Below are 72,089 nucleotides of genomic sequence, written 5' to 3'. Positions count from 1 at the left end.
GATTTGATTCTCTTATTAATAATATAAGTGTGTACATGTGTAATACCAAAAATAAAGGCTTTGTCTTTAGCCCTGTGGTAATAAATAAAAGAATATGTCAAAGGGGGGAATTGTGGAGATCAGACTGAAAGAATCCATTGTGTCTTTCTCCTGAAACAGCTGGCTTATTTCAAGATAACTTAAGCAAAGTTGACATTTCCTTTTATGGACGCATTCCTTCTGTGTTGTAACCTTTTACCTACATACCAGAAATTGAATCTTATCTCTAGTATAGACTGTTATTGTATAAGGATGTGAAATATGAGCGCTTGTACGCATGTCTGTAAAATGTTTAACTTTTTTCTATATAAAAGGAGGGGGTACAGCCCAGTGAGTCAGACGGGCTCCTGGGCTTCCCCTGTATATGATCACACAACCTTTGTGCTGCGTGTCATTTCTATGGGATCCCTACCTCTAGTAAGCCAGGGACTGAGAAGGACTTAACAATATAGTGAGAGTAACCTGTTATGCTGGGGATCTGCACACCCAGCATAATTAGACTGTACTGTAGCAGAGATGGAGCTTTTACTCATATATCACACATATATAACATATATAGTGAGAGTAACCTGTTATGCTGGATCTGTACACCCAGCATCATCAGACTGTACTGTAGCAGAGATGGAGCCTTTACTCATATATGACATATATAGTGAGAGTAACCTGTTATGCTGGGGATCTGCACACCCAGCATCATCAGACTGTACTGTAGCAGAGATGAAGTCACATACAGGTCACCAGACTCCATAAATGGGAAGGGGGGGAATCAGCACACAGCAGCATGTGGAGTGCCCCCACCGTCGCAGGGCCGTGGGGTACCCGGTACCGGGCCTCTCTGTCTCGGTTCTGGGATTGTCACGGTGGCTAGACCCGGTCCGTGACCCTGCTAAGGGGCGTCCAGTAAAAGTTGAGAGTGATGAGGTGTGGTGCAGGGTGCAAGGAATAACGAGGACACAGGGTTGCAGTCTCTTTACCTCTTTACTGAAGGCTTCAGGATCCTCAATCCAGAGTACGGTTAACTGGGGTGTCTGAGACCGGCCGGTCCGATGGCACCTCCAGAGCTCCCTTTGCAGGTGGAAATCTGTGCCTTCCTTCTAGCGCTTGTGTGTTGTAGTCCTTCCCTGCTGAGCACCATGGGATAGTCCTCACAACTGTTGTGTCTGTTTCTGATGTTCCCTCACAACTGATTCTGATGTTCTTCTCCGTCCCCCAGATGATATGGCTAGGACGCACCCGTATGACGGGTAGGCCTGGAGTTCTTCCGGGACCCTAGAGTTGCCCCTCTCCCACTGTTGCCCCCTATGTCTGCTTAGGTGATTTAGGTGAGACAGCCCGCCTATAACTGACTGTCCTGCCATTGGTTTGAAGTAATGCTTGGAGCCAGTACTTCCTCGGCGTTTCCGGCCACCGGCTACACGCCTCAGTAGGATGTTGCCTCGATCTTACAGCACGACTCCTACTGGTGTTTTCTTCTTGTTGCTTTGATCTCGTTTCTCACTCTTCACAATAAACCTCGCTTCTTGTCCTTTCTTGGGGTACCGCCGCGATGAAGTGCAGGCGCGGTCCCTTAACGTTCCTTCTGTTCGCTAGGCCTCTGTCAGGATCCCACCCCTGACAGGGACCCCCCTGAATCTTCCCCTGCAACACCCTCTGCCACAGGATGTTGCCTGGTTCCAACCCAGTCAGCTTTCTGTCTAACTTTCTATCTAACCCCCAGTTTTACCAGATTGTGAGGAGTGGCCTAATACATAGTGCCCTTTGCTCCCCCTGGAGGCCAGACTATGAAGTGTATTGGTGTCTGTGATACCTGGTCAGGTGAACTCCTTCAGTGCCATCAGACGTACCATTACTCCCCTTAGCGGCGGAGCGATGTTACTGCAACGACCAGGTCTCTGGGGCGCTGCACTCCCCCCCGGTTAAATCCAGTACTCCCGGACTGGGAAGAAAACAACAATACATGTCAGCAAAAAGACATACAATTTTGAAATGCAATAACAAGTAATAAGTAATAAGAATAGTGCTTCCCTTTATGGGAGGTGAGGACTCTTAAACTTTACAAACATGGTTAAATATTTTAAATAACAGACTATAAATAACTTCTATTACCCAACCGGGTATTCTACTGAGTGCAAATTCTGAACAATAATTTAACATTGCCTTTAAAGACGTATAAGCTGGATCCACTAAAGGCCTAGGATAAAACTTCTAAAATATAAATTAACTTTTCTTCGTCTTTCTTTCCTAAGTGCAATATTTTCTTGTTACTCTCTGATTGTCTCATGCAGGACCGCCTGTCTATCTGCCCAGGCCGACTGCCTCTTTTCCTAGTACAGTATCACTGAGCCATCTCTCTATGGCTCCTAGGAGGACTCACTCACTAACCCCTACGGGTTCACTTTCCTGTCCTCATTCTCTATCACATTATTAAGCATTTCCTATAATCAACTAACTAACTACATATAACTTTTTTATGTAAAACATTATTTCTATTTATTCTCTTGCAAGGCGACATTGTATCTTAAATACAACTAACGAACATTCCCTTTAAGAGGGAGACAAATCTCTTTGAGGTAGTGCAGCTACTCATGCTGCCAGTCCGTGTAGACAGAAACTCCAATGCTGTTCCCAGGAACAGTTTCTTCGCAAAGAGTTCTCTTTGCTGTAAAACCAGTAGGGGGCACCTTTAAGAAGGTGCAAACTATTTACAATAAGTTTGTAATCATGCAGTGTTCATGATCCAGCAGTTCTCTGTAACAGTGATAAACAGGAAACAAAACAAAAAGGCAAACATAGGGATCCCGGGTAAACTAAGGGATCCCTTTAAGAGTTAACCCTAGTCGGGTTATAGCAGCAGAGAAACACAAAAAGACAAACAGTTAACTATATACATTTTCGTGGTTCCGAGGTTTATCCTCATAGAAGGTTACACTGCATCAATTGGTGGCGGACACTCGCCGACCGAAGAGGTTGTGGCCTTCCGTCTTCGGCGGGTGCGGTTTCAGTATGATTAGTTGGTCTCCCAGACACAGTCAGATCACCCGGTGTCTGAATTCGAATATCGGCTGTGGTTGCAAGTTCAGTGGCAGCAAAAATACACACCGTAGCAACAGTAGCGGTGTTGGTCAAATCAGGGTTGGTCATCAGCGGGACAGCAGGTGGTGCTACCGGCTCACACCGTTGGACGTCTCGAGAGCACCACCCCTGCGCGCTCCGGTGGCGGGTGTAGGTCACCTGGTCCCCTTTACATGGTAGCTGTGTGTCATATCGATTGCGGGATGGAGTTTTCACATTGTAGCTGGTAAAGAAGATGTCAGTCGGTAGTCCCGGTTCCTGTATAGAGCCCCAACCCCGCTTCGGGTGAAAGGCTAGTACAGTCCCCTGCTTGACCGAGTTCCTCCTGCTGTGTTCAGTCTTTGGTCTCTGTATTCTCGGTGGGTCATTTGGTTCTGTCTCCCCTCGGTTTTGCCATTGTCGAATTAAGCATTGTTTATACTGTTCCCAGGTGAGCGCAGCAATGCTAAGGCCCTCCTACCTGGCCCCGTCTGGCGCGATCCGCGGGGTGTCCCATTGGAAGGTCACCCCCTCTGAGCTCACATCTAGCGGTTCCCCCATCGTGGTTGGTAGTGGAGGCACCAGCTTCTCCATGGTGCCTGGGGTCAATATCACTAGCTCAGCGGTGAAAACTCGGTTATTGTCGGGCTGGGGAGCGGTCACGGGAGCAGGGTCGGTCAGGAGAGTAGGATCGGTCCGGGGAGCAGGGACGCTTTCCATACCTGCGTCTGATGTGATTCCACCGATGTCGATCTGTTCTGTTGACAAGGACACTGGAATCGGCTGCAGCCCGGACTGCGGTTCCTCCAGGGTGGTCTCCTGATGCAGCTCCGACCCCCATTGCTTCGCATCGGCTGGCTCCATGTTCGGGATGGGCTGGCTTGGCTCCGCCGCCTGCGGCGCCGAGAGGTCCAGACCCTCCAGCTGCAGTGGACTCGGGTCCGTCTCCAGTGGACGAGGACAGGCCGGGATCACTTCGCCATCGCTCGGGCACTCGCTGATCATCTTCGTCGTCTCGCATTCGATGGCTGCACATGCACCTGGCTCCGCAATTTCTCCGGGGTGGAGCTCCCTCTTCACCTCGTTCCCGCCGTTGCAAATCAGGGGGCGGTTCTCCTCGGCTTCTGGGCAGGTCGTCATCTCGCAGCAGTAGTCGGAGGGGGCGGTCGCCACCTTTGGCGCCGCTTTGGTAGTCTCCTCCCATGGCACGCCCTTCTTCTTCCTCTGCGCTCCCCGTGGCTCTGCAATGGCGGTGGTTTTGGCGGGAACTTCTGGCGGCAAGTGGCAATCCACAGTCTTTGTAATAAGTCACAGTCCAAGCACAATAAAACACAGTTCCAAGGCACACATGACCTGATTCTTCAGGCTTAAGTAGATCCTGTTCGTGACGCCAAATTGTAGCGCCCCCACCGTCGCAGGGCCGTGGGGTACCCGGTACCGGGCCTCTCTGTCTCGGTTCTGGGATTGTCATGGTGGCTAGACCCGGTCCGTGACCCTGCTAAGGGGCGTCCAGTAAAAGTTGAGAGTGATGAGGTGTGGTGCAGGGTGCAAGGAATAACGAGGACACAGGGTTGCAGTCTCTTTACCTCTTTACTGAAGGCTTCAGGATCCTCAATCCAGAGTACGGTTAACTGGGCTGTCTGAGACCGGCCGGTCTGATGGCACCTCCAGAGCTCCCTTTGCAGGTGGAAATCTGTGCCTTCCTTCTAGCACTTGTGTGTTGTAGTCCTTCCCTGCTGAGCACCACGGGATAGTCCTCACAACTGTTGTGTCTGTTTCTGAAGTTCCCTCACAACTGATTCTGATGTTCTTCTCCGTCCCCCAGATGATATGGCTAGGACAGACCCGTATGACGGGTAGGCCTGGAGTTCTTCCGGGACCCTAGAGTTGCCCCTTTCCCACTGTTGCCCCCTATGTCTGCTTAGGTGATTTAGGTGAGACAGCTGCCTATAACTGACTGTCCTGCTGTTGGTTTGAAGTAAGGCTTGGAGCCAGTACTTCCTCAGCGTTTCCGGCCACCGGCTACACGCCTTAGTAGGATGTTGCCTCGATCTTACAGCATGACTCCTACTGGTGTTTTCTCCTTGTTGCTTTGATCTCGTTTCTCACTCTTCACAATAAACCTCGCTTCTTGTCCTTTCTTGGGGTACCGCCGCGATGAAGTGCAGGCGCGGTCCCGTGACGTTCCTTCTGTTCGCTAGGCCTCTGTCAGGATCCCACCCCTGACAGGGACCCCGTTGAATCTTCCCCTGCAACACCCTCTGCCACAGGATGTTGCCTGGTTCCAACCCAGTCAGCTTTCTGTCTAACTTTCTTTCTAACCCCCAGTTTTACCAGATTGTGAGGAGTGGCCTAATACATAGTGCCCTTTGCTCCCCCTGGAGGCCAGACTATGAAGTGTATTGGTGTCTGTGATACCTGGTCAGGTGAACTCCTTCAGTGCCATCAGATGTACCATTACTCCCCTTAGCGGCGGAGCGATGTTACTGCAACGACCAGGTCTCTGGGGCGCTGCACATGCAACGCACAGACATGAAGTGCAGCCTCTTACCCTCATATATATATACGGTATATATACACCATCCCCTGTTACTGCTCCCTCTCACCAGTGACTAGTCCCTGTAACTGCCCAGTTCCGCGCTAGCAATAGCAGACACTGTATGTGTCAATGCTCTGACCTATCATACAGATACCCAAAACTCATGAAGACTCTGTATAATACAGCAGAAATGTGATACAGCAGCCATGTCTGTAAGGAGGTCACACAGGAGCTGTCTCTACAGTGTGCGAGGCAACTTGTAACAGACCCATGAAGGAACATGGCAACTACACGAATCTCTGAGGTAATATTGCTCCCAAATAAGTAAGAGCTGATACTACACTAATACATGATGAATGTGGAGTAGTATATCAGCCATGTCTGCAGGGAGGTACACATGAGGGAACATGGCGGCTACATGAATTTCTGAGGTAAAATTGATCCCATATATGATGTAGCAGCTGAGACTACACTAATACATGATGTGTGAGGTGAATGTGCTCCTATCAGCTATAATGTGAGGTGATAACCCCAGTATTATACTCCCTGAAACTGCAGACATGTTTCCTTAATGTTTCCTCCTGTCCATCCTGTGAGAGAAAGAGGGAGAGCCAGAGTTGCCTCCCCTATATAAGCCCCACCCGCCTCACAGTAATACACCAGGCACAAACATCTACACTTCCTCTTAAAGCAACAACACTCTTGTTTAAAATCTACACCGCAATACAAACAAAAGCTGCAGGAGTTCTCGGTCCACCCATCCCCAAGTCATGTCCACCTCCGTCTCGTCTCCGTTGGTTTCTATTCTGCTGGTGCAGTCACTGTGTACACACATTACATTACTGATCCTGTATTATACTCCAGAGCTGCGCTCAGTCAGTTTCGAGTAAATATGCCTAGCAGATTTTTCAGTTGGGTGTTAATTAATCTTTGTGTCCTGGTGATCGTGTGTTAATCGTCTCTTAGAGATTTGGGGTTTTGTATGAGGAGATCTGTGAAATCCATAGAATGCGGCACCGCTAAACTGGATGAGTCCAACAAGCGCAGCCGCAAAGTAGACAACGAAATGTAATAAAAACTAACATCTAAAACCCTGAGAAGTGCCCTTTTTTCTGCTGTCCTCTGGCGGCGATCTCCATGTTGCCATTCCCGCTCCGTGGAGAACACGCGGTCGTGTCCCACATAACAGTAAATTGAGTTTGCAGCTTTCAGATTGGAACTTGTTATATAGATGATTCCCGGCTAAAATTAGCAGCTAAATATTAATGTGATAATTACATTTCTGTTTGTGAACCGGGGGCCGGATCTCGCTCTGCGACCCCGCCAGCACAGTCATTTCCCCGGGACTACACTTAATCTACACTATGTGATATCATGTAATAAACGTGTCACAATATGTTCGCCGCTTCCAATAAGGAATCACAAAAGTAATCAATTTAGTGGTAAATATTGATTCAGGATTACATTGAGTCAACTTACAGCAGGGAAGAAGTGGAAGTGATTTACGAGGTAATGCCGCCGTGCCTCCATTCTTTAGGTTTTTCATGGAAATTGGATTTTACAATGCGGGCGAACTAATAGAATAATTACTGTTTATGATGAGATTAAGGCAACTGGAGAAAATACTTACCGGATCTAAAGAAACCGTAATAAGGCTCAAGTGAACGCGTCTTATTATTTCCAGCATTAATGTCATGTTATTTATTGCTACTCCTGTACCAACGAAATGCAATAGATTCATTCAATTAGAATACCCGCGGGGCGTTATTCCTCCCGGAGTCGTGCCAGCTTTCAGGCAATATCACTTCATTTGGACGATTATGTGCAGTTTATTTGTCCGGCATTCATGTGCTTAATGCTCTCACCGATCCTGCAAGGATTCATTTGCGCCTTGGATAACAGTCCCGCTAACCGCGACCCTTGGTGACCAGGCACGTTTCAGAGATAAGCTGGTGAAATTGTTATTTTTTTTAATTTATTACATTTTCTTTTCTCTTTTCCTTAATTATTCTATTATTATTGAGTTTTTTTTTATTTCAGAAAATTGTAACATTTGAACTGGAACAGGAAGGATAATGAGAAAAACATCACACAAGGCGCCACAAGGCGACTTCATCCGTGTAAGTAATCATCAGACACGAGCGAATCTGCTCCAGGAGAACTGAATTTCCCTTGGACTTTACAAAACTTCGAATTCTCCAGAAATTACATTTTTTTTTTTGCAGTTCTCTTTGTTTGACTTCAGTGAACTGGTGGCTAGTTTATGAAGAGATCTCCTGCATCGCTGCTCCGATACTGCGCCTCCTTCTAGATCTTTCTTTTAGATTGATCTTGAGAAACCAAAGTAAGGAGGAAGAAGGAACCGGATCTGAGCCTGGAGAAAGCGCAGAAAGTTAGCTGCTCTCAGACATGATAGCAGGAGGGTGGCCATGAGTCTAGAACGGATCACATTCTGCTTCGTTGGTTGAAGGGTTGCTGCCAGTGGCGTAACTTGAATCTCATGGGCCCCGATGCAAAAGCTCCAACGCGGCCCCCCAAATATTTTAAATCTTTAATAGCAATAGTCTTTTTCTTTAGGCCAAAGGGACTTTTAGGGCCCCCTAGGCTCCAGGGCCCTGGTGCGATTGCAACCCCTGCACCTGTTGTAGATACGCCCCTGGGTGCTACTTTTTAAGGTTGACCTTGAAGTTTTAGGGCAGGTGTCAGATAATGAAGGAAACTAGAAAAGAAAACTTCATTCTAGATCCGAGCCGCCTGCTTGAGGTCTATTATTACATAATATATTTACATTTATTTCAATTCTTTACACCTTACATAGACGAGGCGGCCATGACTAAAACTCGTTCAGTCTGTCTTGACCGATGACTGATGGCCTACATGATGCCCCTCTGACCTCCTGCACAGTGTTCGGGGGTCCTGTGCTCATAGGAAGATGGATTCCAGCTCATGCACAGGGCACCAGTGCAGCACATGCAAACCAAACTGTACTGTGCGTGCACTGAAAATTGGTGGCAACTGTGCGTGCTAAGGATTCTGGAAAGGCAGGAGATGGCAAAGCCCATACTCATCAATCCAGCCAAATCGAGGGGCTTCTGGACATGGCAGCCAGGACCATTCTCCTGACAGGCTCCACGCCATGATCCCAGAAAGGTAACTGACAGATTACACAAGTGGAAAGTAAAATGCATTTTTTTCCATCCAATCTACTCCTAACATTACATAGATGGGAACGTTTAGGGCACGACAAGAGGTGAATTAAAGCCAGTGATTGGGGTTTAGTGATTGGGGGTTAGTGATTGGGGTTTAGTGATTGGGGGTCAGTGATTGGGGGTCAATGATTGGAGTTTAGTGATTTGGGGTTTAGTGATTGGGGGTCAGTGATTGGGGGTCAGTGATTGGAGTTTAGTGATTGGGGTCAATGATTGGGAGTCAGTGATTGGGGGTCAGTGATTGGGAGTCAGTGATTGGGGGTCAGTGATTGGGGTTTAGTGATTGGGGGTCAGTGATTGGGGGTCAGTGATTGAGGTCAATGATTGCGGTTTAGTGATTGGGGGTCAATGATTGGAGTTTAGTGATTGGGGGTCAGTGATTGGGGTTTAGTGATTGGGGGTCAATGATTGGGGTTTAGTGATTGGGGGTCAATGATTGGAGTTTAGTGATTTGGGGTCAATGATTGAGGTTTAGTGATTGGGGGTCAGTTATGGGGGTCAATGATTGGAGTTTAGTGATTGGGGTCAATGATTGGAGTTTAGTGATTGGGGGTCACTGATTGAGGTTTAGTGATTGGGGGTCAATGATTGGAGTTTAGTGATTGGGGTCAGTGATTGAGGGTCAGTGATTGGGGGTCAATGATTGGAGTTTAGTGATTGGGGGTCAATGATTGGAGTTTAGTGATTGGGGGTCAGTGATTGGGGTTTAGTGATTGGGGGTCAGTGATTGGGGGTCAATGATTGGAGTTTAGTGATTGGGGGTCAATGATTGGGGTTTAGTGATTGGGGGTCAGTGATTGGGGGTCAATGATTGGAGTTTAGTGATTGGGGTCAGTGATTGGGGTTTAGTGATTGGGAGACAGTGATTGGGGGTCAATGATTGGGGTTTAGTGATTGGGGGTCAGTGATTGGGGATCAATGATTGAAGTTTAGTGATTGGGGGCCAATGATTGAGGTTTAGTGATTGGGGGTCAATGATTGGAGTTTAGTGATTGGGGGTCAGTGATTGGGGTTTAGTGATTAGGGGTCAGTGATTGGGGGTCAATGATTAGAGTTTAGTGATTGGGAGTCAATGATTGGGGTTTAGTGATTGGGGGTCAGTGATTGGGGGATCAATGATTGGAGTTCAGTGATTGGGGGTCAGTGATTGGGGTTTAGTGATTGGGAGTCAGTGATTGGGGGTCAATGATTGGAGTTTAGTGATTGGGGGTCAGTGATTGGGGTTTAGTGATTGGGGTCAGTGTTTGGGGTTTAGTGATTGGGGGTCAATGATTGGGGTTTTAGTGATTGCAGGTCAATGATTGAGGATTAGTGATTGGGGGTCAGTTATGGGGGTCAATGATTGGAGTTTAGTGATTGGGAGTCAATGATTGGGGTTTAGTGATTGGGGGTCAGTGATTGGGTGGTCAATGATTGGAGTTTAGTGATTGGGCGTCAGTGATTGGGGTTTAGTGATTGGGAGTCAGTGAGTGGGGGTCAATGATTGGAGTTTAGTGATTGGGGGTCAGTGATTGGGGTTTAGTGATTGGGGTCAGTGTTTGTGGTTTAGTGATTGGGAGTCAGTGATTGGGGGTCAGTGATTGGGGTTCAGTGATTGGGGGTCAGTGATTGGGGTTCAGTGATTGGGGGTCAGTGTTGGGGTTTAGTGATTGGGGTTTAGTGATTTGGGATCAGTGATTGGTGTTCAGTGATTAGGGGTCAGTGATTGAGGTTTAGTGATTGGGGGTCAATGATTGGAGTTTAGTGATTGGGGGTCAGTGATTGGGGTTTAGTGATTGGGGTCAGTGATTGGGGGTCAATGATTGGAGTTTAGTGATTGGGGGTCAATGATTGGGGTTTAGTGATTGGGGGTCAATGATTGGAGTTTAGTGATTGGGGTCAGTGATTGGGGTTTAGTGATTGGGGGTCAATGATTGGAGTTTAGCGATTGGGGGTCGAAGATTGGGGTTTAGTGATTGGGGGTCAGTGATTGGGTGTCAATGATTGGAGTTTAGTGATTGGTGGTCAGTGATTGGGGTTTAGTGATTGGGAGTCAGTGATTGGGGGTCAATGATTGGGGTTCAGTGATTGGGGTCAATGATTGGGGTTTAGTGATTGGGGGTCAATGATTGGGGTTTTAGTGATTGCAGGTCAATGATTGGGATTTAGTGATTGGGGGTCAGTGATTGGGGTTTAGTGATTGGGGTTTAGTGATTTGGTATCAGTGATTGGTGTTCAGTGATTAGGGGTCAGTGATTGAGGTTTAGTGATTGGGGGTCAATGATTGGAGTTTAGTGATTGGGGGTCAGTGATTGGGGTTTAGTGATTGGGGTCAATGATTGGGGTTTAGTGATTGGGGGTCAATGATTGAGGTTTAGTGATTGGGGGTCAATGATTGGAGTTTAGTGATTGGGGGTCAATGATTGGAGTTTAGTGATTGGGGGTCAGTGATTGGGGTTTAGTGATTGGGGGTCAGTGATTGGGGGTCAATGATTGGAGTTTAGTGATTGGGGTCAATGATTGGAGTTTAGTGATTGGGGGTCAATGATTGGAGTTTAGTGATTGGGGGTCAGTGATTGGGGTTTAGTGATTGGGGGTCAGTTATGGGGGTCAATGATTGGAGTTTTGTGATTGGGGTCAATGATTGGAGTTTAGTGATTGGGGGTCAATGATTGAGGTTTAGTGATTGGGGGTCAATGATTGGAGTTTAGTGATTGGGGGTCAATGATTGGAGTTTAGTGATTGGGGGTCAGTGATTGGGGTTTAGTGATTGGGGGTCAGTGATTGGGGGTCAATGATTGGAGTTTAGTGATTGGGGTCAGTGATTGGGGTTTAGTGATTGGGAGTCAGTGATTGGGGGTCAATGATTGGGGTTTAGTGATTGGGGGTCAGTGATTGGGGATCAATGATTGAAGTTTAGTGATTGGGGGCCAGTGATTGAGGTTTAGTGATTGGGGGTCAATGATTGGAGTTTAGTGATTGGGGGTCAGTGATTGGGGTTTAGTGATTGGGGGTCAGTGATTGGGGGTCAATGATTAGAGTTTAGTGATTGGGAGTCAATGATTGGGGTTTAGTGATTTGGGGTCAGTGATTGGGGGTCAGTGATTGGGGTTTAGTGATTGGTGGTCAGTGATTGGGGTTCAGTGATTGGGGTTTAGTGATTGGGGTCAGTGATTGGGGTTTAGTAATTGGTGGTCAGTGATTGCGGGTCAGTGATTGGGGTTCAGTGATTGAGGTTTAGTGATTGAGGGTCAGTGATTGGGGTTCAGTGATTGGGGTTCAGTGATTGGGGGTCAGTGATTGGGGTTTAGTGATTGGGGTTTAGTGATTTGGGGTCAGTGATTGGGGTCAGTGATTGGGGGTCAGTGACTGGGGTTTAGTGTTTGGGGTTTAGTGATTGGGAGTCAGTGATTGGGTGTCAGTGATTGGGGGTCAATGATTGGGGGTCAGTGATTGAGGTTTAGTGATCGAGGGTCAGTGATTGGGGTTTAGTGATTGAGGGTCAGTGATTGGGGTTCAGTGATTGGGGTTTAGTGACTGAGGGTCAGTGATTGGGAGTCAGTGATTGGGTGTCAGCGATTGGGGGTCAATGATTGGGGGTCAGTGATTGGTGTTTAGTGATTGGGCTCAGTGATTGGAGTTTAGTGATTGGGAGTCAGTGATTGGGGGTCAGTGATTGGGGTTCAGTGATTGAGGGTGAATGATTGGGGTTTAGTGATTGCAGGTCAATAATTGGGGTTTAGTGATTGGGGGTCAGTGATTGGGGTTTAGTGATTGTGGGTCAGTGATTGGGGTTCAGTGATTGGGGTTCAGTGATTGGGGGTCAGTGATTGGGTGTCAGTGATTGGGGGTCAATGAATGGAGTTTAGTGATTGGGGGTCAGTGATTGGGGTTTAGTGATTGGGGTCAGTGTTTGGGGTTTAGTGATTGGGAGTCAGTGATTGGGGGTCAGTGATTGGGGTTCAGTGATTGGGGGGTCAATGATTGGGGTTTAGTGATTGGGGGTCAATGATTGGGGTTTTAGTGATTGCAGTTCAATGATTGGGGTTTAGTGATTGGGGGTCAGTGATTGGGGTTTAGTGATTGTGGGTCAGTGATTGGGGTTCAGTGATTGGGGTTTAGTGATTGGGGTTTAGTGATTTGGGGTCAGTGATTGGTGTTCAGTGATTAGGGGTCAGTGATTGAGGTTTAGTGATTGGGGGTCAATGATTGGAGTTTAGTGATTGGGGGTCAGTGATTGGGGTTTAGTGATTGGGGGTCAGTGATTGGGGGTCAATGATTGGAGTTTAGTGATTGGGGGTAAATGATTGGGGTTTAGTGATTGGGGGTCAATGATTGGAGTTTAGTGATTGGGGTCAGTGATTGGGGTTTAGTGATTGGGGGTCAGTGATTGGGGGTCAATGATTGGAGTTTAGTGATTGGGGGTCAATGATTGGGGTTTAGTGATTGGGGTCAATGATTGGAGTTTAGTGATCGGGGTCAGTGATTGGGGTTTAGTGATTGGTGGTCAGTGATTGGGGGTCAGTGATTGGGGTTCAGTGATTGAAGTTCAGTGATTGGGGGTCAGTGATTGGGGTTTAGTGATTGAGGGTCAGTGATTGGGGTTCAGTTATTGGGGTTTAGTGATTGGGGTCAGTGATTGGGGTTTAGTGATTGATGGTCAGTGATTGCGGGTCAGTGATTGGGGTTCAGTGATTGAGGTTTAGTGATTGAGGGTCAGTGATTTGGGTTCAGTGATTGGGGTTCAGTGATTGGGGGTCAGTGATTGGGGGTCAGTGATTGGGGTTTAGTGATTGGGGTTTAGTGATTGGGGTCAGTGATTGGGGTTTAGTGATTGGTGGTCAGTGATTGCGGGTCAGTGATTGGGGTCAGTGATTGGGGTTTAGTGATTGGGGTCAGTGATTGGGGGTCAATGATTGGAGTTTAGTGATTGGGGTCAATGATTGGGGTTTAGAGATTGGGGGTCAGTGATTGGGGGTCAGTGATTGGGGTTTAGTGATTGGGGGTCAATGATTGGGGTTTAGTGATTGCAGGTCAATGATTGGGGTTTAGTGATTGGGAGTCAGTGATTGGGGTTTAGTGATTGTGGGTCAGTGATTGGGGTTCAGTGATTGGGGGTCAGTGATTGGGGGTCAGTGATTGAAGTTTAGTGATTGCGGTTTAGTGATTTGGGGTCAGTGATTGGGGGTCAGTGATTGGGGTTCAGTGATTGGGGTTTAGTGATTGGTGGTCAGTGATTGGGGGTCAGTGATTGGGGTTTAGTGATTGGTGGTCAGTGATTGGGGGTCAGTGATTGGGGTTCAGTGATTGAGGTTCAGTGATTGGGGGTCAGTGATTGGGGTTTAGTGATTAAGGGTCAGTGATTGGGGTTCAGTGATTGGGGTTTAGTGATTGGGGTCAGTGATTGGGGTTTAGTGATTGGTGGTCAGTGATTGCGGGTCAGTGATTGGGGTTCAGTGATTGAGGTTTAGTGATTGAGGGTCAGTGATTGGGGTTCAGTGATTGGGGTTCAGTGATTGGGGTTTAGTGATTGTGGGTCAGTGATTGGGGGTCAATGATTGGAGTTTAGTGATTGGGGTCAATGATTGGGGTTTAGTGATTGGGGTCAATGATTGGAGTTTAGTGATTGGGGTCAGTGATTGGGGTTTAGTGATTGGTGGTCAGTGATTGGGGGTCAGTGATTGGGGTTTAGTGATTGAGGGTCAGTGATTGGGGTTCAGTAATTGGGGTTTAGTGATTGGGGTCAGTGATTGGGGTTTAGTGATTGGGGTTTAGTGATTGGGGTCAGTGATTGGGGTTTAGTGATTGGTGGTCAGTGATTGCGGGTCAGTGATTGGGGTTCAGTGAATGGGGTTTAGTGATTGGGGTCAGTGATTGGGGGTCAATGATTGGAGTTTAGTGATTGGGGTCAATGATTGGGGTTTAGAGATTGGGGTTCAGTGATTGGGGGTCAGTGATTGGGGTTTAGTGATTGGGGGTCAATGATTGGGGTTTAGTGATTGCAGGTCAATGATTGGGGTTTAGTGATTGGGAGTCAGTGATTGGGGTTTAGTGATTGTGGGTCAGTGATTGGGGTTCAGTGATTGGGGGTCAGTGATTGGGGGTCAGTGATTGAAGTTTAGTGATTGCGGTTTAGTGATTTGGGGTCAGTGATTGGGGGTCAGTGATTGGGGTTCAGTGATTGGGGTTTAGTGATTGGTGGTCAGTGATTGGGGGTCAGTGATTGGGGTTTAGTGATTGGTGGTCAGTGATTGGGGGTCAGTGATTGGGGTTCAGTGATTGAGGTTCAGTGATTGGGGGTCAGTGATTGGGGTTTAGTGATTAAGGGTCAGTGATTGGGGTTCAGTGATTGGGGTTTAGTGATTGGGGTCAGTGATTGGGGTTTAGTGATTGGTGGTCAGTGATTGCGGGTCAGTGATTGGGGTTCAGTGATTGAGGTTTAGTGATTGAGGGTCAGTGATTGGGGTTCAGTGATTGGGGTTCAGTGATTGGGGTTTAGTGATTGTGGGTCAGTGATTGGGGGTCAATGATTGGAGTTTAGTGATTGGGGTCAATGATTGGGGTTTAGTGATTGGGGTCAATGATTGGAGTTTAGTGATTGGGGTCAGTGATTGGGGTTTAGTGATTGGTGGTCAGTGATTGGGGGTCAGTGATTGGGGGTCAGTGATTGAGGGTCAGTGATTGGGGTTCAGTAATTGGGGTTTAGTGATTGGGGTCAGTGATTGGGGTTTAGTGATTGGTGGTCAGTGATTGCGGGTCAGTGATTGGGGTTCAGTGATTGAGGTTTAGTGATTGAGGGTCAGTGATTTGGGTTCAGTGATTGGGGTTCAGTAATTGGGGGTCAGTGATTGGGGTTTAGTGATTGGGGTTTAGTGATTTGGGGTCAGTGATTGGGGTCAGTGATTGGGGGTCAGTGATTGGGGTTTAGTGATTGGGAGTCAGTGATTGGGTGTCAGTGATTGGGGGTCAATGATTGGGGGTCAGTGATTGGGGTTTAGTGATTGGGGTCAGTGATTAGGGTTTAGTGATTGGGAGTCAGTGATTGGGGGTCAGTGATTGGGGTTCAGTGATTGGGGGTCAATGATTGGGGTTTAGTGATTGGGGGTCAATGATTGGGGTTTTAGTGATTGCAGGTCAATGATTGGGGTTTAGTGATTGAAGGTCAGTGATTGGGGTTTAGTGATTGGAGTTTAGTGATTGGGGGACAGTGATTGGAGTTTAGTGATTGGGAGTCAGTGATTGGGGGTCAGTGATTGGGGTTCAGTGATTGAGGGTGAATGATTGGGGTTTAGTGATTGCAGGTCAATAATTGGGGTTTAGTGATTGGGGGTCAGTGACTGGGGTTTAATGATTGTGGGTCAGTGATTGGGGTTCAGTGATTGGGGTTCAGTGATTGGGGGTCAGTGATTGGGTGTCAGTGATTGGGGGTCAATGATTGGAGTTTAGTGATTGGGGGTCAGTGATTGGGGTTTAGTAATTGGGGTCAGTGTTTGGGCTTTAGTGATTGGGAGTCAGTGATTGGGGGTCAGTGATTGGGGTTCAGTGATTGGGGGGTCAATGATTGGGGTTTAGTGATTGGGGGTCAATGATTGGGGTTTTAGTGATTGCAGGTCAATGATTGGGGTTTAGTGATTGGGGGTCAGTGATTGGGGTTTAGTGATTGTGGGTCAGTGATTGGGGTTCAGTGATTGGGGGACAGTGAATGGGGTTTAGTGATTGGGGTTTAGTGATTTGGGGTCAGTGATTGGTGTTCAGTGATTAGGGGTCAGTGATTGAGGTTTAGTGATTGGGGGTCAATGATTGGAGTTTAGTGATTGGGGGTCAGTGATTGGGGTTTAGTGATTGGGGGTCAGTGATTGGGGGTCAATGATTGGAGTTTAGTGATTGGGGGTCAATGATTGGGGTTTAGTGATTGGGGGTCAATGATTGGAGTTTAGTGATTGGGGTCAGTGATTGGGGTTTAGTGATTGAGGGTCAGTGATTGGGGGTCAATGATTGGAGTTTAGTGATTGGGGGTCATTGATTGGGGTTTAGTGATTGGGGTCAATGATTGGAGTTTAGTGATTGGGGTCAGTGATTGGGGTTTAGTGATTGGTGGTCAGTGATTGGGGGTCAGTGATTGGGGTTCAGTGATTGAGGTTCAGTGATTGGGGGTCAGTGATTGGGGTTTAGTGATTGAGGGTCAGTGATTGGGGTTCAGTAATTGGGGTTTAGTGATTGGGGTCAGTGATTGGGGTTTAGTGATTGGTGGTCAGTGATTGCGGGTCAGTGATTGGGGTTCAGTGATTGAGGTTTAGTGATTGAGGGTCAGTGATTTGGGTTCAGTGATTGGGGTTCAGTGATTGGGGGTCAGTGATTGGGGTTTAGTGATTGGGGTTTAGTGATTTGGGGTCAGTGATTGGGGTCAGTGATTGGGGTTCAGTGATTGGGGTTTAGTGATTGGGGTTTAGTGATTGGGGTTTAGTGATTGGGAGTCAGTGATTGGGTGTCAGTGATTGGGGGTCAATGATTGGGGGTCAGTGATTGGGGTTTAGTGATTGGGGTCAGTGATTGGGGTTTAGTGATTGGGAGTCAGTGATTGGGGGTCAGTGATTGGGGTTCAGTGATTGGGGGTCAATGATTGGGGTTTAGTGATTGGGGGTCAATGATTGGGGTTTTAGTGATTGCAGGTCAATGATTGGGGTTTAGTGATTGAAGGTCAGTGATTGGGGTTTAGTGATTGGAGTTTAGTGATTGGGGGTCAGTGATTGGAGTTTAGTGATTGGGAGTCAGTGATTGGGGGTCAGTGATTGGGGTTCAGTGATTGAGGGTGAATGATTGGGGTTTAGTGATTGCAGGTCAATAATTGGGGTTTAGTGATTGGGGGTCAGTGATTGGGGTTTAGTGATTGGGGTTCAGTGATTGGGGGTCAGTGATTGGGTGTCAGTGATTGGGGGTCAGTGATTGGGGTTCAGTGATTGGGGGGTCAATGATTGGGGTTTAGTGATTGGGGGTCAATGATTGGGGTTTTAGTGATTGCAGGTCAATGATTGGGGTTTAGTGATTGGGGGTCAGTGATTGGGGTTTAGTGATTGTGGGTCAGTGATTGGGGTTCAGTGATTGGGGGACAGTGATTGGGGTTTAGTGATTGGGGTTTAGTGATTTGGGGTCAGTGATTGGTGTTCAGTGATTAGGGGTCAGTGATTGAGGTTTAGTGATTGGGGGTCAATGATTGGAGTTTAGTGATTGGGGGTCAGTGATTGGGGTTTAGTGATTGGGGGTCAGTGATTGGGGGTCAATGATTGGAGTTTAGTGATTGGGGTCAATGATTGGGGTTTAGTGATTGGGGGTCAATGATTGGAGTTTAGTGATTGGGGTCAGTGATTGGGGTTTAGTGATTGGGGGTCAGTGATTGGGGGTCAATGATTGGAGTTTAGTGATTGGGGGTCAATGATTGGGGTTTAGTGATTGGGGTCAATGATTGGAGTTTAGTGATTGGGGTCAGTGATTGGGGTTTAGTGATTGGTGGTCAGTGATTGGGGGTCAGTGATTGGGGTTCAGTGATTGAGGTTCAGTGATTGGGGGTCAGTGATTGGGGTTTAGTGATTGAGGGTCAGTGATTGGGGTTCAGTAATTGGGGTTTAGTGATTGGGGTCAGTGATTGGGGTTTAGTGATTGGTGGTCAGTGATTGCGGGTCAGTGATTGGGGTTCAGTGATTGAGGTTTAGTGATTGAGGGTCAGTGATTTGGGTTCAGTGATTGGGGTTCAGTGATTGGGGGTCAGTGATTGGGGTTTAGTGATTGGGGTTTAGTGATTTGGGGTCAGTGATTGGGGTCAGTGATTGGGGTTCAGTGATTGGGGTTTAGTGATTGGGGTTTAGTGATTGGGAGTCAGTGATTGGGTGTCAGTGATTGGGGGTCAATGATTGGGGGTCAGTGATTGGGGTTTAGTGATTGGGGTCAGTGATTGGGGTTTAGTGATTGGGAGTCAGTGATTGGGGGTCAGTGATTGGGGTTCAGTGATTGGGGGTCAATGATTGGGGTTTAGTGATTGGGGGTCAATGATTGGGGTTTTAGTGATTGCAGGTCAATGATTGGGGTTTAGTGATTGAAGGTCAGTGATTGGGGTTTAGTGATTGGAGTTTAGTGATTGGGGGTCAGTGATTGGAGTTTAGTGATTGGGAGTCAGTGATTGGGGGTCAGTGATTGGGGTTCAGTGATTGAGGGTGAATGATTGGGGTTTAGTGATTGCAGGTCAATAATTGGGGTTTAGTGATTGGAGTTTAGTGATTGGGGGTCAGTGATTGTTGTTTAGTGATTGGGGTTCAGTGATTGGGGGTCAGTGATTGGGTGTCAGTGATTGGGGGTCAATGATTGGAGTTTAGTGATTGGAGGTCAGTGATTGGGGTTTAGTGATTGGGGTCAGTGATTGGGGTTTAGTGATTGGGAGTCAGTGATTGGGGGTCAGTGATTGGGGTTTAGTGATTGGGGGTCAGTGATTGGGGGTCAGTGATTGAGGTCAATGATTGCGGTTTAGTGATTGGGGGTCAATGATTGGAGTTTAGTGATTGGGGGTCAGTGATTGGGGTTTAGTGATTGGGGGTCAATGATTGGGGTTTAGTGATTGGGGGTCAATGATTGGAGTTTAGTGATTTGGGGTCAATGATTGAGGTTTAGTGATTGGGGGTCAGTTATGGGGGTCAATGATTGGAGTTTAGTGATTGGGGTCAATGATTGGAGTTTAGTGATTGGGGGTCACTGATTGAGGTTTAGTGATTGGGGGTCAATGATTGGAGTTTAGTGATTGGGGTCAGTGATTGAGGGTCAGTGATTGGGGGTCAATGATTGGAGTTTAGTGATTGGGGGTCAATGATTGGAGTTTAGTGATTGGGGGTCAGTGATTGGGGTTTAGTGATTGGGGGTCAGTGATTGGGGGTCAATGATTGGAGTTTAGTGATTGGGGGTCAATGATTGGGGTTTAGTGATTGGGGGTCAGTGATTGGGGGTCAATGATTGGAGTTTAGTGATTGGGGTCAGTGATTGGGGTTTAGTGATTGGGAGACAGTGATTGGGGGTCAATGATTGGGGTTTAGTGATTGGGGGTCAGTGATTGGGGATCAATGATTGAAGTTTAGTGATTGGGGGCCAATGATTGAGGTTTAGTGATTGGGGGTCAATGATTGGAGTTTAGTGATTGGGGGTCAGTGATTGGGGTTTAGTGATTAGGGGTCAGTGATTGGGGGTCAATGATTAGAGTTTAGTGATTGGGAGTCAATGATTGGGGTTTAGTGATTGGGGGTCAGTGATTGGGGGATCAATGATTGGAGTTCAGTGATTGGGGGTCAGTGATTGGGGTTTAGTGATTGGGAGTCAGTGATTGGGGGTCAATGATTGGAGTTTAGTGATTGGGGGTCAGTGATTGGGGTTTAGTGATTGGGGTCAGTGTTTGGGGTTTAGTGATTGGGGGTCAATGATTGGGGTTTTAGTGATTGCAGGTCAATGATTGAGGATTAGTGATTGGGGGTCAGTTATGGGGGTCAATGATTGGAGTTTAGTGATTGGGAGTCAATGATTGGGGTTTAGTGATTGGGGGTCAGTGATTGGGTGGTCAATGATTGGAGTTTAGTGATTGGGCGTCAGTGATTGGGGTTTAGTGATTGGGAGTCAGTGAGTGGGGGTCAATGATTGGAGTTTAGTGATTGGGGGTCAGTGATTGGGGTTTAGTGATTGGGGTCAGTGTTTGTGGTTTAGTGATTGGGAGTCAGTGATTGGGGGTCAGTGATTGGGGTTCAGTGATTGGGGGTCAGTGATTGGGGTTCAGTGATTGGGGGTCAGTGTTGGGGTTTAGTGATTGGGGTTTAGTGATTTGGGATCAGTGATTGGTGTTCAGTGATTAGGGGTCAGTGATTGAGGTTTAGTGATTGGGGGTCAATGATTGGAGTTTAGTGATTGGGGGTCAGTGATTGGGGTTTAGTGATTGGGGTCAGTGATTGGGGGTCAATGATTGGAGTTTAGTGATTGGGGGTCAATGATTGGGGTTTAGTGATTGGGGGTCAATGATTGGAGTTTAGTGATTGGGGTCAGTAATTGGGGTTTAGTGATTGGGGGTCAGTGATTGGGGGTCAATGATTGGAGTTTAGCGATTGGGGGTCGAAGATTGGGGTTTAGTGATTGGGGGTCAGTGATTGGGTGTCAATGATTGGAGTTTAGTGATTGGTGGTCAGTGATTGGGGTTTAGTGATTGGGAGTCAGTGATTGGGGGTCAATGATTGGGGTTCAGTGATTGGGGTCAATGATTGGGGTTTAGTGATTGGGGGTCAATGATTGGGGTTTTAGTGATTGCAGGTCAATGATTGGGATTTAGTGATTGGGGGTCAGTGATTGGGGTTTAGTGATTGGGGTTTAGTGATTTGGTATCAGTGATTGGTGTTCAGTGATTAGGGGTCAGTGATTGAGGTTTAGTGATTGGGGGTCAATGATTGGAGTTTAGTGATTGGGGGTCAGTGATTGGGGTTTAGTGATTGGGGTCAATGATTGGGGTTTAGTGATTGGGGGTCAATGATTGAGGTTTAGTGATTGGGGGTCAATGATTGGAGTTTAGTGATTGGGGGTCAATGATTGGAGTTTAGTGATTGGGGGTCAGTGATTGGGGTTTAGTGATTGGGGGTCAGTGATTGGGGGTCAATGATTGGAGTTTAGTGATTGAAGTCAATGATTGGAGTTTAGTGATTGGGGGTCAATGATTGGAGTTTAGTGATTGGGGGTCAGTGATTGGGGTTTAGTGATTGGGGGTCAGTTATGGGGGTCAATGATTGGAGTTTTGTGATTGGGGTCAATGATTGGAGTTTAGTGATTGGGGGTCAATGATTGAGGTTTAGTGATTGGGGGTCAATGATTGGAGTTTAGTGATTGGGGGTCAATGATTGGAGTTTAGTGATTGGGGGTCAGTGATTGGGGTTTAGTGATTGGGGGTCAGTGATTGGGGGTCAATGATTGGAGTTTAGTGATTGGGGTCAGTGATTGGGGTTTAGTGATTGGGAGTCAGTGATTGGGGGTCAATGATTGGGGTTTAGTGATTGGGGGTCAGTGATTGGGGATCAATGATTGAAGTTTAGTGATTGGGGGCCAGTGATTGAGGTTTAGTGATTGGGGGTCAATGATTGGAGTTTAGTGATTGGGGGTCAGTGATTGGGGTTTAGTGATTGGGGGTCAGTGATTGGGGGTCAATGATTAGAGTTTAGTGATTGGGAGTCAATGATTGGGGTTTAGTGATTTGGGGTCAGTGATTGGGGGTCAGTGATTGGGGTTTAGTGATTGGTGGTCAGTGATTGGGGTTCAGTGATTGGGGTTTAGTGATTGGGGTCAGTGATTGGGGTTTAGTAATTGGTGGTCAGTGATTGCGGGTCAGTGATTGGGGTTCAGTGATTGAGGTTTAGTGATTGAGGGTCAGTGATTGGGGTTCAGTGATTGGGGTTCAGTGATTGGGGGTCAGTGATTGGGGTTTAGTGATTGGGGTTTAGTGATTTGGGGTCAGTGATTGGGGTCAGTGATTGGGGGTCAGTGACTGGGGTTTAGTGTTTGGGGTTTAGTGATTGGGAGTCAGTGATTGGGTGTCAGTGATTGGGGGTCAATGATTGGGGGTCAGTGATTGAGGTTTAGTGATCGAGGGTCAGTGATTGGGGTTTAGTGATTGAGGGTCAGTGATTGGGGTTCAGTGATTGGGGTTTAGTGACTGAGGGTCAGTGATTGGGAGTCAGTGATTGGGTGTCAGCGATTGGGGGTCAATGATTGGGGGTCAGTGATTGGTGTTTAGTGATTGGGCTCAGTGATTGGAGTTTAGTGATTGGGAGTCAGTGATTGGGGGTCAGTGATTGGGGTTCAGTGATTGAGGGTGAATGATTGGGGTTTAGTGATTGCAGGTCAATTATTGGGGTTTAGTGATTGGGGGTCAGTGATTGGGGTTTAGTGATTGTGGGTCAGTGATTGGGGTTCAGTGATTGGGGTTCAGTGATTGGGGGTCAGTGATTGGGTGTCAGTGATTGGGGGTCAATGAATGGAGTTTAGTGATTGGGGGTCAGTGATTGGGGTTTAGTGATTGGGGTCAGTGTTTGGGGTTTAGTGATTGGGAGTCAGTGATTGGGGGTCAGTGATTGGGGTTCAGTGATTGGGGGGTCAATGATTGGGGTTTAGTGATTGGGGGTCAATGATTGGGGTTTTAGTGATTGCAGTTCAATGATTGGGGTTTAGTGATTGGGGGTCAGTGATTGGGGTTTAGTGATTGTGGGTCAGTGATTGGGGTTCAGTGATTGGGGTTTAGTGATTGGGGTTTAGTGATTTGGGGTCAGTGATTGGTGTTCAGTGATTAGGGGTCAGTGATTGAGGTTTAGTGATTGGGGGTCAATGATTGGAGTTTAGTGATTGGGGGTCAGTGATTGGGGTTTAGTGATTGGGGGTCAGTGATTGGGGGTCAATGATTGGAGTTTAGTGATTGGGGGTAAATGATTGGGGTTTAGTGATTGGGGGTCAATGATTGGAGTTTAGTGATTGGGGTCAGTGATTGGGGTTTAGTGATTGGGGGTCAGTGATTGGGGGTCAATGATTGGAGTTTCGTGATTGGGGGTCAATGATTGGGGTTTAGTGATTGGGGTCAATGATTGGAGTTTAGTGATTGGGGTCAGTGATTGGGGTTTAGTGATTGGTGGTCAGTGATTGGGGGTCAGTGATTGGGGTTCAGTGATTGAAGTTCAGTGATTGGGGGTCAGTGATTGGGGTTTAGTGATTGAGGGTCAGTGATTGGGGTTCAGTTATTGGGGTTTAGTGATTGGGGTCAGTGATTGGGGTTTAGTGATTGATGGTCAGTGATTGCGGGTCAGTGATTGGGGTTCAGTGATTGAGGTTTAGTGATTGAGGGTCAGTGATTTGGGTTCAGTGATTGGGGTTCAGTGATTGGGGGTCAGTGATTGGGGGTCAGTGATTGGGGTTTAGTGATTGGGGTTTAGTGATTGGGGTCAGTGATTGGGGTTTAGTGATTGGTGGTCAGTGATTGCGGGTCAGTGATTGGGGTTCAGTGAATGGGGTTTAGTGATTGGGGTCAGTGATTGGGGGTCAATGATTGGAGTTTAGTGATTGGGGTCAATGATTGGGGTTTAGAGATTGGGGGTCAGTGATTGGGGGTCAGTGATTGGGGTTTAGTGATTGGGGGTCAATGATTGGGGTTTAGTGATTGCAGGTCAATGATTGGGGTTTAGTGATTGGGAGTCAGTGATTGGGGTTTAGTGATTGTGGGTCAGTGATTGGGGTTCAGTGATTGGGGGTCAGTGATTGGGGGTCAGTGATTGAAGTTTAGTGATTGCGGTTTAGTGATTTGGGGTCAGTGATTGGGGGTCAGTGATTGGGGTTCAGTGATTGGGGTTTAGTGATTGGTGGTCACTGATTGGGGGTCAGTGATTGGGGTTTAGTGATTGGTGGTCAGTGATTGGGGGTCAGTGATTGGGGTTCAGTGATTGAGGTTCAGTGATTGGGGGTCAGTGATTGGGGTTTAGTGATTAAGGGTCAGTGATTGGGGTTCAGTGATTGGGGTTTAGTGATTGGGGTCAGTGATTGGGGTTTAGTGATTGGTGGTCAGTGATTGCGGGTCAGTGATTGGGGTTCAGTGATTGAGGTTTAGTGATTGAGGGTCAGTGATTGGGGTTCAGTGATTGGGGTTCAGTGATTGGGGTTTAGTGATTGTGGGTCAGTGATTGGGGGTCAATGATTGGAGTTTAGTGATTGGGGTCAATGATTGGGGTTTAGTGATTGGGGTCAATGATTGGAGTTTAGTGATTGGGGTCAGTGATTGGGGTTTACTGATTGGTGGTCAGTGATTGGGGGTCAGTGATTGGGGTTTAGTGATTGAGGGTCAGTGATTGGGGTTCAGTAATTGGGGTTTAGTGATTGGGGTCAGTGATTGGGGTTTAGTGATTGGGGTTTAGTGATTGGGGTCAGTGATTGGGGTTTAGTGATTGGTGGTCAGTGATTGCGGGTCAGTGATTGCGGGTCAGTGAATAGTGATTGGGGTCAGTGATTGGGGGTCAATGATTGGAGTTTAGTGATTGGGGTCAATGATTGGGGTTTAGAGATTGGGGTTCAGTGATTGGGGGTCAGTGATTGGGGTTTAGTGATTGGGGGTCAATGATTGGGGTTTAGTGATTGCAGGTCAATGATTGGGGTTTAGTGATTGGGAGTCAGTGATTGGGGTTTAGTGATTGTGGGTCAGTGATTGGGGTTCAGTGATTGGGGGTCAGTGATTGGGGGTCAGTGATTGAAGTTTAGTGATTGCGGTTTAGTGATTTGGGGTCAGTGATTGGGGGTCAGTGATTGGGGTTCAGTGATTGGGGTTTAGTGATTGGTGGTCAGTGATTGGGGGTCAGTGATTGGGGTTTAGTGATTGGTGGTCAGTGATTGGGGGTCAGTGATTGGGGTTCAGTGATTGAGGTTCAGTGATTGGGGGTCAGTGATTGGGGTTTAGTGATTAAGGGTCAGTGATTGGGGTTCAGTGATTGGGGTTTAGTGATTGGGGTCAGTGATTGGGGTTTAGTGATTGGTGGTCAGTGATTGCGGGTCAGTGATTGGGGTTCAGTGATTGAGGTTTAGTGATTGAGGGTCAGTGATTGGGGTTCAGTGATTGGGGTTCAGTGATTGGGGTTTAGTGATTGTGGGTCAGTGATTGGGGGTCAATGATTGGAGTTTAGTGATTGGGGTCAATGATTGGGGTTTAGTGATTGGGGTCAATGATTGGAGTTTAGTGATTGGGGTCAGTGATTGGGGTTTAGTGATTGGTGGTCAGTGATTGGGGGTCAGTGATTGGGGTTTAGTGATTGAGGGTCAGTGATTGGGGTTCAGTAATTGGGGTTTAGTGATTGGGGTCAGTGATTGGGGTTTAGTGATTGGTGGTCAGTGATTGCGGGTCAGTGATTGGGGTTCAGTGATTGAGGTTTAGTGATTGAGGGTCAGTGATTTGGGTTCAGTGATTGGGGTTCAGTAATTGGGGGTCAGTGATTGGGGTTTAGTGATTGGGGTTTAGTGATTTGGGGTCAGTGATTGGGGTCAGTGATTGGGGGTCAGTGATTGGGGTTTAGTGATTGGGAGTCAGTGATTGGGTGTCAGTGATTGGGGGTCAATGATTGGGGGTCAGTGATTGGGGTTTAGTGATTGGGGTCAGTGATTAGGGTTTAGTGATTGGGAGTCAGTGATTGGGGGTCAGTGATTGGGGTTCAGTGATTGGGGGTCAATGATTGGGGTTTAGTGATTGGGGGTCAATGATTGGGGTTTTAGTGATTGCAGGTCAATGATTGGGGTTTAGTGATTGAAGGTCAGTGATTGGGGTTTAGTGATTGGAGTTTAGTGATTGGGGGACAGTGATTGGAGTTTAGTGATTGGGAGTCAGTGATTGGGGGTCAGTGATTGGGGTTCAGTGATTGAGGGTGAATGATTGGGGTTTAGTGATTGCAGGTCAATAATTGGGGTTTAGTGATTGGGGGTCAGTGACTGGGGTTTAATGATTGTGGGTCAGTGATTGGGGTTCAGTGATTGGGGTTCAGTGATTGGGGGTCAGTGATTGGGTGTCAGTGATTGGGGGTCAATGATTGGAGTTTAGTGATTGGGGGTCAGTGATTGGGGTTTAGTAATTGGGGTCAGTGTTTGGGCTTTAGTGATTGGGAGTCAGTGATTGGGGGTCAGTGATTGGGGTTCAGTGATTGGGGGGTCAATGATTGGGGTTTAGTGATTGGGGGTCAATGATTGGGGTTTTAGTGATTGCAGGTCAATGATTGGGGTTTAGTGATTGGGGGTCAGTGATTGGGGTTTAGTGATTGTGGGTCAGTGATTGGGGTTCAGTGATTGGGGGACAGTGAATGGGGTTTAGTGATTGGGGTTTAGTGATTTGGGGTCAGTGATTGGTGTTCAGTGATTAGGGGTCAGTGATTGAGGTTTAGTGATTGGGGGTCAATGATTGGAGTTTAGTGATTGGGGGTCAGTGATTGGGGTTTAGTGATTGGGGGTCAGTGATTGGGGGTCAATGATTGGAGTTTAGTGATTGGGGGTCAATGATTGGGGTTTAGTGATTGGGGGTGAATGATTGGAGTTTAGTGATTGGGGTCAGTGATTGGGGTTTAGTGATTGAGGGTCAGTGATTGGGGGTCAATGATTGGAGTTTAGTGATTGGGGGTCATTGATTGGGGTTTAGTGATTGGGGTCAATGATTGGAGTTTAGTGATTGGGGTCAGTGATTGGGGTTTAGTGATTGGTGGTCAGTGATTGGGGGTCAGTGATTGGGGTTCAGTGATTGAGGTTCAGTGATTGGGGGTCAGTGATTGGGGTTTAGTGATTGAGGGTCAGTGATTGGGGTTCAGTAATTGGGGTTTAGTGATTGGGGTCAGTGATTGGGGTTTAGTGATTGGTGGTCAGTGATTGCGGGTCAGTGATTGGGGTTCAGTGATTGAGGTTTAGTGATTGAGGGTCAGTGATTTGGGTTCAGTGATTGGGGTTCAGTGATTGGGGGTCAGTGATTGGGGTTTAGTGATTGGGGTTTAGTGATTTGGGGTCAGTGATTGGGGTCAGTGATTGGGGTTCAGTGATTGGGGTTTAGTGATTGGGGTTTAGTGATTGGGGTTTAGTGATTGGGAGTCAGTGATTGGGTGTCAGTGATTGGGGGTCAATGATTGGGGGTCAGTGATTGGGGTTTAGTGATTGGGGTCAGTGATTGGGGTTTAGTGATTGGGAGTCAGTGATTGGGGGTCAGTGATTGGGGTTCAGTGATTGGGGGTCAATGATTGGGGTTTAGTGATTGGGGGTCAATGATTGGGGTTTTAGTGATTGCAGGTCAATGATTGGGGTTTAGTGATTGAAGGTCAGTGATTGGGGTTTAGTGATTGGAGTTTAGTGATTGGGGGTCAGTGATTGGAGTTTAGTGATTGGGAGTCAGTGATTGGGGGTCAGTGATTGGGGTTCAGTGATTGAGGGTGAATGATTGGGGTTTAGTGATTGCAGGTCAATAATTGGGGTTTAGTGATTGGGGGTCAGTGATTGGGGTTTAGTGATTGGGGTTCAGTGATTGGGGGTCAGTGATTGGGTGTCAGTGATTGGGGGTCAGTGATTGGGGTTCAGTGATTGGGGGGTCAATGATTGGGGTTTAGTGATTGGGGGTCAATGATTGGGGTTTTAGTGATTGCAGGTCAATGATTGGGGTTTAGTGATTGGGGGTCAGTGATTGGGGTTTAGTGATTGTGGGTCAGTGATTGGGGTTCAGTGATTGGGGGACAGTGATTGGGGTTTAGTGATTGGGGTTTAGTGATTTGGGGTCAGTGATTGGTGTTCAGTGATTAGGGGTCAGTGATTGAGGTTTAGTGATTGGGGGTCAATGATTGGAGTTTAGTGATTGGGGGTCAGTGATTGGGGTTTAGTGATTGGGGGTCAGTGATTGGGGGTCAATGATTGGAGTTTAGTGATTGGGGTCAATGATTGGGGTTTAGTGATTGGGGGTCAATGATTGGAGTTTAGTGATTGGGGTCAGTGATTGGGGTTTAGTGATTGGGGGTCAGTGATTGGGGGTCAATGATTGGAGTTTAGTGATTGGGGGTCAATGATTGGGGTTTAGTGATTGGGGTCAATGATTGGAGTTTAGTGATTGGGGTCAGTGATTGGGGTTTAGTGATTGGTGGTCAGTGATTGGGGGTCAGTGATTGGGGTTCAGTGATTGAGGTTCAGTGATTGGGGGTCAGTGATTGGGGTTTAGTGATTGAGGGTCAGTGATTGGGGTTCAGTAATTGGGGTTTAGTGATTGGGGTCAGTGATTGGGGTTTAGTGATTGGTGGTCAGTGATTGCGGGTCAGTGATTGGGGTTCAGTGATTGAGGTTTAGTGATTGAGGGTCAGTGATTTGGGTTCAGTGATTGGGGTTCAGTGATTGGGGGTCAGTGATTGGGGTTTAGTGATTGGGGTTTAGTGATTTGGGGTCAGTGATTGGGGTCAGTGATTGGGGTTCAGTGATTGGGGTTTAGTGATTGGGGTTTAGTGATTGGGAGTCAGTGATTGGGTGTCAGTGATTGGGGGTCAATGATTGGGGGTCAGTGATTGGGGTTTAGTGATTGGGGTCAGTGATTGGGGTTTAGTGATTGGGAGTCAGTGATTGGGGGTCAGTGATTGGGGTTCAGTGATTGGGGGTCAATGATTGGGGTTTAGTGATTGGGGGTCAATGATTGGGGTTTTAGTGATTGCAGGTCAATGATTGGGGTTTAGTGATTGAAGGTCAGTGATTGGGGTTTAGTGATTGGAGTTTAGTGATTGGGGGTCAGTGATTGGAGTTTAGTGATTGGGAGTCAGTGATTGGGGGTCAGTGATTGGGGTTCAGTGATTGAGGGTGAATGATTGGGGTTTAGTGATTGCAGGTCAATAATTGGGGTTTAGTGATTGGGGGTCAGTGATTGTTGTTTAGTGATTGGGGTTCAGTGATTGGGGGTCAGTGATTGGGTGTCAGTGATTGGGGGTCAATGATTGGAGTTTAGTGATTGGAGGTCAGTGATTGGGGTTTAGTGATTGGGGTCAGTGATTGGGGTTTAGTGATTGGGAGTCAGTGATTGGGGGTCAGTGATTGGGGTTTAGTGATTGGGGGTCAGTGATTGGGGGTCAGTGATTGAGGTCAATGATTGCGGTTTAGTGATTGGGGGTCAATGATTGGAGTTTAGTGATTGGGGGTCAGTGATTGGGGTTTAGTGATTGGGGGTCAATGATTGGGGTTTAGTGATTGGGGGTCAATGATTGGAGTTTAGTGATTTGGGGTCAATGATTGAGGTTTAGTGATTGGGGGTCAGTTATGGGGGTCAATGATTGGAGTTTAGTGATTGGGGTCAATGATTGGAGTTTAGTGATTGGGGGTCACTGATTGAGGTTTAGTGATTGGGGGTCAATGATTGGAGTTTAGTGATTGGGGTCAGTGATTGAGGGTCAGTGATTGGGGGTCAATGATTGGAGTTTAGTGATTGGGGGTCAATGATTGGAGTTTAGTGATTGGGGGTCAGTGATTGGGGTTTAGTGATTGGGGGTCAGTGATTGGGGGTCAATGATTGGAGTTTAGTGATTGGGGGTCAATGATTGGGGTTTAGTGATTGGGGGTCAGTGATTGGGGGTCAATGATTGGAGTTTAGTGATTGGGGTCAGTGATTGGGGTTTAGTGATTGGGAGACAGTGATTGGGGGTCAATGATTGGGGTTTAGTGATTGGGGGTCAGTGATTGGGGATCAATGATTGAAGTTTAGTGATTGGGGGCCAATGATTGAGGTTTAGTGATTGGGGGTCAATGATTGGAGTTTAGTGATTGGGGGTCAGTGATTGGGGTTTAGTGATTAGGGGTCAGTGATTGGGGGTCAATGATTAGAGTTTAGTGATTGGGAGTCAATGATTGGGGTTTAGTGATTGGGGGTCAGTGATTGGGGGATCAATGATTGGAGTTCAGTGATTGGGGGTCAGTGATTGGGGTTTAGTGATTGGGAGTCAGTGATTGGGGGTCAATGATTGGAGTTTAGTGATTGGGGGTCAGTGATTGGGGTTTAGTGATTGGGGTCAGTGTTTGGGGTTTAGTGATTGGGGGTCAATGATTGGGGTTTTAGTGATTGCAGGTCAATGATTGAGGATTAGTGATTGGGGGTCAGTTATGGGGGTCAATGATTGGAGTTTAGTGATTGGGAGTCAATGATTGGGGTTTAGTGATTGGGGGTCAGTGATTGGGTGGTCAATGATTGGAGTTTAGTGATTGGGCGTCAGTGATTGGGGTTTAGTGATTGGGAGTCAGTGAGTGGGGGTCAATGATTGGAGTTTAGTGATTGGGGGTCAGTGATTGGGGTTTAGTGATTGGGGTCAGTGTTTGTGGTTTAGTGATTGGGAGTCAGTGATTGGGGGTCAGTGATTGGGGTTCAGTGATTGGGGGTCAGTGATTGGGGTTCAGTGATTGGGGGTCAGTGTTGGGGTTTAGTGATTGGGGTTTAGTGATTTGGGATCAGTGATTGGTGTTCAGTGATTAGGGGTCAGTGATTGAGGTTTAGTGATTGGGGGTCAATGATTGGAGTTTAGTGATTGGGGGTCAGTGATTGGGGTTTAGTGATTGGGGTCAGTGATTGGGGGTCAATGATTGGAGTTTAGTGATTGGGGGTCAATGATTGGGGTTTAGTGATTGGGGGTCAATGATTGGAGTTTAGTGATTGGGGTCAGTGATTGGGGTTTAGTGATTGGGGGTCAGTGATTGGGGGTCAATGATTGGAGTTTAGCGATTGGGGGTCGAAGATTGGGGTTTAGTGATTGGGGGTCAGTGATTGGGTGTCAATGATTGGAGTTTAGTGATTGGTGGTCAGTGATTGGGGTTTAGTGATTGGGAGTCAGTGATTGGGGGTCAATGATTGGGGTTCAGTGATTGGGGTCAATGATTGGGGTTTAGTGATTGGGGGTCAATGATTGGGGTTTTAGTGATTGCAGGTCAATGATTGGGATTTAGTGATTGGGGGTCAGTGATTGGGGTTTAGTGATTGGGGTTTAGTGATTTGGTATCAGTGATTGGTGTTCAGTGATTAGGGGTCAGTGATTGAGGTTTAGTGATTGGGGGTCAATGATTGGAGTTTAGTGATTGGGGGTCAGTGATTGGGGTTTAGTGATTGGGGTCAATGATTGGGGTTTAGTGATTGGGGGTCAATGATTGAGGTTTAGTGATTGGGGGTCAATGATTGGAGTTTAGTGATTGGGGGTCAATGATTGGAGTTTAGTGATTGGGGGTCAGTGATTGGGGTTTAGTGATTGGGGGTCAGTGATTGGGGGTCAATGATTGGAGTTTAGTGATTGGGGTCAATGATTGGAGTTTAGTGATTGGGGGTCAATGATTGGAGTTTAGTGATTGGGGGTCAGTGATTGTGGTTTAGTGATTGGGGGTCAGTTATGGGGGTCAATGATTGGAGTTTTGTGATTGGGGTCAATGATTGGAGTTTAGTGATTGGGGGTCAATGATTGAGGTTTAGTGATTGGGGGTCAATGATTGGAGTTTAGTGATTGGGGGTCAATGATTGGAGTTTAGTGATTGGGGGTCAGTGATTGGGGTTTAGTGATTGGGGGTCAGTGATTGGGGGTCAATGATTGGAGTTTAGTGATTGGGGTCAGTGATTGGGGTTTAGTGATTGGGAGTCAGTGATTGGGGGTCAATGATTGGGGTTTAGTGATTGGGGGTCAGTGATTGGGGATCAATGATTGAAGTTTAGTGATTGGGGGCCAGTGATTGAGGTTTAGTGATTGGGGGTCAATGATTGGAGTTTAGTGATTGGGGGTCAGTGATTGGGGTTTAGTGATTGGGGGTCAGTGATTGGGGGTCAATGATTAGAGTTTAGTGATTGGGAGTCAATGATTGGGGTTTAGTGATTTGGGGTCAGTGATTGGGGGTCAGTGATTGGGGTTTAGTGATTGGTGGTCAGTGATTGGGGTTCAGTGATTGGGGTTTAGTGATTGGGGTCAGTGATTGGGGTTTAGTAATTGGTGGTCAGTGATTGCGGGTCAGTGATTGGGGTTCAGTGATTGAGGTTTAGTGATTGAGGGTCAGTGATTGGGGTTCAGTGATTGGGGTTCAGTGATTGGGGGTCAGTGATTGGGGTTTAGTGATTGGGGTTTAGTGATTTGGGGTCAGTGATTGGGGTCAGTGATTGGGGGTCAGTGACTGGGGTTTAGTGTTTGGGGTTTAGTGATTGGGAGTCAGTGATTGGGTGTCAGTGATTGGGGGTCAATGATTGGGGGTCAGTGATTGAGGTTTAGTGATCGAGGGTCAGTGATTGGGGTTTAGTGATTGAGGGTCAGTGATTGGGGTTCAGTGATTGGGGTTTAGTGACTGAGGGTCAGTGATTGGGAGTCAGTGATTGGGTGTCAGCGATTGGGGGTCAATGATTGGGGGTCAGTGATTGGTGTTTAGTGATTGGGCTCAGTGATTGGAGTTTAGTGATTGGGAGTCAGTGATTGGGGGTCAGTGATTGGGGTTCAGTGATTGAGGGTGAATGATTGGGGTTTAGTGATTGCAGGTCAATAATTGGGGTTTAGTGATTGGGGGTCAGTGATTGGGGTTTAGTGATTGTGGGTCAGTGATTGGGGTTCAGTGATTGGGGTTCAGTGATTGGGGGTCAGTGATTGGGTGTCAGTGATTGGGGGTCAATGAATGGAGTTTAGTGATTGGGGGTCAGTGATTGGGGTTTAGTGATTGGGGTCAGTGTTTGGGGTTTAGTGATTGGGAGTCAGTGATTGGGGGTCAGTGATTGGGGTTCAGTGATTGGGGGGTCAATGATTGGGGTTTAGTGATTGGGGGTCAATGATTGGGGTTTTAGTGATTGCAGTTCAATGATTGGGGTTTAGTGATTGGGGGTCAGTGATTGGGGTTTAGTGATTGTGGGTCAGTGATTGGGGTTCAGTGATTGGGGTTTAGTGATTGGGGTTTAGTGATTTGGGGTCAGTGATTGGTGTTCAGTGATTAGGGGTCAGTGATTGAGGTTTAGTGATTGGGGGTCAATGATTGGAGTTTAGTGATTGGGGGTCAGTGATTGGGGTTTAGTGATTGGGGGTCAGTGATTGGGGGTCAATGATTGGAGTTTAGTGATTGGGGGTAAATGATTGGGGTTTAGTGATTGGGGGTCAATGATTGGAGTTTAGTGATTGGGGTCAGTGATTGGGGTTTAGTGATTGGGGGTCAGTGATTGGGGGTCAATGATTGGAGTTTCGTGATTGGGGGTCAATGATTGGGGTTTAGTGATTGGGGTCAATGATTGGAGTTTAGTGATTGGGGTCAGTGATTGGGGTTTAGTGATTGGTGGTCAGTGATTGGGGGTCAGTGATTGGGGTTCAGTGATTGAAGTTCAGTGATTGGGGGTCAGTGATTGGGGTTTAGTGATTGAGGGTCAGTGATTGGGGTTCAGTTATTGGGGTTTAGTGATTGGGGTCAGTGATTGGGGTTTAGTGATTGATGGTCAGTGATTGCGGGTCAGTGATTGGGGTTCAGTGATTGAGGTTTAGTGATTGAGGGTCAGTGATTTGGGTTCAGTGATTCGGGTTCAGTGATTGGGGGTCAGTGATTGGGGGTCAGTGATTGGGGTTTAGTGATTGGGGTTTAGTGATTGGGGTCAGTGATTGGGGTTTAGTGATTGGTGGTCAGTGATTGCGGGTCAGTGATTGGGGTTCAGTGAATGGGGTTTAGTGATTGGGGTCAGTGATTGGGGGTCAATGATTGGAGTTTAGTGATTGGGGTCAATGATTGGGGTTTAGAGATTGGGGGTCAGTGATTGGGGGTCAGTGATTGGGGTTTAGTGATTGGGGGTCAATGATTGGGGTTTAGTGATTGCAGGTCAATGATTGGGGTTTAGTGATTGGGAGTCAGTGATTGGGGTTTAGTGATTGTGGGTCAGTGATTGGGGTTCAGTGATTGGGGGTCAGTGATTGGGGGTCAGTGATTGAAGTTTAGTGATTGCGGTTTAGTGATTTGGGGTCAGTGATTGGGGGTCAGTGATTGGGGTTCAGTGATTGGGGTTTAGTGATTGGTGGTCACTGATTGGGGGTCAGTGATTGGGGTTTAGTGATTGGTGGTCAGTGATTGGGGGTCAGTGATTGGGGTTCAGTGATTGAGGTTCAGTGATTGGGGGTCAGTGATTGGGGTTTAGTGATTAAGGGTCAGTGATTGGGGTTCAGTGATTGGGGTTTAGTGATTGGGGTCAGTGATTGGGGTTTAGTGATTGGTGGTCAGTGATTGCGGGTCAGTGATTGGGGTTCAGTGATTGAGGTTTAGTGATTGAGGGTCAGTGATTGGGGTTCAGTGATTGGGGTTCAGTGATTGGGGTTTAGTGATTGTGGGTCAGTGATTGGGGGTCAATGATTGGAGTTTAGTGATTGGGGTCAATGATTGGGGTTTAGTGATTGGGGTCAATGATTGGAGTTTAGTGATTGGGGTCAGTGATTGGGGTTTAGTGATTGGTGGTCAGTGATTGGGGGTCAGTGATTGGGGTTTAGTGATTGAGGGTCAGTGATTGGGGTTCAGTAATTGGGGTTTAGTGATTGGGGTCAGTGATTGGGGTTTAGTGATTGGTGGTCAGTGATTGCGGGTCAGTGATTGGGGTTCAGTGATTGAGGTTTAGTGATTGAGGGTCAGTGATTTGGGTTCAGTGATTGGGGTTCAGTAATTGGGGGTCAGTGATTGGGGTTTAGTGATTGGGGTTTAGTGATTTGGGGTCAGTGATTGGGGTCAGTGATTGGGGGTCAGTGATTGGGGTTTAGTGATTGGGAGTCAGTGATTGGGTGTCAGTGATTGGGGGTCAATGATTGGGGGTCAGTGATTGGGGTTTAGTGATTGGGGTCAGTGATTAGGGTTTAGTGATTGGGAGTCAGTGATTGGGGGTCAGTGATTGGGGTTCAGTGATTGGGGGGTCAATGATTGGGGTTTAGTGATTGGGGGTCAATGATTGGGGTTTTAGTGATTGCAGGTCAATGATTGGGGTTTAGTGATTGAAGGTCAGTGATTGGGGTTTAGTGATTGGAGTTTAGTGATTGGGGGACAGTGATTGGAGTTTAGTGATTGGGAGTCAGTGATTGGGGGTCAGTGATTGGGGTTCAGTGATTGAGGGTGAATGATTGGGGTTTAGTGATTGCAGGTCAATAATTGGGGTTCAGTGATTGGGGTTCAGTGATTGGGGGTCAGTGATTGGGTGTCAGTGATTGGGGGTCAATGATTGGAGTTTAGTGATTGGGGGTCAGTGATTGGGGTTTAGTAATTGGGGTCAGTGTTTGGGCTTTAGTGATTGGGAGTCAGTGATTGGGGGTCAGTGATTGGGGTTCAGTGATTGGGGGGTCAATGATTGGGGTTTAGTGATTGGGGGTCAATGATTGGGGTTTTAGTGATTGCAGGTCAATGATTGGGGTTTAGTGATTGGGGGTCAGTGATTGGGGTTTAGTGATTGTGGGTCAGTGATTGGGGTTCAGTGATTGGGGGACAGTGAATGGGGTTTAGTGATTGGGGTTTAGTGATTTGGGGTCAGTGATTGGTGTTCAGTGATTAGGGGTCAGTGATTGAGGTTTAGTGATTGGGGGTCAATGATTGGAGTTTAGTGATTGGGGGTCAGTGATTGGGGTTTAGTGATTGGGGGTCAGTGATTGGGGGTCAATGATTGGAGTTTAGTGATTGGGGGTCAATGATTGGGGTTTAGTGATTGGGGGTCAATGATTGGAGTTTAGTGATTGGGGTCAGTGATTGGGGTTTAGTGATTGGGGGTCAGTGATTGGGGGTCAATGATTGGAGTTTAGTGATTGGGGGTCAATGATTGGGGTTTAGTGATTGGGGTCAATGATTGGAGTTTAGTGATTGGGGTCAGTGATTGGGGTTTAGTGATTGGTGGTCAGTGATTGGGGGTCAGTGATTGGGGTTCAGTGATTGAGGTTCAGTGATTGGGGGTCAGTGATTGGGGTTTAGTGATTGAGGGTCAGTGATTGGGGTTCAGTAATTGGGGTTTAGTGATTGGGGTCAGTGATTGGGGTTTAGTGATTGGTGGTCAGTGATTGCGGGTCAGTGATTGGGGTTCAGTGATTGAGGTTTAGTGATTGAGGGTCAGTGATTTGGGTTCAGTGATTGGGGTTCAGTGATTGGGGGTCAGTGATTGGGGTTTAGTGATTGGGGTTTAGTGATTTGGGGTCAGTGATTGGGGTCAGTGATTGGGGTTCAGTGATTGGGGTTTAGTGATTGGGGTTTAGTGATTGGGGTTTAGTGATTGGGAGTCAGTGATTGGGTGTCAGTGATTGGGGGTCAATGATTGGGGGTCAGTGATTGGGGTTTAGTGATTGGGGTCAGTGATTGGGGTTTAGTGATTGGGAGTCAGTGATTGGGGGTCAGTGATTGGGGTTCAGTGATTGGGGGTCAATGATTGGGGTTTAGTGATTGGGGGTCAATGATTGGGGTTTTAGTGATTGCAGGTCAATGATTGGGGTTTAGTGATTGAAGGTCAGTGATTGGGGTTTAGTGATTGGAGTTTAGTGATTGGGGGTCAGTGATTGGAGTTTAGTGATTGGGAGTCAGTGATTGGGGGTCAGTGATTGGGGTTCAGTGATTGAGGGTGAATGATTGGGGTTTAGTGATTGCAGGTCAATAATTGGGGTTTAGTGATTGGGGGTCAGTGATTGGGGTTTAGTGATTGGGGTTCAGTGATTGGGGGTCAGTGATTGGGTGTCAGTGATTGGGGGTCAGTGATTGGGGTTCAGTGATTGGGGGGTCAATGATTGGGGTTTAGTGATTGGGGGTCAATGATTGGGGTTTTAGTGATTGCAGGTCAATGATTGGGGTTTAGTGATTGGGGGTCAGTGATTGGGGTTTAGTGATTGTGGGTCAGTGATTGGGGTTCAGTGATTGGGGGACAGTGATTGGGGTTTAGTGATTGGGGTTTAGTGATTTGGGGTCAGTGATTGGTGTTCAGTGATTAGGGGTCAGTGATTGAGGTTTAGTGATTGGGGGTCAATGATTGGAGTTTAGTGATTGGGGGTCAGTGATTGGGGTTTAGTGATTGGGGGTCAGTGATTGGGGGTCAATGATTGGAGTTTAGTGATTGGGGTCAATGATTGGGGTTTAGTGATTGGGGGTCAATGATTGGAGTTTAGTGATTGGGGTCAGTGATTGGGGTTTAGTGATTGGGGGTCAGTGATTGGGGGTCAATGATTGGAGTTTAGTGATTGGGGGTCAATGATTGGGGTTTAGTGATTGGGGTCAATGATTGGAGTTTAGTGATTGGGGTCAGTGATTGGGGTTTAGTGATTGGGGTTTAGTGATTTGGGGTCAGTGATTGGTGTTCAGTGATTAGGGGTCAGTGATTGAGGTTTAGTGATTGGGGGTCAATGATTGGAGTTTAGTGATTGGGGGTCAGTGATTGGGGTTTAGTGATTGGGGGTCAGTGATTGGGGGTCAATGATTGGAGTTTAGTGATTGGGGGTAAATGATTGGGGTTTAGTGATTGGGGGTCAATGATTGGAGTTTAGTGATTGGGGTCAGTGATTGGGGTTTAGTGATTGGGGGTCAGTGATTGGGGGTCAATGATTGGAGTTTCGTGATTGGGGGTCAATGATTGGGGTTTAGTGATTGGGGTCAATGATTGGAGTTTAGTGATTGGGGTCAGTGATTGGGGTTTAGTGATTGGTGGTCAGTGATTGGGGGTCAGTGATTGGGGTTCAGTGATTGAAGTTCAGTGATTGGGGGTCAGTGATTGGGGTTTAGTGATTGAGGGTCAGTGATTGGGGTTCAGTTATTGGGGTTTAGTGATTGGGGTCAGTGATTGGGGTTTAGTGATTGATGGTCAGTGATTGCGGGTCAGTGATTGGGGTTCAGTGATTGAGGTTTAGTGATTGAGGGTCAGTGATTTGGGTTCAGTGATTGGGGTTCAGTGATTGGGGGTCAGTGATTGGGGGTCAGTGATTGGGGTTTAGTGATTGGGGTTTAGTGATTGGGGTCAGTGATTGGGGTTTAGTGATTGGTGGTCAGTGATTGCGGGTCAGTGATTGGGGTTCAGTGAATGGGGTTTAGTGATTGGGGTCAGTGATTGGGGGTCAATGATTGGAGTTTAGTGATTGGGGTCAATGATTGGGGTTTAGAGATTGGGGGTCAGTGATTGGGGGTCAGTGATTGGGGTTTAGTGATTGGGGGTCAATGATTGGGGTTTAGTGATTGCAGGTCAATGATTGGGGTTTAGTGATTGGGAGTCAGTGATTGGGGTTTAGTGATTGTGGGTCAGTGATTGGGGTTCAGAGATTGGGGGTCAGTGATTGGGGGTCAGTGATTGAAGTTTAGTGATTGCGGTTTAGTGATTTGGGGTCAGTGATTGGGGGTCAGTGATTGGGGTTCAGTGATTGGGGTTTAGTGATTGGTGGTCACTGATTGGGGGTCAGTGATTGGGGTTTAGTGATTGGTGGTCAGTGATTGGGGGTCAGTGATTGGGGTTCAGTGATTGAGGTTCAGTGATTGGGGGTCAGTGATTGGGGTTTAGTGATTAAGGGTCAGTGATTGGGGTTCAGTGATTGGGGTTTAGTGATTGGGGTCAGTGATTGGGGTTTAGTGATTGGTGGTCAGTGATTGCGGGTCAGTGATTGGGGTTCAGTGATTGAGGTTTAGTGATTGAGGGTCAGTGATTGGGGTTCAGTGATTGGGGTTCAGTGATTGGGGTTTAGTGATTGTGGGTCAGTGATTGGGGGTCAATGATTGGAGTTTAGTGATTGGGGTCAATGATTGGGGTTTAGTGATTGGGGTCAATGATTGGAGTTTAGTGATTGGGGTCAGTGATTGGGGTTTAGTGATTGGTGGTCAGTGATTGGGGGTCAGTGATTGGGGTTTAGTGATTGAGGGTCAGTGATTGGGGTTCAGTAATTGGGGTTTAGTGATTGGGGTCAGTGATTGGGGTTTAGTGATTGGTGGTCAGTGATTGCGGGTCAGTGATTGGGGTTCAGTGATTGAGGTTTAGTGATTGAGGGTCAGTGATTTGGGTTCAGTGATTGGGGTTCAGTAATTGGGGGTCAGTGATTGGGGTTTAGTGATTGGGGTTTAGTGATTTGGGGTCAGTGATTGGGGTCAGTGATTGGGGGTCAGTGATTGGGGTTTAGTGATTGGGAGTCAGTGATTGGGTGTCAGTGATTGGGGGTCAATGATTGGGGGTCAGTGATTGGGGTTTAGTGATTGGGGTCAGTGATTAGGGTTTAGTGATTGGGAGTCAGTGATTGGGGGTCAGTGATTGGGGTTCAGTGATTGGGGGGTCAATGATTGGGGTTTAGTGATTGGGGGTCAATGATTGGGGTTTTAGTGATTGCAGGTCAATGATTGGGGTTTAGTGATTGAAGGTCAGTGATTGGGGTTTAGTGATTGGAGTTTAGTGATTGGGGGACAGTGATTGGAGTTTAGTGATTGGGAGTCAGTGATTGGGGGTCAGTGATTGGGGTTCAGTGATTGAGGGTGAATGATTGGGGTTTAGTGATTGCAGGTCAATAATTGGGGTTCAGTGATTGGGGTTCAGTGATTGGGGGTCAGTGATTGGGTGTCAGTGATTGGGGGTCAATGATTGGAGTTTAGTGATTGGGGGTCAGTGATTGGGGTTTAGTAATTGGGGTCAGTGTTTGGGCTTTAGTGATTGGGAGTCAGTGATTGGGGGTCAGTGATTGGGGTTCAGTGATTGGGGGGTCAATGATTGGGGTTTAGTGATTGGGGGTCAATGATTGGGGTTTTAGTGATTGCAGGTCAATGATTGGGGTTTAGTGATTGGGGGTCAGTGATTGGGGTTTAGTGATTGTGGGTCAGTGATTGGGGTTCAGTGATTGGGGGACAGTGAATGGGGTTTAGTGATTGGGGTTTAGTGATTTGGGGTCAGTGATTGGTGTTCAGTGATTAGGGGTCAGTGATTGAGGTTTAGTGATTGGGGGTCAATGATTGGAGTTTAGTGATTGGGGGTCAGTGATTGGGGTTTAGTGATTGGGGGTCAGTGATTGGGGGTCAATGATTGGAGTTTAGTGATTGGGGGTCAATGATTGGGGTTTAGTGATTGGGGGTCAATGATTGGAGTTTAGTGATTGGGGTCAGTGATTGGGGTTTAGTGATTGGGGGTCAGTGATTGGGGGTCAATGATTGGAGTTTAGTGATTGGGGGTCAATGATTGGGGTTTAGTGATTGGGGTCAATGATTGGAGTTTAGTGATTGGGGTCAGTGATTGGGGTTTAGTGATTGGTGGTCAGTGATTGGGGGTCAGTGATTGGGGTTCAGTGATTGAGGTTCAGTGATTGGGGGTCAGTGATTGGGGTTTAGTGATTGAGGGTCAGTGATTGGGGTTCAGTAATTGGGGTTTAGTGATTGGGGTCAGTGATTGGGGTTTAGTGATTGGTGGTCAGTGATTGCGGGTCAGTGATTGGGGTTCAGTGATTGAGGTTTAGTGATTGAGGGTCAGTGATTTGGGTTCAGTGATTGGGGTTCAGTGATTGGGGGTCAGTGATTGGGGTTTAGTGATTGGGGTTTAGTGATTTGGGGTCAGTGATTGGGGTCAGTGATTGGGGTTCAGTGATTGGGGTTTAGTGATTGGGGTTTAGTGATTGGGGTTTAGTGATTGGGAGTCAGTGATTGGGTGTCAGTGATTGGGGGTCAATGATTGGGGGTCAGTGATTGGGGTTTAGTGATTGGGGTCAGTGATTGGGGTTTAGTGATTGGGAGTCAGTGATTGGGGGTCAGTGATTGGGGTTCAGTGATTGGGGGTCAATGATTGGGGTTTAGTGATTGGGGGTCAATGATTGGGGTTTTAGTGATTGCAGGTCAATGATTGGGGTTTAGTGATTGAAGGTCAGTGATTGGGGTTTAGTGATTGGAGTTTAGTGATTGGGGGTCAGTGATTGGAGTTTAGTGATTGGGAGTCAGTGATTGGGGGTCAGTGATTGGGGTTCAGTGATTGAGGGTGAATGATTGGGGTTTAGTGATTGCAGGTCAATAATTGGGGTTTAGTGATTGGGGGTCAGTGATTGGGGTTTAGTGATTGGGGTTCAGTGATTGGGGGTCAGTGATTGGGTGTCAGTGATTGGGGGTCAGTGATTGGGGTTCAGTGATTGGGGGGTCAATGATTGGGGTTTAGTGATTGAGGGTCAGTGATTGGGGTTCAGTAATTGGGGTTTAGTGATTGGGGTCAGTGATTGGGGTTTAGTGATTGGTGGTCAGTGATTGCGGGTCAGTGATTGGGGTTCAGTGATTGAGGTTTAGTGATTGAGGGTCAGTGATTTGGGTTCAGTGATTGGGGTTCAGTGATTGGGGGTCAGTGATTGGGGTTTAGTGATTGGGGTTTAGTGATTTGGGGTCAGTGATTGGGGTCAGTGATTGGGGTTCAGTGATTGGGGTTTAGTGATTGGGGTTTAGTGATTGGGAGTCAGTGATTGGGTGTCAGTGATTGGGGGTCAATGATTGGGGGTCAGTGATTGGGGTTTAGTGATTGGGGTCAGTGATTGGGGTTTAGTGATTGGGAGTCAGTGATTGGGGGTCAGTGATTGGGGTTCAGTGATTGGGGGTCAATGATTGGGGTTTAGTGATTGGGGGTCAATGATTGGGGTTTTAGTGATTGCAGGTCAATGATTGGGGTTTAGTGATTGAAGGTCAGTGATTGGGGTTTAGTGATTGGAGTTTAGTGATTGGGGGTCAGTGATTGGAGTTTAGTGATTGGGAGTCAGTGATTGGGGGTCAGTGATTGGGGTTCAGTGATTGAGGGTGAATGATTGGGGTTTAGTGATTGCAGGTCAATAATTGGGGTTTAGTGATTGGGGGTCAGTGATTGTTGTTTAGTGATTGGGGTTCAGTGATTGGGGGTCAGTGATTGGGTGTCAGTGATTGGGGGTCAATGATTGGAGTTTAGTGATTGGAGGTCAGTGATTGGGGTTTAGTGATTGGGGTCAGTGATTGGGGTTTAGTGATTGGGAGTCAGTGATTGGGGGTCAGTGACTGGGGTTCAGTGATTGGGGGTCAATGATTGGGGTTTAGTGATTGGGGTTCAATGATTGGGGTTTTAGTGATTGCAGGTCAATGATTGGGGTTTAGTGATTGGGGGTCAGTGATTGGGGTTTAGTGATTGGGGTTTAGTGATTTGGGGTCAGTGATTGGTGGTCAGTGATTGGTGTTTAGTGATTGTGGGTCAGTGATTTGGGTTCAGTTATTGGGGTTCAGTGATTGGGGGTCAGTGATTGGGGTTTAGTGATTGGGGTTTAGTGATTTGGGGTCAGTGATTGGGGGTCAGAGATTGGAGTTTAGTGATTGAGGGTCAGTGATTGGGGTTCAGTGATTGGGGTTTAGTGATTGGGGTGAGTGATTGGGGTTTAGTGATTGGTGGTCAGTGATTGGGGGTCAGTGATTGGGGTTCAGTGATTGAGGTTTAGTGATTGGGGGTCAGTGATTGGGGTTTAGTGATTGAGGGTCAGTGACTGGGGTTCAGTGATTGGGGTTTAGTGATTGGGGTCAGTGATTGGGGTTTAGTGATTAGTGGTCAGTGATTGGGGGTCAGTGATTGGGGTTCAGTGATTGAGGTTTAGTGATTGAGGGTCAGTGATTGGGATTCAGTGATTGGGGTTCAGTGATTGGGTTTCAGTGATTGGGATTTAGTGATTGGGGTTTAGTGATTTGGGGTCAGTGATTGGGGTCAGTGATTGGGGTCAGTGATTGGGGGGCAGTGATTGGGGTTTAGCGATTGGGGTTTAGTGATTGGGTTTAGTGATTGGGAGTCAGTGATTGGGTGTCAGTGATTGGGGTTCAGTGATTGGGGTTCAGTGATTGGGGGTCAATGATTGGGGTTTAGTGATTGGGGGTCAGTGATTGGGGTTTAGTGATTGGGGGTCAGTGATTGGGGTCAGTGATTGGGGTTCAGTGATTGGGGGTCAGTGATTGGGGTTTAGTGATTGAGGTTTAGTGATTTGGGGTCAGTGATTGGGGGTCAGTGATTGGGGGTCAGTGATTGGGGTTTAGTGATTGGGGTTTAGTGATTGGGGGTCAGTGATTGGGGTTCAGTGATTGAGGTTTAGCGATCGAGGGTCAGTGATTGGGGTTTAGTGATTGAGTGTCAGTGATTGGGGTTCAGTGATTGGGGTTTAGTGATTGGGAGTCAGTGATTGGGGGTCAGTGATTGGGGTTCAGTGATTGGAGGTCAATGATTGGGGTTTAGTGATTGGGGGTCAATGACTGGAGGTTTAGTGATTGCAGGTCAATGATTGGGGTTTAGTGATTGGAGGTCAGTGATTGGGGTTTAGTGATTGGGGTTTAGTGATTTGGGGTCAGTGATTGGGGGTCAGTGATTGGGGTTTAGTGATTGTGGGTAAGTGATTTGGGTTCAGTGATTGGGGTTCAGTGATTGGGGGTCAGTGATTGGGGTTTAGTGATTGGGGTTTAGTGATTTGGGGTCAGTGATTGGGGGTCAGTGATTGGGGTTTAGTGATTGAGGGTCAGTGCTTGGGGTTCAGTGATTGGGGTTTAGTGATTGGGGTCAGTGATTGGGGTGTAGTGATTGGTGGTCAGTGATTGGGGGTCAGTGATTGGGGTTCAGTGATTGAGGTTCAGTGATTGGGGGTGAGTGATTGGGGTTTAGTGATTGAGGGTCAGTGATTGGGGTTCAGTGATTGGGGTTTAGTGATTGGGGTCAGTGATTGGGGTTTAGTGATTGGTGGTCAGTGATTGGGGGTCAGTGATTGGGGTTCAGTGATTGAGGTTTAGTGATTGAGGGTCAGTGATTGGTGTTCAGTGATTGGGTGTCAGTGATTGGGGTTTAGTGATTGGGGTTTAGTGATTTGGGGTCAGTGATTGGGGTCAGTGATTGGGATCATTGATTGGGGGCAGTGATTGGGGTTTAGTGATTGGGGTTTAGTGATTTGGGGTCAGTGATTGGTGGTCAGTGATTGGTGTTTAGTGATTGTGGGTCAGTGATTTGGGTTCAGTTATTGGGGTTCAGTGATTGGGGGTCAGTGATTGGGGTTTAGTGATTGGGGTTTAGTGATTTGGGGTCAGTGATTGGGGGTCAGAGATTGGAGTTTAGTGATTGAGGGTCAGTGATTGGGGTTCAGTGATTGGGGTTTAGTGATTGGGGTGAGTGATTGGGGTTTAGTGATTGGTGGTCAGTGATTGGGGGTCAGTGATTGGGGTTCAGTGATTGAGGTTTAGTGATTGGGGGTCAGTGATTGGGGTTTAGTGATTGAGGGTCAGTGACTGGGGTTCAGTGATTGGGGTTTAGTGATTGGGGTCAGTGATTGGGGTTTAGTGATTAGTGGTCAGTGATTGGGGGTCAGTGATTGGGGTTCAGTGATTGAGGTTTAGTGATTGAGGGTCAGTGATTGGGATTCAGTGATTGGGGTTCAGTGATTGGGTTTCAGTGATTGGGATTTAGTGATTGGGGTTTAGTGATTTGGGGTCAGTGATTGGGGTCAGTGATTGGGGTCAGTGATTGGGGGGCAGTGATTGGGGTTTAGCGATTGGGGTTTAGTGATTGGGTTTAGTGATTGGGAGTCAGTGATTGGGTGTCAGTGATTGGGGTTCAGTGATTGGGGTTCAGTGATTGGGGGTCAATGATTGGGGTTTAGTGATTGGGGGTCAGTGATTGGGGTTTAGTGATTGGGGGTCAGTGATTGGGGTCAGTGATTGGGGTTCAGTGATTGGGGGTCAGTGATTGGGGTTTAGTGATTGAGGTTTAGTGATTTGGGGTCAGTGATTGGGGGTCAGTGATTGGGGGTCAGTGATTGGGGTTTAGTGATTGGGGTTTAGTGATTGGGGGTCAGTGATTGGGGTTCAGTGATTGAGGTTTAGCGATCGAGGGTCAGTGATTGGGGTTTAGTGATTGAGTGTCAGTGATTGGGGTTCAGTGATTGGGGTTTAGTGATTGGGAGTCAGTGATTGGGGGTCAGTGATTGGGGTTCAGTGATTGGAGGTCAATGATTGGGGTTTAGTGATTGGGGGTCAATGACTGGAGGTTTAGTGATTGCAGGTCAATGATTGGGGTTTAGTGATTGGAGGTCAGTGATTGGGGTTTAGTGATTGGGGTTTAGTGATTTGGGGTCAGTGATTGGGGGTCAGTGATTGGGGTTTAGTGATTGTGGGTAAGTGATTTGGGTTCAGTGATTGGGGTTCAGTGATTGGGGGTCAGTGATTGGGGTTTAGTGATTGGGGTTTAGTGATTTGGGGTCAGTGATTGGGGGTCAGTGATTGGGGTTTAGTGATTGAGGGTCAGTGCTTGGGGTTCAGTGATTGGGGTTTAGTGATTGGGGTCAGTGATTGGGGTGTAGTGATTGGTGGTCAGTGATTGGGGGTCAGTGATTGGGGTTCAGTGATTGAGGTTCAGTGATTGGGGGTGAGTGATTGGGGTTTAGTGATTGAGGGTCAGTGATTGGGGTTCAGTGATTGGGGTTTAGTGATTGGGGTCAGTGATTGGGGTTTAGTGATTGGTGGTCAGTGATTGGGGGTCAGTGATTGGGGTTCAGTGATTGAGGTTTAGTGATTGAGGGTCAGTGATTGGTGTTCAGTGATTGGGTGTCAGTGATTGGGGTTTAGTGATTGGGGTTTAGTGATTTGGGGTCAGTGATTGGGGTCAGTGATTGGGATCAGTGATTGGGGGCAGTGATTGGGGTTTAGCGATTGGGGTTTAGTGATTGGGTTTAGTGATTGGGAGTCAGTGATTGGGGTTCAGTGATTGGGGTTCAGTGATTGGGGGTCAATGATTGGGGTTTAGTGATTGGGGGTCAGTGATTGGGGTTTAGTGATTGGGGGGGTCAGTGATTGGGGGTCAGTGATTGGGGGTCAGTGATTGGGGTTTAGTGATTGGGGTTTAGTGATTTGGGGTCAGTGATTGGGGGTCAGTGATTGGGGGTCAGTGATTGGGGTTTAGTGATTGGGGGTCAGTGATTGGGGTTCAGTGATTGAGGTTTAGTGATCGAGGGTCAGTGATTGGGGTTTAGTGATTGAGGGTCAGTGATTGGGGTTCAGTGATTGGTGTTTAGTGATTGGGGTCAGTGATTGGGGTTTAGTGATTGGTCGTCAGTGATTGGGGGTCAGTGATTGGGGTTCAGTGATTGAGGTTTAGTGATTGAGGGTCAGTGATTGGGGTTCAGTGATTGGGGTTTAGTGATTGGGGTTTAGTGATTGGGAGTCAGTGATTGGGGGTAAGTGATTGGGGTTTAGTGATTGGGGGTCAGTAATTGGGGGTCAGTGATTGGGGGTCAGTGATTGGGGTTTATACAAAAAAAGGTTGCACTCTATCGTGCCAAAGCATGTCGAATATGAAATACATGACATACTGTATGAATAGCAAAATGGCTTTTTGAACATTCGGAAAAATATTTGAGACGCTTTGCACAGAATTTGGCCAAATAGTGTGAGCCCGTCAACCATCGTCAAAGTGATCTCATAAATCTGATGGGTTCCTGACCTCCCTGTCCAAATGTGAACAGTTACCGAAGGCTAATGTATGGGTGAATGTGGACACCTCTGTCAGTAAAGCCACATTCACCCATGCAACCTTTTTTTGTATATTGTATATGGAGGTTGCTGCTCCTGGTATGCACCTATTCACACTAGTTTGGATGTGCCCGTCATTTTTCTGTCATTTCTATGTTAGCTTACTGGCTGAGCACTCCTCCCTTCACTGTTATGACCTGGTGGTTATGGAGTGGTACTGAGATGACCTGGTGGGTAAAACCAATCATGGACAAGTTCAGAGGAGGTGGCAGCTCTACAGACAGTAATCACCTATATGACCTAGTGATTACGGAGCAGCACTGAAATGACCTAGTGGGTAAAACAAATAATGTACTAGCTCTGAGGAGGTGGTAACTTTACTGACCGCAATCCGTACTCCTAACACCAACACTAGAAATAGCCGTGGAGCGTTCCTATCTCTGCCTAGATGCCTCTTCACAGCCTAAGAACTAGCTACCCCTGAAGATGGAAACGGAAAACTATCTCGCCTCAGAGAAACCCCCAAAGGAAAGATAGCCCCCCACAAATATTGACGGTGAGTGAAGAGGGAAATGACAAACTCAGAAATGAAACTAGATTTTAGCAAAGGAGGCCACTACTATCTAAATAGACAGAGAAAGAAAAGGCTACTGTGCGGTCAGTATAAAAACTAAATGTCCACGCAGAGTTTACAAAAATAACCTCCACACCGACTCACGGTGTGGAGGGGCAAATCTGCAACCCCAGAGCTTCCAACTAGCCGGAATATTTCATGATGACAAGCTGGACAAAAGAGACATAACTTAAACTGAACAAAAGGTCATAGGCACCCAAAAACTAGCAGAACTTATCTTAAGCTGAAATGGACTGGCCAACAGAGAACTTCCAGGAAAGGACTGAATCCACAGGAAGGAACATTGACAGCTGGCATCCACTACAGCCCAAAGCCCAGTTAAATAACAAGGCCAGGGAACCGATTAGTGAAAGCAGCTGCTAAGTACCACTTGAAACCACCAGAGGGAGCCCAAGAGCAGAACTCCCAAAAATACTATTTGCAACCACAGGATGGAGCCCAAGAACGGAACTCACAACAGTACCCCCCTTTTGAGGAGGGGTCACCGAACCCTCACCAGAGCCCCCAGGCCGATCGGGACGAGCCAAATGAAAAGAACGTACCAAATCGGCAGCATGAACATCGGAGGCAAAAACCCAAGAGTTATCCTCCTGGCCATAACGCTTCCACTTGACCAGATACTGAAGTTTCCGCCTTGAAAGACGAGAATCCATAATCTTCTCCACCACATACTCCAGCTCCCCCCCAACCAACACCGGAGCAGGAGGGTCAACGGCGGAGGGAACCACGGGCACCACATATCTCCGCAACAAAGATCTATGGAACACATTATGAATGGAAAACGAAGCTGGAAGGGCCAAACGAAAAGACACCGGATTGATAATTTCTGAAATCCTATAAGGACCAATAAAACGAGGTTTGAACTTAGGGGAAGAGACCTTCATAGGAACATGACGAGAAGACAACCAGACCAAATCCCCAACCCGAAGCCGGGGACCAACGCACCGACGGCGGTTAGCAAAACGTTGAGCCTTTTCCTGAGACAATGTCAAATTGTCCACCACATGAGTCCAAATCCGCTGCAACCTGTCCACCACAGAATCTACCCCAGGACAGTCCGAAGGCTCAACCTGCCCTGAAGAAAAGCGAGGATGAAAACCAAAATTACAAAAAAAAGGCGAAACCAAGGTAGCAGAACTAGCCCGATTATTAAGGGCAAACTCGGCCAACGGCAAGAAGGTAACCCGATCATCCTGATCAGCCAACACAAAGCATCTCAAATAGGTTTCCAAGGTCTGATTGGTTCGCTCCGTCTGTCCATTTGTCTGAGGGAGAAACGCCGAAGAAAAAGACAAATTAATGCCCATTCTACCACAAAAGGACCGGCAAAACCTAGAAACAAACTGGGTACCTCTGTCAGACACAATATTCTCCGGAATACCATGCAAACGAACCACATGCTGGAAAAACAAAGGAACCAAATCAGAGGAGGAAGGCAACTTAGGCAAAGGTACCAAATGGACCATTTTAGAAAACCGGTCACAAACCACCCAGATGACAGACATTTTCTGAGAAACAGGAAGATCAGAAATAAAATCCATGGAAATATGCATCCAGGGCCTCTCAGGGATAGGCAAGGGCAAAAGCAACCCACTAGCACTAGAACAGCAGGGCTTAGCCCGGGCACAGATCCCACAGGACTGCACGAAGGAACGCACATCCCGTGACAAAGAAGGCCACCAAAAGGACCTGACAACCAAATCTCTGGTACCAAAGATCCCAGGATGACCAGCCAACACTGAACAATGAATCTCAGAAATCACCTTACTAGTCCATCTATCAGGAACAAACTATTTCCCCACAGGACAGCGGTCGGGTCTATCAGCCTGAAACTCCCGAAACACCCGACGTAAATCAGGGGAGATAACAGAAAGAATCACCCCCTCCTTGAGAATACCAGCCGGCTCACGGACTCCAGGAGAATCAGGAAAAAAACTCCTAGACAGGGCATCAGCCTTCACATTCTTAGATCCTGGAAGATACGAGACCACAAAATCAAAACGGGAGAAAAACAAAGACCACCGAGCCTGTCTAGGATTCAACCGCTTGGCCGATTCAAGGTAAATCAGATTCTTATGATCGGTCAAGACCACAACACGATGCTTGGCTCCCTCAAGCCAATGTCGCCACTCCTCGAATGCCCACTTCATAGCCAACAACTCCCGATTGCCGACATCATAATTACGCTCAGCAGGTGAAAACTTTCTCGAGAAGAAAGCACACGGTTTCAACACAGAGCCATCAGAACTTCTCTGAGACAGAACAGCTCCTGCCCCAATCTCAGAAGCGTCAACCTCAACCTGAAAAGGGAGAGAGACATCTGGCTGACGCAACACAGGGGCCGAAGTAAAACGATGCTTAAGCTCCTGAAAGGCCTCCACAGCCGCAGAGGACCAATTCACCACATCTGCACCTTTCTTGGTCAAATCGGTCAGAGGTTTAACCACAGTAGAAAAATTAGCAATGAAGCGGCGATAAAAATTAGCAAAGCCCAAAAACTTCTGAAGGCTCTTCACAGATGTGGGCTGCGTCCAATCATAAATAGCCTGGACCTTAACAGGGTCCATTTCAATAGCCGAGAGAGAAAAAATGAACCCCAGAAAAGAAACCTTCTGAACTCCAAAAAGGCACTTAGACCCCTTCACAAACAGTGTATTAGCACGAAGAATCTGAAATACCATCCTGACCTGCTTCACATGAGACTCCCAATCATCGGAAAAAAACAAAATATCGTCCAAATATACAATCATAAATTTATCCAGATACTCCCGAAAAATATCATGCATGAAGGACTGAAACACAGATGGAGCATTAGAGAGCCCGAAAGGCATCACAAGATATTCAAAATGGCCTTCGGGCGTATTAAATGCTGTTTTCCATTCATCACCCTGTTTGATGCGGACCAGATTATACGCCCCTCGAAGGTCAATCTTGGTAAACCAGCTAGCCCCTTTAATCCGAGCAAACAAATCAGAGAGCAAAGGCAAAGGGTACTGGAATTTGACCGTGATCTTATTGAGAAGGCGATAATCTATACAGGGCCTCAAGGAGCCATCCTTCTTGGCAACAAAAAAGAATCCCGCTCCCAACGGTGACGAAGACGGGTGAATATGCCCCTTCTCCAAGGACTCCTTCACATAACTCCGCATAGCGGCATGCTCTGGCACAGACAGATTGAAAAGTCGACCCTTAGGGAACTTACAGCCAGGAATCAAATTAATAGCGCTATCACAGTCCCTATAAGGAGGCAGAGGACTGGATTTAGGCTCCTCAAATATATCCTGGAAATCCGACAAAAACTCAGGAACTTCAGAAGAAGGGGACGAGGAAATTGACATCAGAGGAATGTCACTATTTATCCCCTGACAACCCCAACTAGTCACAGACATAGATTTCCAATCCAGTACTGGATTATGTACCTGTAACCATGGAAACCCCAGCACAACCACATCATGCAAATTATGCAACACCAAAAAAGGAATATTTTCCTGATGTGCTGGAGCCATGTTCATGGCTAACTGTGTCCAGTACTGAGATTTATTCTTGGCCAATGGCGTAGCATCAATCCCCCTCAAGGGAATAGGACTCTGCAAAGGCTCCAAGGAAAAACCACAGCGCTTGGCAAATTCTAGGTCCATTAAGTTCAGGGCAGCGCCAGAATCCACAAATGCCATTACAGAAAAGGACGACAATGAGCAAATCAGGGTAATAGACAAGAGAAATTTAGGCTGTACAGTACTGATGGTAACCGAACTAGCAACCCTCATAGTTCGCTTCGGGCAATCAGAGATAGCATGAGTAGCGTCACCACAGTAAAAACACAGCCCATTCTGACGTCAGAACTCCTGCCGTTCTGCTCTCGTCAAAACTCTATCACATTGCATAGGCTCAGAACTCTGCCCAGAGGACACCGCCATATGGTGCACAACCTTACGTTCACATAGGCGCCGATCAATCTGAATGGCCAGAGACATTGATTCGTTCAAACCAGCAGGCGTGGGAAACCCCACCATAACATCTTTAAGAGCTTCAGAAAGACCCTTTCTGAAAATAGCCGCCAGGGCATCCTCATTCCATTTTGTAAGCACAGACCACTTTCTAAATTTCTGACAATATATCTCTGCCGCTTCCTGACCCTGACACAGAGCCAGCAAAATTTTTTCTGCCTGATCCACAGAATTGGGTCCGTCATAAAGCAATCCAAGTGCTTGAAAAAATGAATCTACATTGAGCAATGCAGGATTCCCTGGCTCAAGGGAGAATGCCCAATCCTGCGGGTCACCACGCAGCAGAGAAATAACAATCTTCACCTGCTGAATGGGGTCACCAGAGGAACGGGGTCTCAGAGCAAAAAACAATCTGCAATTATTTTTAAAATTCAAAAACCTAGATCTATCACCAGAAAACAAATCAGGGATAGGAATTCTAGGCTCAGAAACAGGAGTTTGAACAACATAATCTTGGATACTCTGTACCCTTGCAGCGAGATGATCAACACGCGCAGACAGACCCTGAACCTCCATATCAGTACCAAGCTCCTGCACCATCCAAAAATCAAGGGGAAAAAAAAAGGCCGAAACATGCAACAAGAAAAAAAAAACTATGACTCAGAACTTTCTCTTCCCTCTTTTGAGATGCATTTAACACTTTGTGGGCCAGCTGTACTGTTATGACCTGGTGGTTACTGAGTGGTACTGAGATGACCTGGTGGGTAAAACCAATCATGGACAAGCTCAGAGGAGGTGGCAGCTCTACAGACAGTAATCACCTATATGACCTAGTGATTACGGAGCAGCACTGAAATGACCTAGTGGGTAAAACAAATAATGTACTAGCTCTGAGGAGGTGGTAACTTTACTGACCGCAATCCCTACTCCTAACACCAACACTAGAAATAGCCGTGGAGCGTTCCTATCTCTGCCTAGACGCCTCTTCACAGCCTAAGAACTAGCTACCCCTGAAGATGGAAACGGAAAACTATCTCCCCTCAGAGAAACCCCCAAAGGAAAGATAGCCCCCCACAAATATTGACGGTGAGTGAAGAGGGAAATGACAAACTCAGAAATGAAACTAGATTTTAGCAAAGGAGGCCACTACTATCTAAATAGACAGAGAAAGAAAAGGCTACTGTGCGGTCAGTATAAAAACTAAATGTCCACGCAGAGTGTACAAAAATAACCTCCACACCGACTCACGGTGTGGAGGGGCAAATCTGCAACCCCAGAGCTTCCAACTAGCCGGAATATTTCATGATGACAAGCTGGACAAAAGAGACATAACTTAAACTGAACAAAAGGTCATAGGCAGGGAAACACCCAAAAACTAGCAGAACTTATCTTAAGCTGAAATGGACTGGCCAACAGAGAACTTCCAGGAAAGGACTGAATCCACAGGAAGGAACATTGACAGCTGGCATCCACTACAGCCCAAAGCCCAGTTAAATAACAAGGCCAGGGAACCGATTAGTGAAAGCAGCTGCTAAGTACCACTTGAAACCACCAGAGGGAGCCCAAGAGCAGAACTCCCAAAAATACCATTTGCAACCACAGGATGGAGCCCAAGAACGGAACTCACAACACTTCACCATGTGGTTTTTAATTACATCTAATCACACTTGGTTCTGGCCAAACCATATATGTAGGCTTTACTGACAGAGGTGTCCACATTCACCCATGCATACAGACATTAGCCTTCGGTAAGTGTTCACATTTGGACACGGAGGTCGGGGACCCATCAAATTACTGAGACCACCTTGACGATTGTTGATGGGCTCACACTATTTGGCCAAATTCTGTGCAAAGCGTCTCAAATATTTTTCCTAATGTTCAAAAAGCCATTTTGCTATTCATATTTCATGTATTTCATAATCGACATGCTTTGGCACGATAGAGTGCAAAATTTTTTTGTATATTGTATATGGAGGTAGCTGCTCCTGGTATGCACCTATTCACACTAGTTTGGATGTGCCAGTCATTTTTCTGTCATTTCAGTGATTGGGGTTTAGTGATTGGGGTCAGTGATAGGGGGTCAGTGATTGGGGGTAAATGATTGGGGGTCAGCGATTGGGGTTTAGTGCAGCTTCACATCAGCCACAGGATTTTCTTGCAGTTTTGCTGTATTGTGTTTCATCATCGCACATTATCAGTAAATGAAATATGTGTGTCCTCCACTGGAGCTGAAATCCTGTGAAGTCAAGTGAATATCAGAGCTCAAGTCAATCGTCCTTGTCAAATAACAGAGATTAACTACAGTGACTGTCCTTTATAACTGGACCATAGTAACACAGTAACATTGTTAGCAAGCCTGAAAAAAAGCCATTTGTCCATCCAGTTCAGCCTATATTCCATCAGAATAAATCCCCAGATCTCCGTCCTTCTAAAGAACCTAATAACTTTAAGATACAATATTGTTGTGCTCTAGGAAGACATCCAGGCCTCTCTTGAACCCCTCGACTGAGTTCGCCATCACCACATCCTCAGACAGGAATTCCAGATTCTCACTGCTCTAACAGTAAAGAATCCTCTTCTATGTTGGTGGTAAATCCTTCTCTCCTCCAGAAGCAGAGAATGTCCTCTTGTGACCGTCACCTTCCTTGGTATAAACATCCTCGGAGAGATATTTGCATTGTCCCCTTATATACTTATACATGGTTATTAGATCGCCCCTCAGTAGTCTTTTTTCTAGACTAAATAATCCTAATTTTGCTAATCTCTCTGGGTATTGTAGTGCCCCCATCCCCTTTATTAATTTTGTTGCCCTCCTTTGTACTCTCTCTAGTTCCATTATATCCTTCCTGAGCACCGGTGCCCAAAACTGTACACAGTACTCCATGTGTGGTCTAACCAGGGATTTGTACAGAGGCAGTATAATGCTCTCATCATGTGTATCCAGACCTTTTAATGCACAGATCCTCAGAGAGATATTTGTATTGTCCCCTTATATACTTATACATGGTTATTAGATCGCCCCTCAGTCATCTTTTTTCTAGACTAAATAACCATGATGTTTGCATGGATATGAATGGATCCTTGCACACAGCCCTTTGATCTGTCTCCCTCTGCTTCTTCACAATCACTTTATTGGGTTTTTTACATAACAAATGCATTAATGTATTATAAAATTAACAAGCGATTGTAAGAGAAGGGGGAGGAAAAGGATTGTGGTCATGGCTGAACTTTATTAATAGGGGAAGGGGAGGGGAACAGTTATGGGGGATGGAATCAACACTAACGTTACTTTTTCCTTTCTTTAAAAGTATTAAAATTGTATCATATATTACTGCTGTGACGATTTCTCTAAGTAACAGCGACATCTAGGCTGTTTTTTATTGCTTGGCTTGTGATGAGCTTTATGGCTTGTTAGAGGTTTCTTCTTGGTGGAACATTTTTTGCACCAATAAGACTAATCATTTGAATATTTTTGGGATATATAATTCCTGATGGAGTAATTGTATCTCCATTTATTATGTAGAGAGATGTTTTCTATCATTTCTGTCATAAGAGACGTTTCCAATTGTTTCCACTTAGATGCGATAAGAATTTTTGTAGCTCATATGTGTATGGTAATGGGTCTAATTTTTGGGGTTGTTCACCAATGTCCAAAAATAAAAGGGTAAGTAGGGGGATAAGGTAAATGTATGTTCTGTTATTTTCTGAATGAGTACATGTACTTCTTTTCATACTATTTTGTATTTTTGGACAATTACAGATAATGTGTAGGCTATCACTTCTTTGGTTACAATTCCTCCAACACTATAGAATAGTTAGGTGACAGGTCAGGTCTCTTTCCCAATTACGTATATTCATGTTCTTTGGATTGTTTGTCGCCCTTGAACTATTGATAAATTGATCTCGAACTCCAAATGTCTTTATTTTTTGTGTTTGAATTGAGATTGTTCTGGAGAAAGTAAGGGGGGATCTTAGTTTTGTATTTACATATTCCTCTATTTTTTATATTTATCTACATTCGAATCAGGGATGTTGAAGTCACTTTTAAAGAGAGTTAAAGGTTTGTAATTGTCCAGGGTCTTGTAGGATGTCTGATAGATGAGGTGTTCCAGATGTTGCCAACTGGTTTATGAACATTTTTGGAATGACAATTTCTAAGAATTTGTTTGGTATAGTTACTTTATCCTTACATGTAAGATGTAATATTTTCCACCCATAAACTGAGGCTTTAATGTGTGGAAGCTTGATCATTTAAGTTTTTTATCAACAATATGCACCTGAATTACAGATGTGAGAGGGAGGTTGTTGTCGAAGTACGTCGCTATTTCTCACCAGCCTCATTTCCATTATTGGAGAAGCCATTTTTGTGTCTTGTTTAATAGATTCGTTAAGTAATATCCTGTAAGGTTGGGTAGTCCCACGCCACCTCTTCTTTTGGTTCTAAATAGAATGTGTTTTGCTACTCTGGGCTTCTTATTTTTCCACATAAATCCAGACATTTGCTGCTATAGTTTCTTTTTGCCAGGTGACTTGAATGATCAGAGGGATTGTGCCGAATATCTACTATATAATTGTCTAATGGTCACTTCCGTCTGTCTGTCCTTCTTTCTGTCTTTCTTTCTGTCACAGATATTCATTGGTCGCGGCCTCTGTCTGTCATGGAATCCAAGTCGCTGATTGGTTGTGGCAAAGCAGCCACGACCAATCAGCGACGGGCACAGGCCGTGTGCTATATACTACGTGTAAACACAAGGAATACAGAGCAGGCAAAATTGTTGTAACCATATGAACATGATGGAAAAAAAGAAGTCAAAGAACAACTAGATGGGTATTTCCTGAAGGAACTACAGATAGTGCTTTGGAATGGTGCCCGGGCTGCCCCTGCAAGACTTTCACACTTGGGTGCCCCTCAGGCGGTCCGATTTGGTGGGTTGGGTCAATCTGGGTCTGATTTTGTGGGCGGGGTAAATCTAGGTCCGATTCGGTGGGCGGGGTCACTTTTGGTCCGATTCTGTGGGCGCGGCCACTCTGGGTCCGATTCGGTGGGCGGAGCCACTCTGGGTCCGATTTGGTGGGCGGGGCACCTTAGGGACCAATTTGGTGGGTGGGGTCACTCGGTCCAATTTGGTGGGCTGGGCACCTCAGGGTCTGATTTGGTGGGCTGGGCACCTCAGGGTCCGATTTGGTGGGTGGGGTCACTCTGGGTCTGATTTGGTGGGCGGGGTCACTCTGGGCCCGATTTGGTGGAAGGGGTCACTCTGGGTCCGATTTGGTGGAAGGGGTCACTCTGGGTCTGATTTGGTGGAAGGGGTCACTCTGGGTCCGATTTGGTGGGCGGAGCCACTCTGGGTCTGATTTAGGGGGCGGGGTCACTCTGGGTCCGATTTGGTGGGCCGGGCCCCTCGGGGTCCGATTTGGTGGGCCGGGCCTCTCGGGTTCCGAATTGGTGAGCGGGGTAATCTACTATCTAATTATCTAAGGGCACTTCCGTCTTTCTGTCTCACAACACCGATACGTCATCATCTCGTGAGACCGCAATGCACTCTTGGGACCGGAGCGCGCAACAAGCATCGGGTACCGGCCACTCCAGGTGCAACAAGCATCGTGTACCGGCCGCTCTAGGAGGTGCAACAACCATCAGATACCGGCCGCTCCAGGAGGTGAGTATGTAACTTTTTTATTTTAATTCTTTTTTTTTTTAACAGGGATATGCAGTATACTATGTGACTGGACAATATACTACGTGACTGGGCAGTATAACTACGTGGCTCTGCACTGTATACTGCGTGGCTCTGTGCTGTATACTGCGTGGCTCTGCGCTGTATACTACGCGGCTCTGCGCTGTATACTACGCGGCTCTGCGCTGTATACTGCGTGGCTCTGCGCTGTGTACTGCGCGGCTCTGCGCTGTGTACTGCACAGCTCTGCGCTGTGTACTGCGCGGCTCTGCACTGTGTACTGCGCAGCTCTGCGCAGCTCTGCGCTTTGTACTGCGCGGCTCTGCGCTATATACTGCGTGGCTCTTCGCTGTATACTACGCGGCTCTGCGCTGTGTACTGCGCGGCTCTGCGCTGTGTACTGCGCGTGTCCGTGCTGTGTACTGCGCGTGTCTGCGCTGTATACTGCGGGGCTCTGCACTGTATACTGCGGGGCTCTGCGCTGTATACTACGCGGCTCAGCGCTGTATACTGCGCGGCTCTGCGCTGCATACTGCGTGGCTCTACGCTGCGTACTGCGCGGCTCTGCGCTGTATACTGGGTGGCTCTGTGCTGTGTACTGCGCGGCTCTGTGCTGTGTACTGTGCGGCTCTGCACTGTGTACTGCGCGGCTCTGCGCTATGTACTGCGCGGCTCTGCGCTGTGTACTGCGCGGCTCTGCGCTTTATACTGTGCGGCTCTGCGCTCTGTACTGCGCGGCTCTGCGCTGTGTACTGCGCAGCTCTGCGCTGTATACTGCGCGGCTCTGCGCTGTGTACTGCGCGGCTCTGCGCTGTGTACTGCGCGGCTCTGCGCTGTGTACTGCTCGGCTCTGCGCTGTGTACTGCGCGGCTCTGCGCTGTGTACTGCGCGGCTCTGCGCTGTGTACTGCGCGGCTCTGCGCTGTGTACTGCGCGGCTCTGCGCTGTGTACTGCACGGCTCTGCGCGGTATACTGCGCGGCTCTGCGCTTTATACTGTGCGGCTCTGCGCTCTGTACTGCACGGCTCTGCGCTGTCTACTGCGCGGCTCTGCGCTGTGTACTGCTCGGCTCTGCGCTGTGTACTGCGCGGCTCTCCGCTTTATACTGCGCGGCTCTGCGCTTTATACTGCGCGGCTTTGCGCTGTGTACTGCATGGCTCTGCGCTGTGTACTGCGCGGCTCTGCGCTGTGTACTGCACGGCTCTGCGCTGTGTACTGCACGGCTCTGCGCTTTATACTGCGCGGCTCTGCGCTGTGTACTGCACGGCTCTGCGCTGTGTACTGCGCGGCTCTGCGCTGTGTACTGCACGGCTCTGCGCTTTATACTGCGCGGCTCTGCGCTGTGTACTGCACGGCTCTGCGCTGTGTACTGCGCGGCTCTGCGCTGTGTACTGCGCGGCTCTGCGCTTTATACTGCGCGGCTCTGCGCTTTATACTGCGCGGCTCTGCGCTGTGTACTGCGCGGCTCTGCGCTGTGTACTGCGCGGCTCTGCGCTGTGTACTGCACGGCTCTGCGCTTTATACTGCGCGGCTCTGCGCTGTGTACTGCACGGCTCTGCGCTGTGTACTGCGCGGCTCTGCGCTGTGTACTGCACGGCTCTGCGCTTTAAACTGCGCGGCTCTGCGCTGTGTACTGCACGGCTCTGCGCTGTGTACTGCGCGGCTCTGCGCTGTGTACTGCGCGGCTCTGCGCTTTATACTGCGCGGCTCTGCGCTGTGTACTGCGCGGCTCTGCGCTGTGTACTGCGCGGCTCTGCGCTGTGTACTGCACGGCTCTGCGCTTTATACTGCGCGGCTCTGCGCTGTGTACTGCACGGTTCTGCGCTGTGTACTGCGCGGCTCTGCGCTGTGTACTGCACGGCTCTGCGCTTTATACTGCGCGGCTCTGCGCTGTGTACTGCACGGCTCTGCGCTGTGTACTGCGCGGCTCTGCGCGGCTCTGCGCTGTGTACTGCGTGGCTCTGCGCTGTGTACTGCGCGGCTCTGCGCTGTGTACTGCACGGCTCTGCGCTTTATACTGCGCGGCTCTGCGCTGTGTACTGCACGGCTCTGCACTGTATACTGCGTGGCTGTGCAATATACTACGTGGACATGCATATTCTAGAATACCCAATGAGTTAGAATCGGGCCACAGTCTAATAATCATAAGACTACGGATAGTGGTTTGGAATTGTGCTGTACTGTCACTTTAAGAGCTGATATTATCTGACAAAACTTGTGACCTGGTGAGCTGATGTAGATTTCATAGGAGTTGGCATAGTAACTGTGTCTGACTGCGCATATCAATGAGCTAATCAGCCAGGTGGCAGTTATTTTTAGAAATTGCCTCAGAAACCAGCCCATTATAAACGTATAGGAAAATTTCTCCATTGAAACGCATTGAAAGACTTTTTTCAAACACAAATTGCGCAAAAACTACAAATCCGATCGACACGAAAAATACTTAGCACACCTCTCAGGAACGCTGGCTTCGAAATGACACCTCACTGGAGTCTGTGAGTTTAGCGGTTCGGGCCGCATTACGTGCGGACTGAATAATAAGAATAAGAAGAAGTTTACCACGGTGGAATAACAGTATAGTGCTTTGTTCCAAAGCACTATAATTAGTGAAAGCCTGCTGCTATGGATATAATGGACAAACACCCATACTGAAACAGCAAGAAAAAAACACTAGGGAAATTAGTGCAGAAAGTCCATATAGTAAAAAGGTATAAACTTTATTAAATATGAAACAAACATGACAAGAGAAACAGACAGTGGTGGGTAAGACAACCTAAAGCCACCATGGACCGCATGGAGACACGGGAACACTCCTCATATGCAACAGTGCAAAATATGCAAAAACATTAACTACACCATATATGTCAAATCAATATGCGGTAGTGGTATTTACTAAGACATATAGGTGAAAAGATGTTAGCAAAAATATATATATGCAGCGTGTGAATGCATCACCGATCAGATAGGGAACATACCCGGAATGTGACAGAGGAGGGGAAACGGCTCCAGCCCACCCCGATGCGCGTTTCGGAGATCCTTCTTCAGGGGGCGTGCCATGACATTGCAGAGCTTGTTTAAATAGTAGCCATAGGCAGAATAAGCCAATCAAATATGTGCTACACTACAGATAAACGCCACACAACGCGGGAAAGCACGGGCCCATGCAATCCAGCGTGAGATGGCGTACCGGAAGTGGGGCGGGACAAGTGTGCGCAGCACCGGAAATGACCGTGCAGCCATCTTGAAACAGGGCAAGATGCCTGGAATACATATAGCACGGTGTGAAAAGCGCCACGGATGTCACAGGTGTAATATGGATGTAAGTGGTAATTAACCCCTTCCCGACCCATGACGCCACGTAGGCGTCATGAAAACCTGTGCCAATCCGACCCATGACGCCTATGTGGCGTCATGGAATGATCGGGTCCCTGCAGATAGGGTGAAAGGGTTAACTCCAATTTCACCCGATCTGCAGGGACAGGGGGAGTTGTACTTCAGCCCAGGGGGGGTGGCTTCACCCCCCCGTGGCTACGATCGCTCTGATTGGCTGTTGAAAGTGAAACTGCCAATCAGAGCGATTTGTAATATTTCACCTAAAATGCTGCAATATCATCGGCCATGGCTGGAAACACTGATGTGACCCCACCCCACCCCACCGATCGCCCCCCCAAGCCACCGATCTGTGGTCTGCTCCCCTCCGTCTTGTGCTCCACTCCCCCGTCCTCCTGTCCGCTCCCCCCGTGCTCCTATGCCACCCCCCCCCCGTGCTCCGATGCCCCCCCTTGCCCCGATCTCCACCCCCTTATACTTACCGAGGCTCCCGGTGTCTATCCGTCTTCTCCATGGGCGCCGCCATCTTCCAAAATGGCGGGCGCATGCGCAGTGCGCCCACCGAATCTGCCGGCAGATTCGTTCCAGGTATAGTTTGATCACTGTGATAAAACCTATCACAGTGATCAAAATAAAAAAAATAGTAAATGACCCCCCCCCCTTTATCACCCCCATAGGTAGGGACAATAATAAAAAAAAGAAAATATATTTTTTTCTTTTTCCACTAGGGTTAGGGTTAGAACTAGGGTTAGAACTAGGGGTAGGGTTAGGGTTAGGGTTAGGGTTAGGGCATGTGCACACAGTGCGGATTTGGCTGCGGATCCGCAGCGGATTGGCCGCAGATCCGCAGCGGATTGGCAGCGGATTGGCCGCGGATCCACAGCGGATTGGCCGCTGCGAATTCGTAGCAGTTTTCCATCAGGTTTACAGTACCATGTACACCTATGGAAAACCAAATCCGCTGTGCCCATGGTGCGGAAAATTCCGTGCGGAAACGCTGCGTTGTATTTTCCGCAGCATGTCAATTCTTTGTGCGGATTCCGCAGCGTTTTACACCTGTTCCTAAATAGGAATCCGCAGGTGAAATCCGCACAAAAAAACACTGGAAATCCGCTGTAAATCCGCAGGTAAAACGCAGTGCCTTTTACCTGCAGATTTTTCAAAAATCGTGCGGAAAAATCTCACACGAATCCGTAACGTGGGCACATAGCCTTAGGGTTAGGGTTGGAATCAGAGTTAGGGTTGGAATTAGGGCTAGGGTTGGAAATAGGGTTAAGATTAGGCTTGTGGTTAGGGTTACGGATAGGGTTAGGGGTGTGTTGGGGTTACAGTTGTGGTTAGGGTTGGGATTAGGGTTAGGGTTGGGATTAGGGTTTGGATTAGGGTTAGGGTTGGGATTAGGGTTACGGGTGTGTTGGGGTTAGGGTTGTGGTTAGGGGTGTGTTGGGGTTAGGGCTGTGATTAGGGTTATGGCTACAGTTGGGATAAGGGTTAGGGGTGTGTTGGGGTTAGTGTTGAAGTTAGAATTGAGGGGTTTCCACTGTTTAGACACATCAGGGGTCTCCAAACGCAACATGGCGCCACCATTGATTCCAGCCAATCTTGCGTTCAAAAAGTCAAATGGTGCTCCCTCCCTTCCAAGCCCCGACGTGCGCCCAAACAGTGGTTTACCCCCACATATGGTGTACCAGCGTACTCAGGACAAACTGGGCAACAACTGTTGGGGTCCAATTTCTCCTGTTACCCTTGCAAAAATAAAAAATTACTTGCTAAAACATAATTTTTGAGGAAAGAACAATTATTTTTTATTTTCACGGCTCTGCATTATAAACTTCTGTGAAGCACTTGGGGGTTGAAAGTGCTCACTACACATCTAGATAAGTTCCTTGGGGGGTCTAGTTTCCAAAATGGGGTCACTTGTGGGGTGTTTATACTGTTTAGGCACATCAGGGGCTCTGCAAATGCAACGTGATGCCCGCAGACCATTCCATCAAAGTCTGCATTTCAAATGTCACTACTTCCCTTCCGAGCCCTGACGTGCGCCCAAACAGTGGTTTACCCCCACATATGGGGTACCAGCATACTCACAGCAAACTGGGCAACAAATTTTGGGGTCCAATTTCTCCTGTTACCCTTGTGAAAATAAAAAATTGCTTCCTAAAACATCTTTTTGAGGAAAGAAAAATGATTTTTTATTTTCACGGCTCTGCGTTGTAAACTTCTGTGAAGCACTTGGGGGTTGAACGTGCTCACCACACATCTAGATAAGTTCCTTGGGGGGTCTAGTTTCCAAAATGGGGTCACTTGTGGGGGGTTTCTACTGTTTAGGCACATCAGGGGCTCTGCAAATGCAACGTGACGCCCGCAGACCATTCCATCAAAGTCTGCATTTCAAATGTCACTACTTCCCTTCCGAGCCTTGACGTGCGCCCAAACAGTGGTTTACCCCCACATATGGGGTATCAGCGTACTCACAACAAACTGGGCAACAAATATTGGAGTCCAATTTCTCCTGTTACCCTTGTGAAAATAAAAAATTGCTTGCTAAAACATCTATTTTGAGGAAAGAAAAATGATTTTTTATTTTCACGGCTCTGTGTTGTAAACTTCTGTGAAGCACTTGGGGGTTGAACATGCTCACCACACATCTAGATAAGTTCCTTGGGGGGTCTAGTCTCCAACATGGGGTCACTTGTGGGTGGTTTCTATTGTTTAGTCACATCAGGGGCTCTGCAAATGTAACATGATGCCCGCAGACCATTCCATCAAAGTCTGCATTCAAAAACGTCACTACTTCTCTTCCGAGCCCCGGCATGTGCCCAAACAGTAGTTTACCCCCACATATGGGGTATCATCGTACTCAGGAGAAACTGGACAACAACTTTTGGGGTCAAATTTCTCCTGTTACCCTTGGGAAAATTAAAAAATTCTGAGCTAAAAAAATATTTTTGAGGAAAGGAAACACATTTATTATTTTCATGGCTCTGCGTTATAAACTTCTGTGAAGCACTTGGGGGTTCAAAGTGCTCACCACACATCTAGATAAGTTCCCTTGGGGTCTAGTTTCCAAAATGGGGTCACTTGTGGGGAGTTCCTACTGTTTAGGCACATCAGGGGCTCTGCAAACGCAACCTGATGCCCGCAGAGCATTCCATCAAAGTCTGCATTTCAAAACGTCACTACTTCCCTTCCGAACCCCGACGTGTGCCAAAACAGTGGTTTACCCCCACATATGGGGTATCAGCGTACTCAGGAAAAACTGGACAACAACTTTTGGGGCCAATTTCTCCTGTTACCCTTGGGAAAATAAAAAATTGTGGGCTAAAAAATCATTTTTGAGAAAAGAAAAATGATTTTTTATTTTCATGGCTTTGCGTTATAAACTTCTGTGAAGCACTTGGGGGTTCAAAGTGCTCACCACACATCTAGATTAGTTCCTTGGGAGGTCTAGTTTCCAAAATGGGGTCACTTGTGGGGAAGCTCCAATGTTTAGGCACACAGGGGCTCTCCAAACGCGACATGGTGTCCGCTAATGATTGGAACTAATTTTCCATTCAAAAAGCCAAATGACGTGCCTTCCCTTCCGAGCCCTGCCGTGCGCCCAAACAGTGGTTTACCCCCACATATGGGGTATCATCGTACTCAGGACAAACTGGACAACAACATTTGGGGTCCAATTTCTCCTATTACCCTTGGGAAAATAAAAAATTCCGGGCTAAAAATCATTTTTGAGGAAAGAAAAATTATTTTTTATTTTCGCGGCTCTGCGTTATAAACTTCTGTGAAGCACCTGGGGGTTTTAAGTGCTCACTATGCATCTAGATAAGTTCCTTGGGGGGTCTAGTTTACAAAATGGGGTCACTTGTAGGGGAGCTCCAATGTTTAGGCACACAGGGGCTCTCCAAACGCGACATGGTGTCCGCTAACGATTGGAGCTAATTTTCCATTCAAAAAGTCAAATGGCGCACCTCCCCTTCCGAGCCTTGCCGTGCACCCAAACAGTGGTTTACCCCCACATATGAGGTATCGGCATACTCAGGAGAAATTGCCCAACAAATTTTAGGATCCATTTTATCCTGTTGCCCATGTGAAAATGAAAAAATTGAGGCTAAAAGAAATTTTGTGTGAAAAAAAAGTACTTTTTCATTTTTACGGATCAATTTGTGAAGCACCTGAGGGTTTAAAGTGCTCACTATGCTTCTAGATAAGTTCCTTGGGGGGTCTAGTTTCCAAAATGGGGTCACTTGTGGGGTAGCTCCAATGTTTAGGCACACAGAGGCTCTCCAAACGTGACATGGTGTCCGCTAGCGATGGAGATAATTTTTCATTCAAAAAGTCAAATGGCGCTCCTTCCCTTCTGAGCCTTACCATGTGCCCAAACAGTGGTTTACCCCCACATGTAAGGTATCGGTGTACTCAGGAGAAATTGTCAAACAAATTTTAGGATCCATTTTATCCTGTTGCCCATGTGAAAATGAAAAAATTGAGGCTAAAATAATTTTTTTGTGAAAAAAAAGTACTTTTTCATTTTTACGGATCAATTTGTGAAGCACCTGAGGGTTTAAAGTGCTCATTATGCTTCTAGATTAGCTCCTTGGGGGGTCTAGTTTCCAAAATGGGGTCACTTGTGGGGGAGCTCCAATGTTTAGGCACACGGGGGCTCTCCAAACGCAACATGGTGTCCGCTAAAGATTGGAGCCAATTTTTCATTGAAAAAGTCAAATGGCGCTCCTTCCCTTCCGAGCCCTGCCGTGCGCCCAAACAGTGGTTTACCCCCACATATGAGGTATCAGCGTACTCAGGACACATTGGACAATAAGGTTCGTGGTCCAGTTTCTCCTTTTACCCTTGGGAAAATAAAAAAAATTGTTGCTAAAAGATCATTTTTGTGACTAAAAAGTTAAATGTTCATTTTTTACTTCCATGTTGCTTCTGCTGCTGTGAAACACCTGAAGGGTTAATAAACTTATTGAATGTGGTTTTGAGCACCTTGAGGGGTGCAGTTTTTAGAATGGTATCACGTTTGGGAATTTTCAGCCATATAGAACCCTCAAAATGACTTCAAATGTGAGGTGGTCCCTAAAAAAAATGGTTTTGTAAATTTTGTTGTAAAAATGAGAAATCACTGGTCAAATTTTAACCCTTATAACTTCCTAGCGAAAAAAAAAAATTGTTTCCAAAATTGTGCTGATGTAAAGTAGACATGTGGGAAATGTTATTTATTAACTATTTTGTGTCACATAACTCTCTGGTTTAACAGAATAAAAATTCAAAATGTGAAAATTGCGAAATTTTCAAAATTTTCGCCAAATTTCTGTTTTTTTCACAAATAAACTCAGAAATTATCGACCTAAATTTAACACTAGCATGAAGCCCAATATGTCACGAAAAAACCATCTCAGAATCGCTAGGATCCGTTGAAGCATTCCTGAGTTATTACCTCATAAAGGGACACTGGTCAGAATTGCAAAAAACGGCCAGGTAATTAAGGCCAAAATAGGCTGGGTCATGAAGGGGTTAAATAAGCCTACCCTACAAAAGACATATTTATGGATAGAAGGACATCAGTACATATACAATGAAACTGCTAAAAATCATATAGTCATATTACATAGAATATACAGCATAAAGAACATACATATAGATGCCCATAACTATCTAAACACGGTCCATCCCCATGGCCTAAATGAGTGTCTCTCCTTCGCTGCCTTCCTATAGTACGATTGTTGCTGGGCAATATTAATAGGCCCCTATCACCTGGATCTTGGTTTTATGTTTTATTATTTGTGTGCATTTTATTCATTATATCTTCTTTATTTCTTTAGCTCTATATCGTCGTTCTGCTATGACATCTATAAATTGCAACTCAAAAGACACCCTCTCGTCTACCTGATGTCCAAGCATGGATGTTTGTAACTGGCTATAGTTTTATCCAATAAAGCACTCGAACACACTGCAACAAAAGGGTGAGTGCCGCACTTCTTCTTTCTTCGTACATCTATAAATTGGCTATACCCCTTATTTTCTCCATCTGAGGGAGCCAAGAGGAACATCACTTCGATATATGTTTTGTTTATTATTTGTTTGTTATGTCACTATTATGAATATGTATATTTTGATTTTCTTTGTTACTTTTGATATATTTATTTTTTATTGTTTATTTCTATTTTTTATTTCTCATTTTTCATTTTTTTATTTTTGCATTATTTTTCTTTATGTTTTATTATATGCTAATGTTCCTTGTGACATATTGTGAATATATGCTGGGTATCTATAGGTAACCGTTGCATTTATAGTGTTATTTACAGCTGTTGTTGATTTATATCATTATGCTGTGGCATGTGTTGTGATCTGGTGACCTTGGAGCCGCATGGGACTTTCTCAGGAGTAGGTGGAACCTGTACTGACCGCAAACCCTAAACTGACACCGCAACTAGAAGTAGCCGTGGGGTGTACCTAACACATCCTAGACACCTCGACACAGCCGGAGGACTAAATACCCCTATAGATGGAAATGGGAATTCTATCTTGCCTCAGAGCAGAACCCCAAAGGATAGGCAGCCCCCCACAAATATTGACTGTGAGTATTAGAGGAAAAGACACACGCAGGCAGAAATCAGGATTTAGCAAAAGAGGCCACGCTAGCTAAATAGGAAAGGATAGGACAGAATACTAAGCGGTCAGTATTAAAACCCTAAAAATATCCACAGCAGATAATACAAAAATTCCACCATCTAACTAAAGACATGGAATGTATATCTGCATCTCCTGAGAATCCAACTTGACTGAAATATCCAAACACAGTCTAAGCTGGACAAGAAAAAACCATGAATAGCACTGAATTGTAAAGCACACAGCATGTGTGCTGTAGAAGCAAAAAACAGACACTTATCTTTGCTGATTTGGCAGCAGGGCAGGAGGAACCAGACAGAGATGCAAAACCTCCAAGAACAATGGACAACTGGCAAGGGCTACTGAATCCTGCACACCTAAATATCCCAGTCAGAGCTGCAATCAGCAGGGACACCTGCCCAGGATTGCAACCCAGGGACAACTGCATTACTATCAACCACCACCGGAGGGAACCCAAGAGCAGAATTCACAACAGGCATGATAGTTATGGGCATCTATATGTATGTTCTTTATGCTGTATATTCTATGTAATATGACTATATGATTTTTAGCAGTTTCATTGTATATGTATTGATGTCCTTCTATCCATACATATGTCTTTTGTAGGGTAGGCTTATTTAATTACCACTTACATCCATATTACACCTGTGACATCCGTGGCGCTTTTCACACCGTGCTATATGTATTCCAGGCATCTTGCCCTGTTTCAAGATGGACGCACGGTCATTTCCGGTGCTGCGCACGCTTGTCCCGCCCCACTTCCGGTACGCCGTCTCACGCTGGATTGCATGGGCCCGTGCTTTCCGGCGTTGTGCGGCGTTTATCTGTAGTGTAGCACATATTTGATTGGCTTATTCTGCCCTATGGCTACTATTTAAACAATCTCTGCAATGTCATGGCACGCCCCCTGAAGAAGGATCTCCGAAACGCGCGTCGGGGTGGGCTGGAGCCGTTTCCCCTCCTCTGTCACATTCCGGGTATGTTCCCTATCTGATCGGTGATGCATTCACACGCTGCATATATATATTTTTGCTAACATCTTTTCACCTATATGTCTTAGTAAATACCACTACCGCATATTGATTTGACATATATGGTGTAGTTAATGTTTTTGCATATTTTGCACTGTTGCATATGAGGAGTGTTCCCGTGTCTCCATGCGGTCCATGGTGGCTTTAGGTTGTCTTACCCACCACTGTCTGTTTCTCTTGTCATGTTTGTTACATATTTAATAAAGTTTATACCTTTTTACTATATGGACTTTCTGCACTAATTTCCCTAGTGGTTTTTTCTTGCTATATACTACGTGGCTAGGCAATATACTACGTGACTATACAACGTGGGCTGTGCAATATACTACGTGGACTGCGCAATATACAACGTGGGCTGTGCAATACACAACGTGGGCTGCGCAATATACAACGTGGGCTGCACAATATACTATGTGGGCTGCGCAATATACTATGTGGGCTGCGCAATATACTAAGTGGGCTGCGCAATGTACAACGTGGGCTGCGCAATGTACTACGTGGGCTGCGCAATGTACTGCGTGGGCTGCGCAATGTACAACGTGGGCTGTGCAATGTACTACGTGGGCTGCGCAATGTACTGCATGGGCTGCGCAATGTACTGCGCTGGCTGCGCAATGTACTGCGTTGGCTGCGCAATGTACTGTGTGGGCTGTGCAATGTACTGCGTGGGCTGCGCAATATACTACGTGGGCTGTGCTATACACTATGCATACATATTCTAGAATACCCGATGCGTTAGAATCGGGCCACCATCTAGTACAGAATATTCTTGGTAGAATCATTTTTTTGCATAAAGTTATCTTTCTTAACCAGCTATTATAAAAGTTGGATAGGTTTGTTAATTCATCTTGAATGGTCTAGCATATTCTGTTTAAGTTTCTACTAATCATTGCGGGACATGATTTTGGAATCTGTATGACCAAGCATGGGATGTTGGTTTTATCCCATTTAAAATTATATTTATTTTTTAATTATTTTTCTTGTTTCTTATTTAGGCTTCTCTGAGTTTATTTTGCATAATGAGTAGAGATGGGTGAACACTAAAGTGCTTGGATGCTCATTACTCAAACCGAGCAATCCCTAACACAGTTGCTCGTTTCGAGTAACAAGTATAATGGGAGTCAATGGGAAATCCAAGCAAGCTTCCTGAAGACCCTACAAACAGGTCTGGGGGCAGTAAAAATGTTGAAGTAGATGAATAAAGTGCTGAAAGGAAGGAGAACAGCATGGGGAAGACCCCTGGAAGTATCTCTGACCCCAGATTGCTGCTGAGAACAACGGGTCACACTGTTACTCCACTTTAAGAATGATAATAAAACATTCAAAATCAACGAGAAATTGGAGTTTAAAGGAAAAAAAATGTTAAGATACATTTTTTTCCAGTGTAATGAGTTGCATAGAAGGCAAAATATAGAAAGGACTTAAAAAAATAAAGTTGATTTTTTTATATTTAACCCCTTCATGACCTTGGGATTTTTCGTTTTTCCGTGTTCGTTTTTCACTCCCCTCCTTCCCAGAGCCATAACTTTTTTATTTTTCTGTCAATTTGGCCATGTAAGGGCTTATTTTTTGCGGGACAAGTTGTACTTTTGAATGACATCATTGGTTTTAGCATGTCGCGTACTAGAAAACGAGAAAAAAATTCCAAGTGCAGTGAAATTGCAAAGAAAGTGCAGTCCCACACTTGTTTTTTTGTTTGGCTTTTTTGCTAGGTTCACTAAATGCTAAAACTGACCTGCCATTATGATTCTCCAGGTCACTACGAGTTCATAGACACCTAACATGACTAGGTTATTTTTTACCTAAGTGGTGAAAAAAAATTCCAAACTTTGCTAAAAAAAATAAATAAATAAAATTTGCGCCATTTTCCGATACTCGTAGCGTCTCCATTTTTCATGATCTGGGGTCGGTTGAGGGCTTATTTTTTGCGTGCCGAACTGGCGTTTTTAATAATAGCATTTTGGTGCAGATACGTTATTTTGATCACCCGTTATTGCATTTTAACCAAAACCAAAAAAGCAACCAAAAAAGCATAATTCTGGCGTTTCAAATTTTTTTCTCGCTACGCTGTTTAGCGATCAGGTTAATGCTTTTTTTTATTGATAGATCGGGCGATTCTGAACGCGGCGATACCAAATATGTGTAGGGTTTTTTTTTTATTGATTTATTTTGATTGGGGCGAAAGGGGGGTGATTTAAACTTTTATATTTTTTTTATTTTTTTCACATTTTTTTTAACTTTTTTTTAAAACTTTTGCCATGCTTCAATAGCCTCCAAGGGAGGCTAGAAGCAGGCACAGCACAATCGGCTCTGCTACATAGCAGCGATCTGCTGTTCGCTGCTATGTAGCAGAAAATCAGGTGTGCTGTGAGCACCGACCACAGGGTGGCGCTCACAGCTGCCGGGGATCTGTAACCATAGCAGTCTCAAGGACCTCTATGGTTACAATACTGAAGCATCGCCGACCTCCGATCATGTGATGGGGATCGGCGATGCCGTCATTTCCGGCCGCCCGTCCGGATGCGGTAGTTAAATGCCGCTGTCTGCGTTTGACAGCGGCATTTAACTAGTTAATAGGCGCAGGCAGATCGCGATTCTGCCCACGCCTATTACGGGCACATGTCAGCTGTTCAAAACAGCTGACATGTCCCGGCTTTGATGCGGGCTCACCACCGGAGCCCGCATCAAAGCGGGGCTTCTGACCTCGGACGTACTATCCCATCCGAGGTCAGAAAGGGGTTAAAAACTGGAAATTTACATATATTTTTTGGAACCAAGAGCTGCCATAAATGATGTGATGAAATAAGGACTCAGATACACCCTGTATTAGACATAAAGTAGTGCCTCATGCACATTCTATTCATTGTCATGTAGTGGTACCTCTAGACTCATAAAGGCTATGAGCTAAGTGCAAAGCCTGCCAAAAATTACAAGCAGGGTCATCCATACAACATATGAGACACCAACTGTAGCACCTCATTCAAATATTGTGCATAAATGTAGTTGTGGTACTCCTACACTCATAAAAGCTATGCACACAGTGCAAAGCATGCCAACAATTACAATCGGAATCATCCATACACATTTGAATGCACCAACTGGAGTGCCTCATTCAAATATTAAGAAAGTATAGTTGTTTTACATCTTTACTGATAAAGGCTCTGCACACAGTGCAAAGCCATAAAAAAATACTAAGGAGGCTCTTCCATACACCCTTGAAGGATTAACTGGAGGGCCTCATTCAAATATTGAAGATTAGAAACACATTTTTTGCTGCTGTCATCTGGTGGTGTGGAAAAGTGCGGACTTCTTTTTTTATCAGAATGAGCCTGCCAGCATTTTATGTTGACAGGCGAAAGCACCTGTCTGTTATGCCCCCTCCCCCCAGCGGCACTAAAAACCTGCTGAGACAAGATGCTAGCGGCAGGGCAGCACAACACTGCAAAGACATATAGGGACAGCTCATGCCAGGTGTCCACCTTTGAGACTCGATAGTTGAAAGTCACAAAGGAATTAGGGAGTACGCCGTTTTTTCCAGCCAGGTATTGCTTGACCATCTTTAAACACTTATCTCTCCATGTCAAAAATACCCCGTCATCAGGGTATGAACCCTGGGAGGATGTCATGAAATTGGCCTATACCTTTGACAGTGTACCTATCCCTCTGCTGTGCCTGGAGGGCATCTCCCTCCCCTTTCCTACTTAGTTGGGCAAGGAAGGTTGCCATCTGCGGCAAGCATTGTCTGATGGGAATTTGTTCAACATATTTTCCAGAATGGTCTTTGTCATGATCTCCATGGCCAGAGAACTAGCATAAGCCTCTATAGGAACAAGCTCTTGGAAGATGTAACTGTACTGACCATGAACTAAACCTACCGCATCATCTAGAAGTAGCCAGGTAGCATGTCCTACTTTTTATCCCTATATGCCCAGCGCCGGCCGGAGAACTAAATAATGCTAGCAGAGGGAAATATAAGACCTGACTCACCTCTAGAGAAATGCCCAAAAGGAGACAGAAGCCCCCCACATATATTGGCGGTGATATGAGAT

The sequence above is a fragment of the Ranitomeya variabilis genome, chromosome 2 (genome assembly GCF_051348905.1).
Source record: "Ranitomeya variabilis isolate aRanVar5 chromosome 2, aRanVar5.hap1, whole genome shotgun sequence".
Classification (NCBI taxonomy): domain Eukaryota; kingdom Metazoa; phylum Chordata; class Amphibia; order Anura; family Dendrobatidae; genus Ranitomeya; species Ranitomeya variabilis.
Note: the sequence above shows the minus strand (reverse complement) of the source record.